Below are 72089 nucleotides of genomic sequence, written 5' to 3' on the forward strand. Positions count from 1 at the left end.
TGCCGTCAAACGGATCAGTGGCTCTTAGCAATTACCTCTGCTTGCAAGTGCGCTGTAATACAAGCTGCAGTCTCTGACCTTCAAAACATTACAAATACTGGATGCTAGCAAGCAGTTTGCCAATGCAAACCTCTACAGAGCACCATCAGGGAATTCTAAATGAACTTATCACACTATCTCACCATACCTTGTCCACTGAATCTCACTGGTATCACAGGCCATGAAAATTTTAAAGAAGGGATGGTATTTTTTTTCCAGATATCCCCTCTTCTTTGGTATGCGTCGAAATAATTGTTTACTATAAGTGTCGTAGAGCTTTGTCAATGATGAAATTCTGATGCGTTATTTTTCTTCAAGTGTTGGGAACAATAGAATTCAAGGGCGAGCTTGGCATTAAGGAAATGGTTTGGTATTAGAGACTCGCTTCATGGTCAGAGATTTTCTTTTGGAAAATTTGCTAGCATTCCGCTTCACTTTATGAGAATATTTGCTTCTGCTAGGTATTGTCAGGCCAGGGTAACTCCAAAATGGGTAGAAGAAAACTGACTTATTATTTCATTAGATAACTATTGTTTATATACATAAAATGGAACGTGAACAGTCATCAAGAAGATGAACTGATCCGTCCCATTTTATGTATATAAACAATAGTTATCTAATGAAATAATAAGTCAGTTTTCTTCTGCCCATTTTGGAGTTACCCTGGCCTGACATGGTATCAGAGCGCAGGTCCCAGATTCCTTGTAACTCCCTTATCTCTGTCCTGAGCGCTCCTCTGTCCTGAGCGCTGCTCTGACCTGAGCGCTGCTCTGTCATGAGCGCTGCATCTGTCCATAATGCCTCTGCCTGAAACGTTTGCCTGGCCTGTCCATAACGCCATGCCTGAACGTTTGACTCTATGCGCATCCGTTAAAAGTCATTGATTCTCTGCGCATTGATTGCCTCTGTCCACACCTGATGCACCGGCTCTGAAATCCTTCCGTTGAGGAGATTTCAAAGGAAACGGCGTATCAGATTCAAATATTTTCGCAAGACACCTTCTACCAATCCGCTCTGCGCCTCGGCTCTGGTCTTCACACTCGTAGGTTTTGAATAGCACAGAGTCCAATCAAGGGTGACTGTGTATGATTTGCCTTCGCATTTATGGTCATAGTCTCCACGTCCATGAAGCATTCAAGAACCAGTTTCGATAAACTGTAACCCTGAGCTTGTGATCGACTGTATCCATGTCCGAACCACCCAAGAGCATGTTGAAATTCGTATTGGAAAGCAGAGAGTTGGAGATGGTCACATCGGTGGAGCCCTGAATTACTGTGACGAGGCCCAGTTTCCCATTGAAGGAGGTCAAGTGATCGATCCACACCTTGGTCACCCCCTTGTATATATGAACTGTATCGCTTTCTGCAACGTCGCCTATCTGGAAGTTGTGGAGAATTACGCTGTGGACCGAGCTTATCACAATGCCCCTTCATTTATGGTCATAGATCTCGCGGCGTCCGTGGAAGGTTAGGATCGAGCTAGGAGCGACCGACTGCTGGAGGGTAACATTGGTAACAATCCCGCTCCCACTGAGAATGAGAATCCCTCGTTGTGACCTGCATGCGAATGTTGCCAACCTGCCAACCTCACCTCTATGTTATATCCATTGGTAACCTTCAGTAAGTTCTGAGGGTGTTTGCGCTTTCTGCTGTAAAAATAGTGGGGTTTAGGCTTGTTTTTGGAGCCAACGACCTGTGCTCAATGCCAAACTCTTGGAAGGCACATAGCGATTCAATCCATCGAAGGTTACAACTATTCGAAGGCCTGAAAGCTCCTGTCAGAGAACTATTGGCACCGTCCGAGTGGTATATGTTTCCATAAAGTTTGGTATTAAACCGCATGTATATGCCTTGTTGATGATTAACCAGCATATATATATTGACCAGCTGTTTGAATAAGTTTTTGAATGCGCTGTAAGCTGTTTGAATAAGTTTTTGAATGCGTTTTGGACGCTGTTTCAATAAGTTTTGGAAGCTGTTTGAATATTTTGTGGAGGATATTTTATAAAATTTTGGAGACATTTGAAGAAAACTTAGTGCATAAAGATTTTGAAATCTGTTACCCTTTTGAGTACAATTTCACTGTATATCAGCAGAAAGTTTTTTATCAGCAGAAGTTCTTTCTATCAGCAAAAGTTTTTTTTAGCAGAAGTATTTTTTACAGAATGCATTCAATCATCTCTATGGTAGGAATAGTTCTCACTGGCAAGGAGAACTATCCTGAATGGTCCCGGATGGTAAAACACACCCTCATCTACAATGAGTTGTGGAAAGGAGTGTGTGTCGGAGAAGAAGACAAAGACCCTGTGCAGCCTACATCAGACAAAGAACTCGCCATTTGGGAAAATAAGAACAACAAAGCCTATGCATTAATCGCAGCATCTGTAAATGAAGAAGTAAGTCATCATATTTCATCTTATTCCACTGCCTTTGAAGCTTTACAAAAGCTGAAAGAACTCTATGACTCACATTCTGCACTTGAAGTTGTTCAGCTCATGATTAAACTCTTCACTCTTGAACTGAAAAATAATGATCCTCTTGCTCTTGCATCTGAAATAAAGTCTATAATGCATGATATTAAATCCACTAAGGTTGAGCTGGATATCTCTCTTATTGCCTTTCTCAAAGCACTCTATCCTACCTACTCCAATTATCTTGAGTCTTTACAAGAAAATGGAAATCTTAAAGACATAACCTTTGACTCTCTTGTGAAAACGTTTGCTGAAAGAGAGAAAGCCTTTGGAAAGAAAACAGTCCCTGAATCTTCTGAAGAGACTGTTTGCCTTGCTCATAAAGAAAAGCATCCTGCACAAGATTCTACAAGAGGAAGAGGTGGACGAAGAGGAAGAGGAAGATACTTCAGAGGCAGGGGGGCAGACACTCTCAAGCAGAAAAAGCAGATCTGCATTGCATTCGCTGCAAACGAAATGGATCACATGATGCTTCTACATGCAAGCTTCCATGGGACAAAATTGAGCAGAGAAGAAATCAACAGAAAGGTAAAACTGATGATACAGACAAAGGTAAAGCACCTGAATCCACTCACTATATTGAGGCACAATGTAACATTGGAGTAAATGAAGATTTGTTTAATGCTTCACTTACTTCTTCGAAAAATGATTGGCTGCTTGATTCAGGAGCAACTTGTCATATGACTCATAGGAAAGATTTTTTTGAAGATTTCACTGACAATGTTGATGGAGCAGTATACTTTGCAGATCAGTCAAAAATCAAGCCATCAGGGCTTGGCACAATCAAGCTTAAACTGCCTGGTCTTCCAGACTTTCTTCTGGATCATGTTCTATATCTCCCACAGCTCAAGAGAAACTTGCTGTCCTTGGTCCACATCCGCCAGCAAGGTCACTCCATTCATATGTTTGATGGAAAGCTTGAGGTAAGAAAGGCATCTGACCACTCACTTGTCATGAGGGGAATAGAAGAAGAAAGACTTCTTAAACTGCAAGGAACCTCTGCTCATGCACAACATTTCTCATATATTTCTCATCATGAAGAAGGTACACTTCCATCAAGTTTATTATGGCATGCTAGATTTGGACATTTAAACTATGACAGTCTCCGCTTATTAAAGAAAAATGGTGTTGCTGGTTTGCCTACAATTCCTAGAAAACATAAGCAATGTGATGCTTGCATTCTAGGAAAGCATAGCAAACAGTCTTTTCATGATTCACATTCAAGAGCACATAGGAAGCTTGAACTCATTCATTCAGATTTATGTGGTCCAATGCCTATTCCTTCTACAAATGGAAATAAATATATCATGACATTTATTGATGATTACACCAGAATGTGTTGGGTTTATTTATTGAAGAACAAATCTGATGCTTTTCAAACATTCAAGAATTTTCATAAGTGGATTGAAAATGATGCAAAATCTCATATTGGGTCTATTCACACTGATAATGGAAAAGAATATACATCAAATGAGTTTGAAAACTATCTTCGCCAACATGGGATGGAACATCAAACAACTGTACCTTATAATCCCCAACAGAATGGTGTAGCAGAAAGAATGAATAGAACAATTTTGAATATGGTACGATCCATGCTTTTCTTCAAAAATGTAAAGATAATGTTTTGGGCTGATGCTGTTCTATGTGCTGCATATATAAAGAATAGATGTCCGTCTAGTGCTATAAGAAACAAGACTCCTTATGAATTGTGGTATGGACATGTTCCTTCGGTAAAACATCTTAGGATTTTTGGTTCCACCTGTTATGCTTTAATACCAAAGGTACATAGAAACAAACTTGGTGCTAGAAGTCGTAAGTGTATCTTCCTGGGGTATTCAAACACCTCTAAAGCATACCGTCTCTATGATGAAGTAAATAAAAAGTTTGTTGTATCTAGAGATGTCATTTTTCTTGAATCATCCAAATCTGACAGTGTTGTTGAGCGGCAACTTGATCGCTTGGATAGATTCACAAAAACGAAATCATTTCAGGAGTTTGATAATCAGATTCCACATCTTGAAGGGGGGATTCCTATACTAGATCAACATGTGGAATCTTCTTCTGAAGAACAATCTCCCTTGCATGAAACTCCAACACCGGATGATCCTTTAAGTGATGTAATTGATAGAATTGGGAGACTCAATCTTGATTCAGTCCCAACTCAATCAACAGAGCAGCCTGGACCATCTCAGAAAGGCCCCCCAAAGTGGCTGACAAAGACACTTGAAAGTGTTCATCCTGATGAAATCGGAAAAACAGGAACCAGAAATACAAACCGACAAGATGGAGGTGATGTAGATAACTCTAATTCACCTGTTGATATGGATGTTACTTATGATTGTGAATTGAACTTGTCTACAGATTTTGAACCAACTTCCTTCAAAGAAGCTGCTTCTCATGATGAATGGAAAGAAGCAATGTAGAAGGAGTATGATGCCCTCATAAAGAATGGCACTTGGAAGCTGGTTGCTCCTCCATTTGGAACCAAACCAATTGGCTGCAAGTGGGTCTACAAGAACAAGTACAAAGTTGATGGCTCACTTGACAAGCACAAAGCTAGGCTTGTGGCAAAAGGTTTTGCACAGAAGGAAGGGGTCGATTATGAGGAAAATTTTGCCCCCACAGCAAAATGGGCCACCATCCAGACACTCTTTGCACTAGCTGCTCAGAACGGTTGGAAAGTCCATCAAATGGATGTAAAAACTGCATTCTTGAATGGAGATCTAAAAGAGAATGTTTTTATGTCCCAGCTTGAAGGATTTGCTGTGAAAGGACATGAACACAAAGTATGCAAACTTGTGAAGTCCTTGTATGGCCTCAAACAAGCACCACGAGCCTGGTATGAAAAACTAACTGAGCATCTTCTGAAACTCAACTTCAAACATTTTGATCTTGATGATGCAGCTTTATTTGTCAAGAAAGTTGGCAAAACAATTGTATATCTTGTGGTATATGTAGATGATCTTTTAATGACAGGGAAGAATGAAAGCTATATTGCATCCATAAAGAAAGAATTAGGAAAAAGTTTTGAAATGACTGATTTGGGCTATGTTCATTACTATCTTGGCATTGAAGTAACCCAACATCCAAAATCCATATTTCTTTCTCAAAAGAAATACATTGGAGATTTGTTAAACAGATTTGGCATGACAGAGTGCAATCCTCTTTCTACTCCAATGGAACAAAACTTGAAGCTCACATCTATTGAAGGAAAGGAATTTGAGGATGCAACAAAGTATAGACAGCTTGTAGGAAGTCTCATCTACCTCACTACTACCATACCAGACATTTCATTTGCTGTTGGAATCCTCTCCAGGTTTATGCAAAAGCCTTGTGAGGGACATTGGTCTGCTGCAAAAAGAGTTCTAAGGTACTTGAAGGGAACTCAAGACCTTGGAATCAAGTATACACAGGTGGACGACTTCAGCTTGATTGGATACTCTGATTCAGACTTCGATGGAGACAAAGAAACTGGGGTATCTACTTCAGGATATGCTATGAGTCTTGGATCAGGAGCTATCTCCTGGAGATCACGCAAACAATCAGTTCCAGCAGATTCCACAACAGAAGCAGAATACGTGGCAGCAGCTGAAGCAACGAAAGAAATTGTGTGGCTCAGGAAAATTTTTGAAGATTTGTAGGTAAAACAAGTACAATCAACTCCACTCATGATTGATAACACCTCTGCAATAAAGTTGGCCAAGAACCCAAAGTTCCATGATCGTACTAAGCACATCAATACTAAATATCATCTGATCTGACATCATGTTGAGGCCAAAACAATCCATCTCCGTCATTGTTCCACAAATGAACAAATTGCAGACATCTTCACCAAAGCACTTGGAAGAGAAAAGCTTGAAAGATTCAGAACGATGCTTGGACTCACCAACATCCCTTCAGATTAAGGGGGGGAATGTTCACACCTAATCTTCAACGGTTGGGTAAACGGGAATGTGAACATTCATCAAGAGGATGAACTGATCCGTCCCATTTTATGTATATAAACAATAGTTATCTAATGAAATAATAAGTCAGTTTTCTTCTGCCCATTTTGGAGTTACCCTGGCCTGACAGGTATAAAGAAACTCTCAAATAGTTATCAAAATATCCTGATACAATGCTCATTTGTATGAAAACTAGAGCATTTTTCTGGGAAAGATTTTCATCATTCTGGTCCTATGCCTTTAACCCATTAGATAAGATAGCAGATTGGTCTATTATTGCAGTTTTGTAATAAATATTTATGCTTGGGAAGAGGTAACGGGCCTCAGAGAGCAGAGGGCGAGATTACTAAAATTGGAGACCTCGCTGATTGACAAATATGGTAGGAAGTGTTTTTCATTTGATTTTCAGAACTGTATGCAACACATGCCAATGCTATTCAAGAAGAAGCTTAAACAGGGGACCTGCAAACCTAACGCTATTCTTGGCGCTCCTCAGAGAAGCTTTAATTAGGTGTGGATGGTAGTGTTGAGTGCCCATGCTAAAAGTGAGGACAGAGTCACCGACAGTAATGTCCATGACCATTCATTTCTTGCTGGCTTTCCCAAACTTTACGTTGAGAATGAGGAGACTAGCCGTTTTTTTTCCACAAATCAATTCCAAACCAAACTTAGATTGGAGTAGCTATGACTCAGCTATGAACCATATGACATAAAGTGGCATGAACTAGTGCTCACAATAATATCAATGCATATATAAATATGACCCTCATATAAAACGAAATTTAATGCAGGAGTAACGCTACAACTTCGCATATAAAGCTTGAACTTCAATTAATGCACAGAGAAATAACGTATATACCAGGATTTAGTGGGGAAGAGAGCCCAATTTAGGTCCTGCGTTCTAATAGTTGTAGATTTTAGAGAGTCTAGATAACACCGAGGTTTAGAAACAAACTCACAGAAAATTACCACAAAAAATAGTGGCTCAAATTGGTGCAGGACCAGCAATCGCCCGCTCTAATACCATGATAAACACCACACATGGCAACAACAAAATATTAAAGATAAGTAGGAGAGTACATATATTATTTGGCAATGATATACATTTATAGTACATTCGTGTAACCGTTGGGTTCCACATCCCAAGGTCTCTTGGACTCTCATGGTTGTTCACATTCTACACGAACCCATTGAGGATTAGGTGTCCAACACTTTCTGCCCCCTGGAACTGTGGATTGCATAGTCGCAAGCCACAACCAAGCATCCTTGCCTCCTAGAACTTTTATTCCCCCCAAGAAAAATCGTAATTTTATTAATGAAAAAAATTACATGTTGTAGATGCTTACAATGCATTCAACCACTCCAGTCGAAACTGGTGTTCACAGAGACAAAAAAAAACTACTCCTTGTTACACTAAAAAATGTCACCTTGACTACTTACAGTTAGTATGGCTCAAATCAAAAGTCATGCTACCCTCTTAGGCAAGTCTCATGCCTCTGTTATCCATCTCAAACTCAAAGAAGAGAGAAAGTCTTGTAAAAACTATGTTTATCTCTGGGGTCGCAGGTTCTCTCTAGCCTTACCTGCGGGGACGCTGACCATGTTCACAAAATCTGCGTCCATGGACGCTCTGTATGTTAAGGGACAGGTGCGTCCCTCTGTAAAAGGCAAAATGCGCGAGTTTTATCTTGAAAAAGTTACTTGTGGTTACTTCTAGAACATTCTAGAGGTCGGTTTGATGAAATGGATGCGCCTCCAGTTGGTTCATGTATCTCTATTAAGGGGGAACTTATCCCATCAATAAGGGAGCTATCCCACCCATAGAGGGGGATGATCCCATTGATAGTGGACCTGAATAACCTCTTTACAGCACTATAAATAAAGGCATTGAGCCAGAAGGAGAGGAGGTTGGAGCTATACATTTTCTTTGGGTAAATGCTGCAGGATTTAGGTCTTCCATTAGAGCCTTTGTGAGGAGAGATTGTCTTCACTTGATTCTACTTGGGAGAGGGTGAGCTTTGTCAAAGTAGAGGAAAACCCTTGATGGACCCTGGGAGGAACTTGCACAACACCAAGGCCAGGTTGTAAGAGTTTCTTTGTTTCGTTATTAATACAAACTGGTTTATTTTTCTCAATAGCTTGTGTTAATGAGTTATTTCATGTGTTCCTTGGTCTGCATGTTGAATATATGTTTTATTATATGAAATGCAAGTGCTTGGTAATTGTTTGATTGTTTGTGGTTGCAGGAATTGACTTGAAGGAGGAGCTCATCCGGATCGTCAAGAACGGACTTCAACAACAGCGTTTTGGAATAAGGTAAGCCTAAACACTTGTAGTTTTCATGTTGTAAAAGGTGTATTTAGAGAAAGATCACTCCATTTTGTCTTGTTTGTCATTAGAATGTCTTAGACTTCTAGGAAGGTCAGTCGTGTCCGCACCCTTGACAGATTCCGTGTGACAAATTGGCGACTCCGCTGGGGAATCCATTAATGAGAGAGTCTTTTCCTTTATATGAACTTTGCTTTGAGAAAATCATTTTTATTTTCTGGTTTTTGACTGTGAGAATTAGTATTTGGGTGGCTTAGCTTTAGATTTAGTTAGATTTGGTTTTTCTTCATTTTTCCAGAAGGACGCACCCTCTTAGTACTGCACAGTGCGTCTTTGGACGCGCTGTTGCCGTCTGCACAGAGCGGGGCCGCACCTGTGACAACGGGTTGCCTGCGTCTTCCTGTAAAACTTAAGAAAATTCCATTTTTGCTTTAAATTGCTTTTAGATTTTGTTTTTCCTTAGTGTTTTCTGCCCAGATCCTTTAGTACCCTGTCAAGAATTTTCACCTGAACTAGTTTTGTGAGCTTTGAGTGTTTTAGTGGTTTTCAACGAAGTTTAGACCTAGGGTTTGATTTTTGGAAAGGCTTTGTAGTGACTTTGATAGTAGAAAGTTGTCCAGCCTTAGATCTCTCTGGTTAGTCAACCTTCTTAGAAGTCGGGCCTGTCGTAAAGTCTCCTTTTGTGAGCAACTTGCCATTTGAGTTGTTTTGGGTCAAATTTCGAATTACTTGTTTATAAAGTATTGATTTCCATTTTACAAAAAGAACAAAAAGATTAGAGTTTTGTTTTGGCTAGTTTTTTGATTCTGCAATAAGCTAGTCCTTGATTTGATTGTGATCAAGTAAAACACCTTAGAAATAATCATTGTTAGTTTTGGCCTCGTTAAGATTGCTTAGAGTAAATTTGCCTTTAGTTTGCTTATGAGTGCATTTTCATAGATTTTAAGAGTTGTTAAGATTGATTTTTGGTTATATTAGATTTACTTGCTTTATTAAAAGAAAAATACAAAAACATCTTCTTAAAAAGTCTTGTTTCAAGTAGCTTTTTGTTTTCGAAAGAAGAAAAGAGTTTTTTCGTGCATGTAAAGAGAGGTTATGTTTTTATGCTTGGAAAAGAAAAACGAATTGTTTCTTTGATTGTCTTCAATTAAGAAGTTGCTTTTATAAAGATTGCATTCTCTCAACTTTTTAGTTAAGCAATTCATCGAAAAAGTAAAGTAGTGGATAAATCATTCTAGGTGCATTTTGTAGTGGTTTCGAGTCGAGTCAACACACCACTAGTTTCACTTCCATCACCTTTTGACTTAAGAAACAACCTTAAAAGTAACGCTTAAATTAAAATCAATCTAGTAATCTTTATTTTTCTAGGGCTCTGAAGCACCAACATAGCTTAGGCTAGGGTCTTGGAGTAGGTGAGTACTTAACTCTCCAAGACTACAAAACCAAACAGATAGTCTATCTTGAGTAGAACAAATCCAATTGTTTCAGTTACATTCTGGGAAAGCTCCTCTTAAAGGAGAAACACGAGCTCGTGTCCGAACCAGTGAGGGGATCATTCCTCCCTCGTTGGGAACGACGCCAGGCAGTACGTATTACAAACGGTAAACCTCGGATTAACCATTGTCGAGGAGCCAGGGGTCACTTATCGGTAAACCTTGGATTGTTGTCAAGGAGCCGGTAAGGGGATTGGAGCTTGCTACTCTGCCCTTGCGTGCTGTCGGAGTTTAGACTGTTCCCCCAGGTGTAATTGTTGTGATTGGTAACCTTAGTGGCCATAATATCTAGGATTCTACCCAAGGTGACGGTGGAGGGAAGGTCCCACTGTACCTGGAGCAGACGTCGGTTATACTCACTTGGATTTTCTGGGGGGTTCGCTTCACTTCGAGACGGTTAAAGTGGAGGAACTTGGTCCAGTCTATTCATTAAGCAGGTTGCCGGGGTAACTGTTCCACCCACTATTTCTGTACTGAATCCTGCGAGGTTGGGCCTAATCACCAACTAGCGCTTTTGGTCCGGAAGACTACTGTTTGTGTGTGGTTTGACGCTCTAGATTATTTAGGCGTGTGCTTCAAATTTGATTGGTTCTTTAGAAGACTTTAGGTGGTTTGATTTGAAATTTTTTACTTTGTTTTCGTGTGTTGTAGTTAAAATCTTTAATTGTGGCGGAATTACCGAGAAGGTCCCGTCGAATTGCGGGCCAGTCTCCTGAAGTTGTTTCTGTGGCCGAATTGTTGAGAAGATCCCGTAGACTTAGGGGATCCCCTCCTCGAGACGACCCAGGTAATTTAGAAGGGTTAAAGGTCCTTGTAACTCCTCCTAGTGGCAGTAGAGTAGGATCACCTGAAGAAGGAGAATCTTCCTTGGTAGTCCATCCAGATTACCAAAGTTTAGAAACAGGTTACAATCCCGAAGCTGTTACAGTTTCCGAGCTTGCTGGTAGTTTTTCATCTGCCAGTGAAACAGGCGAAGAACCTGAAATTTCAGAACCTGTTACTCCAACTCCTAGTGTTCCTGATTCACCAAGAATAGAAAGAATTATCACCGAAAATCTTCCTGTTGGATTAATTGCTATAGAAGAACTTGTTCCAGAGGAAGAAATAGGCGTTTCTGATTCTGAAGATCTAATTACCCTTGATCTAAGGGAGCGTGAATCCATCTTTTACAGTCCTCCTAGAAGTGAATCTTGGTACCTTGCATTAACCAATTTTTTAGACAACTCAGTAGGTTTTTCTACACCTCGTACTCCGGTTCCACCTAGAGGAATTCATTCTCCTGTAAATATGTCTGGTCAGTCATCTGTGTTTTCACAAAGTCCTGAATCATTTTTACATGGCGGTCCTTCTGTTCCTACTGGGTATCAATCACTTTCTGGTACCTTTGCGGGAGCATCTCCTCAACCTGTTGATCATGGGTTATTAGTTGGAAACAGTGGTAATGTACCATTGAGTATAGGTGAAGTTTATATGATGTCAGGTTCAACTCCCATTAACCAACCTCAAGGTGGCCAATTACCGCCTGGGGGGCAACCTTCGTTAATGCCTGGGGGGCAACCTCAAGGTACTTCATTCGTGACTGGGGGGCAACCTCAAGGGTATCAACCCCAAGGGTATCAACCCCAGCCTCAATATGTACCCCAAAGTCAACCTCAGTATCAGTATCAACCTCAAGGATGGCAACCTCAAGGATGGCAACCCCAAGGGTATCAACCCCAAGGGTATCAACCTCAAGGATACCAACCTCAAGGTCAAGGTCAACCCCAGTATTCGTATTTACCTCAAGGTTATCAACCTACGGGTCAATACCCTGGTCAAGGTTATCAACCACCTCAAGGGCAATCATATGGGACTGCACCTTACAGTTATCAACCCTATCCTCAATACGGCTATGGATCTCAGTATCCTCAACCTGTTACGAGTCAATACCCTGGAATGTTAACATGGGATCCGTCACAGGGTCAACAGATGTCGCAACCAAGTATACAGTCGGTACCTCAAGCAGGACAACCTGCAGTTCCTGGTCCACCCCAGCAACCGCAACCTGTCCAGTCAAGTGTTCAGACCCCTGTAACTTCTGTAGTTACTCAGCCGCCAATTGCACCTAGTACTCCACCTCACACGGCTGCAGCAACTACCGCTTCATCTACCATGCTTACTTCTGGAGTATCGGCAGCTCCGGTTTCTACTGTCCCTGTAACCACTCCTCAGACATCTGTACCGTTGTCTGGACCCACGGTTCAAACCACAGTCCAGATGCCTGCAGGCCAACCTGGTACAAGTACGGTTGTTACTACTCAACCTCAATTTGTTCAACCTCCGTACCAGGGACAGTATCAACCTGGGCAAGCTGCCCAACAACCGGTTTACCAGTATCAACCGTATCCTGGGTACACTTATCAACCACCTCAGCAACCCCAGTACGGTCCGGTTAATCCTGGTTTTCCAGGAGGATATAATATCCCCAATGCGACTCCTGTTCCTAGTTATCCTGGATATCCTCCTCCTGGGGCTGGTATTGTGACTCAGAGTTTTAGAGATCCTAACCGGCAGTTACCATTTATTGCGACTTTAGATTTACCCGACTTGACGCGCCTAACGAACGATCCAATTCAATATCTTCCGTTCTGGCCGCCAATGCCAAATAAGTTGCCCAGCGATATACCCAAGTTCGAAGGTAAGTCTGGAGAGGATCCGTCTAATCACGTGATGACTTACCACCTCTGGTGTGCATCAAATTCCATCTCAGATGATTCCATCCGCTTACGTCTTTTCCAGCGTACACTCATTGGTCTCGCAGCCAAGTGGTACATTGAGTTACCACGGGCCTCTTTTTACAACTTTAGCCAGTTAGCTACCTCGTTCTTAACTCATTTTCAGTTACCAGTCAGATACGATAATGGTACAGAATTATTAACTTCGCTAAAACAATCGACATCCACGTACATTTCTGATCACATCCATGAGTGGAGACGTCGAAGAAGATTAGTGAAAGTTTTTATCCCGGACCAAATCTTAGCTGAATGGTTTGTCAAATCATTATTACCAAGAATTACTGAAGATGTAGCTAAGGCCGGAGTAGTTACTGAGGAGCAAGTCATTGCTCAGGCACAATACCTTGACTTAGTTTACACTCAGTCGGGTACGTTACACGAGAAAATTCCGGATCTTCCAAAGTCAAACCAAATCGCTGCTGCTCCTTCGGGATCTCATGCCGCTGATGGTATGATCGGTATCGTGACTACGAAGAGTAAGAAGAAGTCTTCCAAGGCCTCCAATACTCCAATTATCACTTTGCCTGATTCTCCGACAGGAGAGTCTTCTCCTCCTGAACTTACCGCCGACATTCACGCTGTAGAGTCATCTACGGCCAAATCCAAAAACGGTGGAAAGAAGAAAGGAAAGAAGAAGGCTAAAGCAGACAAGGCTCCAAAGGAGAAAACGGAAAAGTCGGAAACCAATGACGAAAAGCGCAAACCTCGATATCCTTGTCTTATTTGTGAAGAAGATCATTTTACGAGAGACTGCCCTCATCGGGCCGAGGTAGTGAAAATAGTCAAAGGTTCTCCCACTCCTGCTGTGTTAAAAAATCCATTTCCAGAGCAGGAGAATAAGATGATAGGTTCTTCTTCGAATGCCAGTGAAGAACCCATTTTGATGATGTCTCATGTCAGGATTGCGACTCGATCGCAAGATTATGGTAGTAAGGCTCCTGTTGATGGTAAGGAAGCAGAATCTTCTCACTCTAACCCATCAACCTCAGCTCCTGGTTCCGATCCACTACAGATCGAAAAACCTAACCCAGACTTAGTGATTAAGCCGCCCGCCAAGGGTGTACTTCGAAGGTCTGCTTTCAATCCACATGCGAGAGCAGCCCAGAATTACAACATTGTTGAAGACTTAGCTGTTTCACCTTCAGCAATGTCGGCACTCGAAGTGCTGCAATCATGTCCAGCGCAACGAAAATTGCTTTTGTCGGCTATTGGAGCTGTCGATGTTCAGGACCCGAACCTAATGATCTTTGATCTAGAAAGTAGTACACCGCGTCTCCCCCATCAAATGGCTTTCCAAATTCCAGTGATAGTCAAAAACAGGCCTATTCATCGGACTGTGATTGATGAGGGAGCTTCTACGTGTATTATGTCGATTCAATGTTGGAGATCGCTTGGTTCTCCTTCGTTGAACCAATCCCCCACCATCCTTAAGGCCTTTGATGGCCGTGGGTTCCGTCCGTTTGGTATTCTACAAGAATTGCCTATAGGGGTCGAAGGTAAAACCGTTAGTCTGGATGTGGAAGTGGTTGATGCCCCTCTAGACTACAACCTTCTTTTGGGTCGAAGTTGGTCATATGCTATGACAGCGGTCGTTTCATCGGTCTTCAGAGTCATTAAGTTTCCACATAACGGTAAGATCGTGACTATTGATCAGCTGACATACTTTTCATCCGACCCAACCTCTTTAGAAACTATCCAGCATGTTGGTAAAACGACAATCCCTTATAGGGACATTGGTGTAGGTTTAGTTAAGGATTCCGGTTTACTGGGAACTTTTCCTCTCCCTCCACTCAATGCAGACCCTTCGTTCGCAACAATTCATATGATCACGTCAGAAAACATTATTTATGATGATCCTTGGTATGTTCCCTCTGACTCTGAGCTAGACTCACTCGGTGATGTTATGCCGTTGAGTCCGTATGAGATTGCTTATGAAGCTCTTATGTCTTTTACCGACTTTCATTCAACCGACCAAATGAATGTGGTCAGTGAAGAGTCACTTTTCACCTCACCCTTAGAACGGATAACGTTTCCCGAAGAAGTGTCATCTGACGAACAACTTCGCGAAATCCTAAGTGTAGATGATCTACCATGGGAAGATCTCCATCACAGATCTTCGTTTTTACCTAAGGATGATGCATTTGAAAATGATTTTTCATCTATCTTTACCGCTGAATATGTCAAAGACGCTCAGGATCCAACGAAACATTCTGATTCAGAGCTGAATTTAGGGAATATTTCTCGTACTATTCCCATTGATATTTCAGTGAAGCCCGGAATCGAGGAGAACATTCATATAGGTGCCGCATGTACTGAAGAAGAAATCCAAACTTACAAGGCCCTATTCCAAGAATTCCGCGACGTGTTTGCCTGGTCTTACGAGGAAATGCCGGGAATTGATCCTGCCATTGTTGTTCATGAAATCAAAACCTACCCGGATGCTAAACCCATTCGGCAACGGTTGCGTCAGATTCACCCTCGAAAAGCGGCTGCGATTAAAGCAGAAGTCGAAAAGCTGTTGAAAGCAGGTTTCATTTATCCGATCCCGTTAACGGATTGGGTATCGAATATTGTTCCCGTCAATAAAAAACAAGGAACAATAAGAATCTGTATCGACTATAGGGATATCAATCGAGCTTGTCCAAAAGACAACTATCCTACGCCTTATATCGATCAAATTATTGATGATTGTGCCGGAAGTGAGATGTTTTCCTTCATGGATGGTTTCTCAGGCTATAATCAAATCAATATTCTACCTGCCGATCAACCAAAAACGGCATTCATTTGTCCATGGGGGACATTTGCTTATTGCAAATTACCTTTTGGACTTAAGAATGCCGGGGCCACTTTTCAACGGGCGATGTCTTATGCATTTCATGACATCAAGCACATTGTGCAACCCTATCTCGATGATTTGCCTGCTCATTCTTTACAACGAGCTGATCACCTTGTCCACCTACGAGCAATCTTTATGAGGTGTAGGCATTATCGAATTCGGTTGAATCCCCACAAGTGTGTTTTCTGTATAGAAACAGGTCGATTGCTGGGATTTGTTGTTTCAAAAGCCGGCATTCGCGTCGATCCCTCGAAAGTCGAGGCTATCATCAAATTGCCTCCTCCTTCGAGTTTGCGCCAACTCCAAAGTTTGCAAGGGAAAGCGAACTTTTTACGCCGATTCATCCCAAACTACGCCGAGGTCACTAAAGGTTTTACACGGTTGTTGAAACAGAACGCACAATTCTTTTGGGACGAGATTGCCCAACAATCTTTTGATGCACTAAAACACGCGTTGACCCATGCACCGTTATTGCATCCTCCCAACTACAACCAGGACTACTTCTTATACCTCGCAGCTTCGCATTCCACCATTGGAATGGTGTTAGTTCAAGAAGATGAATTCAAAGCAGAGCATGTGATATATTATCTTAGTAGAACCTTAAATCCCACTGAGTTAAAATATTCGCATGTGGAGAAATTGGCCCTGGCAGCCGTTCAAGCTGTCCAGCGTTTTCGTCACTACATTCTTCTCCGCAAGACTACAGTTATTTCGGATTGCAACCCTATGATTTATATTTTGACAAAACAACTGCTAGGGGGCAAGTACTCTAAATGGATTGTTATCCTGCAAGAGTTCGACTTGGAGTTCGAGAAGTCCAAGTCTAAGAAATCTTTAGTTTTTGCGGAATTGATGTGTGATTTCCCGAGTGCTGACACAGAGACTGTGGCAGAGGAGTCCATTGCGGACGAATCTTTGTTTCTTATTAGCACTTTAGATCCGTGGTATGGGGATATAATCATCTATCTCCAAACCCAAACCTTTCGGCCTGAAGCTTCCAAGGAAGACCGTCGAAAAATTCGGTTTCGATCCCAGCAATACAGAATTATTGGAGATACACTTTATCGCCGGGGGGCAGACTTAGTTTTTCGACGTTGTTTAACTCACGAAGAGGCTGAGAGAGTTTTGAATGATTGTCACTCTGGAGCATGTGGCGGTCATATGTCTGGGTATGCCACAGCTCAGAAGGTGTTGCGCGCTGGCTATTTCTGGCCGTCTATGTTTAAAGATTGTATCCTTGCTGTCAGAACATGCCACAACTGTCAAGTGTTTGATCGAAAGATGCGCGCTCCACCTGCTCCTCTCCACCCTATAATTGCCGCTGGTCCATTCGCCAAATGGGGCATTGACTTTATTACTTGTAACCCTCACTCGGCCGGGGGGCATGCGTATATCATCCTCGCGGTTGATTATTTTACAAAATGGGCCGAGGCGATGCCTACATTCGACGCAAGCGGCAAGACAGCTGCAGTTTTCGTATTCAATCATATCATAACTAGGTTTGGTGTCCCACAAGCAATCATTACTGACCATGGGAGCCATTTTCGAAACGTCATGATGACTGAGCTTACAAGCCAGCTTGGTTTGCGCCACGATAGCTCTACTCCTTATTATCCGCAAGCCAACGGTTTGGTTGAGTCAATCAACAAAGTTCTAGTCATCATGATTCGACGGATCATTGGTATCCATCGAACGAATTGGCATAACATGTTATTTTCGGCGCTATGGGCATATCGAACTTCAGTGAAAAATTCAACAGGTTTCACCCCTTTCCAGCTAGTTTATGGCTTAGAAGCTGTGTTACCTATTGAATGCGAAATCCCATCACTTCAAATGGCTGTCGAATTACTTCCAGCTACTTCCGAAGAGGAGAAACGGTTATTATACTTGGCTAAATTAGATGAGACTCGACGTGACGCTACTTTAGCTATCGAGACTCACGCGAAACGAATGAAAGCTCAGTACGATAAAAATGTAACCCCTCGAAGTTTTTCGGAAGGAGACCTAGTACTATTATATGATCAAGCTAACGATAAGCTAGGTGCCGGAAAATTCGTTCCCATGTGGCATGGGCCCTACATTGTAAAGCGAAAGCTAGCAAAAGGGGCTTATGAGTTAGTTGATTTTGATGGGGACTCTTTGGGTAAACCCAGAAATGGACTTTACCTAAAGAGGTATTATGCTTAAAATGATGGGTATGGAGAAATTTTTAGATAGGTTAGATTTTCTTTCTAGCTAGCAAGTGTGTTAGTTTAGTCAGTGTGCTTAGCTTAGCAAGTGTGGTTTTTCGTCATTCTGGCTTATCTTGGTTTTACTCTTGATATTGTAGATGTCGACGCCTCTCCAAACATACATTGGATTTGCTGATGGTGCTTGTCGTAGTACACGGAATATCTCTTCCGCAGCTTGGGTTATCTATTCGCCCTCTGACGAGTTAGTTTCTATGCATGGGGTAAGCCTCGGTCAAACAACGAATAACATTGCAGAATACAGTGCAGTGGTTGAATTATTATCCGAATCTATTTCATTTGGAATTCGACGTTTGATAGTGAGGTTAGATTCTGAACTTGTTGTATTACAGCTTAATAGAGTTTATGCCATTAGAAATCCTGTGTTATTAAGGTTGTTTTTGAGAGTGCGTCTCTTGGAACGTGAATTTGATTACATTGAATATCAACATATTCCAAGGTCTTTGAATACATTAGCAGATGCAATTGCTTCTCGAATGTTGGACAGACATTTACGATAATCATGCAAGTAAATTTAAAAACATTTCATCACATATGTTAAACAAGATAAGCCGGTAATAGTGATATATATAGATAGAAGTGTGTCAAAAAATATATACATCGTCTTCGATCATAGGTTTAAAACACCTTATGATCGGCAAAATGATAGTACAAAAAGTCAAAAATGTCACATGTGACTACAAAAGTGACTAGTCAATCACTGGTGGTGCTCTCTGTACGACACCACTGCGCGGGCTACCTTACGCAAAAATCTCCTAAACGGTCCAGGGACCGCGACTACGAAGCGCTGAAGCCTGATAGGAATGTCGTCCATAGTAGTCTCAGGTATATCTGCCGTGAGACGCTCTAGATCATGCTCCAACTCAGCTAGTACTTCTGCTGTCGCATCCTGTGGGGCCGGTACCGGTGCAGCTGGATGTAGTCTATCATAAGGCCGGAGGTTGGCTGGACGCTGTGGACCAACATCTGCATTTTGAAAGATTTACTATTAGTTTTGAGACGATATATATAAAAAATACAAAAAATACATAACTAGAAAACTTGTGAAAATAAAAAGTACCTCTGTCGTCCCATTGTTCTCCCTGTGGAAGAACCATGTCCGGATCACCTCTGAAATCCATTCCGGCATACGGAAAGTCCTGTATCACAAAAAGCTGGCCCTCTAACCAGTCAAAATAACTATCTGAGAATCGAACTACTGTCGCGCCCTCGTCAGGATGCCGGGCCATCACCGCAACCCATCGTATCAGCTTTGGCTGCTGGGGACCCAAGATATCAACAGTGAGTTGCTGAGGGATCAGCATTGGAATTCTCTCCAAGGCAAAGCTCACGACTATAGGCCCATATCCAAAAGTCTTTAGTCGTCCGTTCTTTGCCTTGGTCAGTTGGCTCTTCATATGAGCCGACACAGCTTCACACCAGTTGAAAATGGTGCCTTGGTAACAGTCAATTGCCATCCGCATTTGGGATCCGGAAGCAATGTGTAAAGCGGCCGCGCCGCAAATTCTGGTAACCGTGAACGCTATGACTTTGAGTTCCGGCAGAGTGATGTGTTTTATCTCTATGCCTTTTGAATGGTGAGCCCCAGGTGTGCACCAATTCTCGCGGAGACTATCAAGGGATTGGCCACCCGGCCTAGTCCCCGCAAGACTGAGTTGCTCACCTCTGTTTGGCAAGCCAGTGAGAAAGTATACATCCGAGGGCTCTATCTCGAGCTGGTGCCCTCCTATGTAAAAGCATTGTTCTTGTACGTTCCATCGCTCAACCAGCCATTCCAAGAATCTTACCTGGCCCCTCATGCCCGGTATGGTCCAATATTTGTATAATCCGCATGCTCTTAGGGCATCCAGGGAAGGTTGATGATTTATTGCAGCTTCATCTTCCTCTACATGCTCTCTTTCTCTCCAGTCTAACATGATTAATGCCCTGCATATCAAAAATAGCAATTAGAAATTAATTTGGGAATTTTTGGTGGTTTTTTGAGAGAGTTGGGGTTTTGAAATGCGCGTTTCTCGGAGGACGCACCCCGGCTTTGTAGCACAGGGCGCCCGGACGCAGCTGGCCTGAAGGCGGGCTGCGTCTTCCGACCGTTTTCCCGTATGAGAAAAAGTCGGGGGACGCAGGTCACCCGAAGGGCACCTGCGTCCGCCGAGAGGCGCATTCCAAAACCAAAACCCCCCCAAAAAATGAAACTAAAACCTAAAAATTGATTCTAAACGGATAGAAATGCAGAGTAGGATGTGTAAAATACCTGGATGAGACGGCGTTCGATTCCAACGGTCAGATTTTCCGCAGCGACCACGGGAAGTTTCTTGTCAAAAGCTCCTTTTTCAACCTCAACAGTGAAACGGTAAAAATGACATGGTAAAAGGTCTTTTTATAGGTTTTTTGGATGAATTAGTTCATTTTTTACCATGAAAAGATGTTTTTGAATGTATTTTTGCCTATTTTAAACAGGTATGAGTAATGTGTCGCTTTTGTGCAGGACAAAGGGATTTCGAGGGAAATTGTAATTTTTCACAAACAAAATTTCAGAGTCATCTTTTAAGCCCTTTTCTGACTCCTAAAACATGAAAAGATCGCCGAGTGTTTCTTTTTCACTCGTTAAAACGGAATTAAAAGACGGTCCCCTTTTAGCTCTTTTCTGACCGCAAAATCAGGAAAAGATTGCCGGGTTTTTGTCGTTTCGAACTCGATAAGGAAATAAAACGACGTGTCCTTGATCGCTTTTTACTTTTCAGGTTAACGACACTATTATGAAAGTACTCCTTGGTCGCAAGATCAAGCGGTTCCCCCAGGTATTATTTTATACTTTTTCGGGCTTGAGGGACACAAATATACGAAAAAGTTCAACGTGGAGTCTCCTTTAGTTTTTTCAGACTCTCTAAAAATGAAAAACGCCGAGTTTCTCCTATACTGGGCTCGTTAAACTTTTACAGTAGAGGACCTGTTCAATTACAAACAGGAACGAACCACTCCTTCCTAGGGTTCGAATTTAAACTAGGTTGGACTCGTCCGAAGGATGAGCTTATAATCAAGCATATGTTATCCTCCTCAAGCTTGTTAAAAATAAAGAGGTACTTGCCAGAAATGGTGGGGGAAAAAAGAGAAGAATGAACCTATTTGTCACCTTTTGTCTCAGAAGAAACTTTATTACCGCTCTTGAACACGACACTTTTCATTCACCTGGGTTGGGAAATCTTTTACCTCACAGTTGACCAAATCACTTTGAAAGTCTTTAACCGGGTTCCAGGGGTTAACTTTGAGTTATTCGTCACCAAGCCATCTGTTGTGTCGTTATGTGTTCAAGAGGTCTGCAAGCAAAAACTTTCATCTGCAAAATACTTGTCATCCATTTGACCATCCCTGAGTCAGTCCTTACAGCAACATTTCTTCAACTTGAACAATGATTTCGTGTTGCGGGCTTGCCTGCAACGGGTCGCTTTCTATCGACATCGACACATTATCTAGAAAGATGACTTAGGAATCGACAGTACCTTGAAGTCTGCATGCATCAATGGCAGGTTTCTCGCCTTTGACGTCAGTTTACATCATTGACTTTCGATCAGAGGATTCCGTGAAGTGTTCGACATCAAAACATCTATTCACATTTCACGGGTTGTGCTTGGTACTTTGAGAACCATTGACATTACTGGTGGTTTCTCTCACGCTTGTTAACAGTTTACATCATTGACTGGTAATCAAGTGGTTTCTACCATGTTCGACATCGAATCATTTAATCACATGGCTAGAATCGTACCAATTCGGGAAGTAGAAGTGAAGACCCTGGATCTAGTTTCTACCATCCAGGCTGCGAGGAGTTTTGTATTCATTATCTATGTAGACTAATCATAAACAGATGGCTGCGTCCATACTGTGTCTACAAAAGTCTATAAAAATGATGTACTGCAAGATCATTCCTGTATCAGAATAGTTAGTCCATTAGTTAAAGTTTTGAATCTGAGTATGGGAATGCCTACCTCAGTGATGATATAATCTTATCCATGTATTTTGTGTTGAAAATTGCAGGTTCCAACCAGGCCATCCACAAGGCAATCCTTGAAATGATAAAGCGCTTCACCCTTCCTAGAATTACAAAACCCTATTCTATTCCAGGCTTCGCACTTTAGGGGGCAATCTGTTACACTAAAAAATGTCACCTTGACTACTTACAGTTAGTATGGCTCAAATCAACAGTCATGCTACCCTCTTAGGCAAGTCTCATGCCTCTGTTATCCATCTCAAACTCAAAGAAGAGAGAAAGTCTTGTAAAAACTATGTTTATCTCTGGGGTCGCAGGTTCTCTCTAGCCTTACCTGCGGGGACGCTGACCATGTTCACAAAATCTGCGTCCATGGACGCTCTGTATGTTAAGGGACAGGTGCGTCCCTCTGTAAAAGGCAAAATGCGCGAGTTTTATCTTGAAAAAGTTACTTGTGGTTACTTCTAGAACATTCTAGAGGTCGGTTTGATGAAATGGATGCGCCTCCAGTTGGTTCATGTATCTCTATTAAGGGGGAACTTATCCCATCAATAAGGGAGCTATCCCACCCATAGAGGGGGATGATCCCATTGATAGTGGACCTGAATAACCTCTTTACAGCACTATAAATAAAGGCATTGAGCCAGAAGGAGAGGAGGTTGGAGCTATACATTTTCTTTGGGTAAATGCTGCAGGATTTAGGTCTTCCATTAGAGCCTTTGTGAGGAGAGATTGTCTTCACTTGATTCTACTTGGGAGAGGGTGAGCTTTGTCAAAGTAGAGGAAAACCCTTGATGGACCCTGGGAGGAACTTGCACAACACCAAGGCCAGGTTGTAAGAGTTTCTTTGTTTCGTTATTAATACAAACTGGTTTATTTTTCTCAATAGCTTGTGTTAATGAGTTATTTCATGTGTTCCTTGGTCTGCATGTTGAATATATGTTTTATTATATGAAATGCAAGTGCTTGGTAATTGTTTGATTGTTTGTGGTTGCAGGAATTGACTTGAAGGAGGAGCTCATCCGGATCGTCAAGAACGGACTTCAACAACAGCGTTTTGGAATAAGGTAAGCCTAAACACTTGTAGTTTTCATGTTGTAAAAGGTGTATTTAGAGAAATATCACTCCATTTTGTCTTGTTTGTCATTAGAATGTCTTAGACTTCTAGGAAGGTCAGTCGTGTCCGCACCCTTGACAGATTCCGTGTGACACTCCTAAATAGAAGTAAATAGGTCACCCTTTTCTCCATTTCTTCCTTTCAACCTTTCACCGTTCTCCTTAGGAAGGAGTGGTCGTTACAAGTGCTAGCTTGGTCCCTTCATTCATTCTTGGATTTTCCTTATCTGAATCTGAAATTTCAGATACATGATGACATTTTGAGCCCCCCCATCTCCTTTGCTTTAGGGATCATCTCCTACTGCGACGTGTGTATTGGAGTCCCTGAAACTTCATGATTAAATCCCCCCTTTTCTATGCTTTCTTGTGGATTCTTCATTTCTTCAATGGTTGGGTGATCCATTTCTTCATCATCCTCTTCTTCTTCAGGCAACTGTTGTGGGAATTTCCATCCCTTGGGTTGCTTTCCTGGTTTCTTCTTCCTTCGAGGCACTTTCTTGACATCGGGACATGAATTTTGTAGATGTCTAGTTTGTTGGCATATTCGGCATCTAGAAGCCATGTTCTCAAAATCTAGAAAATGTGTACATCACTTCTTATTATGTGTTAGGAGAATACGATCCGACAATCCTTTGCTGAGGTCCACCTCCACACAAATTCTGGCGAAAGTGTAGATTCGTTCTTCGACCCTTTGTGTATATGTCTTTATGTATCACCCTAAGAGGTCCCAAATTCCTTCTAATGCTTTATGGTTCCAGAAATGTAGGGGGAGATTATGCAATCTAACCTAAACCGACATTATTGATACCACCATTGTATTGGCATCAAATTTTGGGAACCATGGGATGACAAAAAGTCCACAAAACCCTAGAACCATGGGCCCTATCGCAATATATATTCACGTTCCTTAGATGATGCAAAATTTACTATGAAAAATCCCCTAGATCAGAGCTGAATATCACAAGTTCTTTTCCAAGTTGTGAAAATCCAGTGGAAAAGATCCATTACTTTTGGCAAAAACCCGTTGAATCTGCAAATAATTGCTTGAGATTCATATGTTGTGCATAGATCATTTGTTTCTAATAGATCTACAGTCATTGCTGGGAATTGATTATGTTGTTCCACTATATAGGGGCTAGGTATATTGTGTGTTTGATCTGGTATTACTGAGGTAAAAAATTCCCTTTGAGGATGTCTTTAAATGAAGGACCTCCATTTACTTGTCCTTGATTTGACTATGTTCCTTTGGAAAGACTGGATTGAGACACTCCCCCTGCACCCTTTGGATTGCTTGGTCTAGGAGAGCCTCAACTTTAAGGTGATGGTGGATGATGGAAGAATGTTATAATATTGTAAACTCAGTTCATCTTGCATGGATTTTCCTTCGCAGATCAGGGTTTGTAGTGTTAGTACTCCTTAGTGTCCTAAGGCTGAGAAAGGAAGCCAAGGAGGTAACCTCAAACCAATATTTAGACTTGGAAACTAGCCCTATCAAATTAGATAGGGATATCTCAAGAATCTCATAGCCAATGAAATCATAGGAGATGGAATTTAGATGTTAAGCTATATATTAAGCTCAATGGTGTTTCATGTTAGAGTTTGCTGGATGAAGCTCATAGATATAGGAACTAGGCTAAGGTTTCTAATGATCAATTGTAGAGATATAATGGGGCAAGGTAGGCATGATCAGTGACATAAATAGGTTGTCAAGATGGTGTAGAGATGAAAATATAGAAGATCAGAATGAGCATGTAACCATGAATTCATTCATCAAGAAGAAATAACACAAACATGGAAATCTCAACAAAACAAAGCATACAACCTATGAACTCTATTTAAAACTCATGAGATGATCACAAGAAAAGCATAGAGATAGTAGGATACGAAATATCAAAGAAAAAACTACCACAAAAACACACCACAAGATTCCCAAGGTAATTACTGCAACTGTCTGTTATATTACTTTAAAATGTACATTAGCTCCAAAGCTATGACTCACAAACATCAAAAATAAAATACTTTGAAATTTGAAGTATTTAAACAATTATTTATAGAAAAATATTTTGAAATAAAATTTAAGATTTGTTACAAAAATTCATAAAATATATCAAAACTGCTAAAAGTATCATTTGGTTGAGCCCTGGTGCTGTTTTGGGCATTAAGGTGTGATTGAGGCCTCGAATAGACATTTCTGTTAATCCTGCTAGCTGATGAATGACATTGTTGTTCCACTTTTTACTGCATTCGGTTTTGAAAACTATTGTAATGAATGTGCAATGTTGTCTTCTTTGGCTGCTTGTTGCTTAAAATGTGCTGAAAAGGTCCTCATTCTCCTCTGAGCGGTGACGAAACGAGTGATCTGGTGCTCTGTGAATGGAGGTTGTGGTCTTTCAGTTGAGAAAACATGGAAAGTTATATGAAAACAACGATAAATCGCGGCCGGGGACGTGAAAAAATGAACTGATATTGACCATCGATTTGAGCTGTTTGTTGGGACAGGGTCCCCTAGGGTCAATTTTGGGGCAAAAAGCCCAAGTTTTGTTGTAAAGAATGTAAAGTCTCTGCAAGTTGTGGTCACGGAGCACATAGATAGTAAAGTGTCATAAAGGGTTTTATCCTTCTTTTATGTAAGTTATGTCAGATTTTGTAGATCCACCCATGGTCCGCGGACCATGGGATTGTATAAAAAGGAGAGTCTTAGAGAGTCTAAGAAAGTAGATAATGAAGGATGAAGATGAATGTAATGGGTCACTAGGTAGAAAAGTGAAGAAGTCTTAGAGTAGAAGAGAGGATTTGTAGCTGTGTGCATACAAGCCTAGAGTAGAATCCGTAGCTGAATGCACAGACCCCTAGAGCCGAGTAAGCAGGGAGGTCTTGTGTTTGTAAGCATAACTGAAGTATTAATAAAGAGATTATTCTAGAAATTATTGTGTTTATTTATTTCCTTATGTTATGAATGAATGCACTATTATGTCACGATGAATGATGGGTTTATGAATTAATACTGTATTGATGCATGATTTTACATGATTTATCTTGTTATATGGATGCAAGTAATAATAATTGTTTATGTGAAGAATATCTTGTTGCATGTTAAAATAATCAAGCACTTAAGCCGATCTGGGTAAATACAGGATTAATGGTAATCACAGAGGTGCGTAAGTGGTTGAATCATCTGTTTAGGGTCCGCGAAAGACATTTGTGAACGTTCATGGAGGTATAGAATCTAATTAAGGGAAGTTATATCGATAAGCCCTAAGGGCTTATCGATCTGCACGAAGGAAAGTTTAGGGCACAAAAAAACATTGAACTAATCTCTGGGTGCGGAAACTTGGTTCCAGCATCCCACCATACTACTTCGGGTGAGACTTCAAACCACGCTCCATGGGTTGATGCCTAAAGGGCTAGTAGTGTAGGGATTTGTTTGGAAAAATGAACTCTGAACCTGGGTCAGGACCCACTAAGCCAAAAATGGTTCCGTTGCCGGGACCAAGATTTGCATAAGGAGACGTGTGATGTCGCATCATTGGACTCCAAAAAAGAAGGAAACTGAGGAGTGGTTGGATAGAAATATCCACGAATTCATGACACAAGAAAATAGAAATCCACACCTGAAAAAAGAACAATGGTTGGATCCATGGAGACAAATTCCCAAGGCCGGCTGGGAGTAGTTAGAATAGTATATAGACCTTTCTTCTTGATGGTTGGTTTGGAAATGGTGTAGGTGGTGGAGGATCTAATGTACTTCCCAACATCCTGATGAAGTTTAGGACAATAAAAATACTTTTGCAATACTTCCACTATTTTCTCTACTCCAAAATATCCAACGACTCAACTGTAGTGCACCTCCCAAATAATCTTGGCACACTCACTTGAAGGAACACATATGTGTCCCAAGTGGCATAAAAGTGCATCCTGAAGGTGAAAATTTGGAACTCTCTTCCCTTCCAGGAGTGTCTGGTATATGATGTTGAATTATGGATCGGTCTTGTAAACATGTGGCCACCCCAATGTCTCATGCCCAAGGGGTCGAGTACAATGATCAGTGCCATGACCGGTGGTTTGCTGAGGTAATCATCGACATTATTGGTGTTTCCCTTATTATACTTAATGTTCAAATGGAATTGTTGTAGATAGGTGGACCATGGTGATCATTCTGCAACTTCCTTTGTGTCTGTATGAACTGTAGAGGTTGGTGGTCTGTGTGGATGACTGTTTCCTTCCCCATAATGTAATGCTTCCATTGACAATAGGACTGCACAATGGAATACATTTCTTTGTCGTAAGTGGGGTACTTTCGGACTGTGTTTGAAAGTGTCTCACTGTGGTAAGCCACTGGATGCCCATGTTGAGTAAGAACTGCCCCAATAACATAGTCATAGGCATCTGTCTCAATCTCAAATGGTTGTTGCAGGTCTGGTAATGTGAGAACTGGTGCAGAACATAGGCGATTCTTCAACTTGGAGAATGCTCACTGCTGGGTTTCCAACCAAAAGAACTTTGATTTCACTCTGCCCTTGGTGACTTGACTTAAAGGCCAAGCGATATGAGAGAACCTCAACACGAATCTACAGTAGAAATTGGCAAGACCCGAAAAGCTGCGAAGCTCTGTTAGAGTGGTTGGGGTTGGCCAATCTTGAATGAATTGTATCTTGGATGGGTCCACATGTACACCTTGCTCATCAATGATGTACCCCAGATGTTGAACTTGGGTCAGGCCAAAGGTGCATTTCTCCAAGTTAGCACACAACTTGTGTTTTCAAAGGGTTTGAAGGACCTGTCAAATATGGTGGAGGTGTTCTTCCCAACTCTAGCTGAAGATCAAGATGTCATCTAGATACACCACCACGAATGCATTGGTGAAGGGTTGTAAGATGTCGTCCATCAGTCTCATGAAGGTTGCAGGGGCGTTTTTCAATCCGAACGACATGACCAACCATTCGAAAAGGCCCTCCTTGGATTTGAAGGTAGTCTTCCACACATCAGAGGGTTCGATAGGAACATGGTGATAATCTGATTTTAAGTTATTCTTACTGAAATATTTGGCCCCCTTGAGTGTTTCCAGAAGGTCGTCAATCCATGGGATTGGGAAGTTATTCCGGACAGTGCTCTTGTTTAGCGCCCAATAGTCAATATAGAGTCTCTAGGTCCCATCCTTCTTCTGTACCAATACAATCGGGCTCCCACAGGGTGATGAGCTTGGCTTGATGTGCCCTTTCTATAGTAGTTCCTGAATCTGCCTCTTGATCTCATCGTTCTCCATAATAGAGTGTCAATAGATCGGTCCATTAGGAAGCAGTGCACCCAGGGTCAAATTGATGGAGTGCTTGATCGGGCAGTGCAGAGGTACCCCTGTGGGTGAGGCAAAAATTTCCCTGTACTCCTCAATGACCTTGTCCATCTGTTGCTGTTGTGCAGAGGAGCCCTGCCTCGAAGCCGTGGCCACAACCTTCTTCTTGCCTTGGGGGCGAATCATAAAGAAAGTGAATTTCATGGTCTAGGAAATGATCTTACTGCATTGCTTTGTAGTGATCAAAGAGATGGTGGTAGGTGGGGGTACCTCCGGTATCGTGTACAACTTATTAGCCAAAGAAATAATCACAGAGCGGGGTCTTGACTCATAGACAACATGTCGGTTCCACAAGTATGGTTTTCCTAACAATACATCAGAAAATTCAAGAGGAGAAACGTCACACAATACCTCATTTGCGAAGGGCTTTATGCTATAGGGAAGGCGACGCTACTGGCTGACGCGAAGATCTCATCCTTGGTGAATCCACCCAATGGTGTACGGCTGTGGATGTGCTGTAGTCTTTAGACCCAACCGCTTCATGACTTCTGCTGAAATGAGGTTCTTTTGGCTCCTGCTGTTAACAATGAACTGCAGCGAAGAACCCTTCACCCACATCTATGAGTGGAAGAGGCGTTCCCCCTCCTTTGGATCTTCAGGCTCAATTTTCTACATCTTTGTGGTGGCCATGGTGGCATTGGGTTCCACATCAATGATCTGATTCCCTTTGTCAGTCCCCTTATCGGGTTCTAATTCAGAGTCAGAACCTGTGTCTGATTCGAAAGCCTTCAACTCGGCCACCAATGACTGCTTGGCCCGAAACTCACTTGTATTGTGAGTGGAGCTCTTATGGAACTCACACCATTTTCCTGTGTCCTTCTTCGTCTTTGTGGTGTGGTTCTTTGCCTTTGGCTTCGATGGGTTGTCTTGGGTAGCCCCATCTTGGCTTGGTCCCTTGTTTTGTGGTTTGGGGGTGCCTTTTCCTTGCTTTGGATTCACATCTCCAAAGTCCCGCTTCTTCTATTTAAACTTCTGCTCAATCTTTACAGCATACCGATACACCGTGCTAGGCGAGAAAATGTCCAGGAACTCCATCTCGTCCTAGATGTACTTGTGTAGATAGCTGCAGTAGTTGAGCACCAAATGCAGCTCAGTATCCTTGATACCCAGCTTCGTGCGAAGGGTATGGAAAGTATTTGTGAACTCCGACACATCTTGGTGCCTTCCCTACCGTAGCGGGGTCCACTTTATGTATTTGTCTTCATAGCTCTCGATAGGGTAATACTGTTCCTTGATGGCGTCACAGAAAGAAGTCCAAGTGGATGCATCTGCAAATAGCGAGGGTTCACTCTCGTCCTTTTCTTCATAGTAGGTTTCCCACCAATCCTTGATGTGTGGGGCAACTTTGAGAAGTGCAAACGTATCTTTTCTCGATTGGAAAAGTCATTAACTGAAAATATCCTTCCAATATATTTAACCATTTATCTATGACGTATGCATCTATTAGGCCTTTGAATATGGGAATATCTAAGTTAACTTGTACCTTAAAAGGAGTGGTGCCTCCAGAGTGGCTGCTGGATGAATATGCATCGCCTGTCGGTAGCCATCGAAGGATTTGGGAAAAGTTATCCGTCATCATGTCCCATTGTTGCTCGAGAGATTCTTCGAGCAACATTTTCAAAGGATTTCCTGCCCTCTTGTCTTTCTTTTATTTCGCCATGGGAGGTCGTCGGGTTTTGCAAGGCTGATCTTGCAATGGTTTAAGCAGATCAAGCCCTAATTACTTATACCCTGACCTCGTTGGGGACATGCAAAGAAAAAAAGAGAAAGAGAAGACTGCTCTGATACCACTGATACAAACTTAAATAAGAACGCAACAAACTTATAGATATAATCATAAACACAAAGATGTGACAGAAAAACACTTCATTTCCTCTGTCGCTCGAGAGATTCTTCGAGCAACATTTTCAAAGGATCTCTTGTCCCCTCGTCTTTCTTTTCTTTCACCATGGGAGGTCGTTGGGTTTTGCAAGGCTGATCTTGCAATGATTCAACTAGATCAAGCCCTAATTACTTATACCCTGACCTCGTTGGGGACATGCAAAGAAAAAAAGAGAAAGAGAAGACTGCTCTGATACCGCTGATACGAACTTAAACAAGAACACAACAAACTTACAAATACAATCATAAACACAAAGATGTGATAGAAAAGCACTTCATTTCATTAATGGAAAAATATTGAGCTATGCTTACAAACAGAATGGAAATAAGATAGCTCGAGTGATGGTAGCTTATCTTTGAGGAGAGATGTGGTGGCTACATGCCTCTGAACTATGTTACAATGAGGCTCAAAGGCCTATTTATTATTGAGAAACAATGGAAAACCCTAAACATCCAAAAACCTAACCCTAGGAGATGAAGCGCCAAAACTGTGGGCCCCATTTGGGTAAATTCGTACATCAACTTCCTGAGGTCGTTACTTTGGCATATGATCTCCGTTTGGCTATCATAATACCTCCTTTCGAAGATCTTGAAGAGAAGGCTTAAAAGAAATAGGAAAGCCAATTTGGGACGTTTTCGGTCTCTCCGTTTTCCCCAAAAATGCCGTTTAGGGCCTCAAAATGGCTCCGGAAGTTCAAGACCCGAAAAACAACCAAAAATAGTAAACTGTGCTACAATTAAGAGTACCGAAAAACTGAAAGAGGTAGTGTTGGGGGAAACCGAAAAACTGAGCGGGCAAAGCTTGCGGTGGGGCCTAGCAAGACATTGTTTCTGCAAATGAAGCCAAAATTTGTCGCCCACTTGGAACTTGTGTGGCACTTGATGTTGGTCATGGCACTGCTTGTACTTTGCATTGGATCTGTCCAATATATCATGGACCTTTTGGTGGATGTGTTGAATGCGCTCAATGAAGTTGTTAGCCCTTTCAGCTTCAAACTGCACGTGAGCTGAATCTACCTGAGTGGCTATAAATGGTATGGCAACATCAATGGGGCATAATGGATGAAATCCTAGCCCTACCTAAAAGGGGCTTGGCCTATTGAGCTGTGGAGAGCTTTGTTGTAACTGTGTTGGACATAGGGGAGACTTTCATCCCATGTGCGTGGATGCTTCGAGTTGTACACGCGCAGAATGTGTATGATCATTCTGTTGACAACCTTTGTCTGGCCATCAGTTTGGGGATGGAAAGCTGTGGACTTAGTGAGTTTTGTATCAAGCATTGACCATAGACTTGACAAAAATGCACTCAAGAATCTGCTCTCCCGATCTGAGATAATGGACTGTGGGATCCCAAAGTGTACCCACACTCGCTCAAAGAAGAGCTTAGTAGTGGCCTCTGCTAAGAGACTCTTCTTGTAGGCTGCCATGATGGCCATCTTAGAGAATCTGTCGACAACCACGAAAACACAATCATTGTCGTGCTTATTAGCAGGAAGGCTCGACATATAATCCATGGAGACAGATTCCCAAGGCTGGCTAGGAGTAGGTAGAGGAGTATATAGACCTTGCTTCTTGATGGTTGGTTTGGCAATGTCGCGGGATGTAATGTACTTCCCAACATCCTGACGAAGTTTCGGCCAATAAAAATACTTCTGCAATACTGTCACTGTTTTCTCTACTCCAAAATGTCCAACAACCCAACTGTAGTACGCCTCCCAAATCATCTTGGCACACTCACTTGAAGGAACACATATGTTTCCCAAGTAGCATAACAGTGCATCCTAAAGGTAAAAATTTGGAACTTTCTTCCCTTCTAGGAGTGTCTGGTATATGCTGTCGAATTCTGGATTGCTCTTGTAAACACACAACCACCCCAATGTCTCGTGCCCATAGGAGTCGATAATAGTGATCAATGCCATGATCGGTGGTTTGCTGAGGCAATCAACGACATTATTGGTGTTGCACTTCTTATACTTAATGTCCAAATGGAACTGTTGTAGATAGGTGGACCATTTCTGATGGCGATCTTTCTGCAACTTCCCTTGTGTCTATATGAACTATAAAGGCCAATGGTCTATGTGGATGACCGTTTCCTTCCCCAGAATCTAATGATTCCATTGACAATAGACCTGCGCAATGGAATACATTTCTTTGTCATAAGTGGGGTACTTTCAGACTATGTCTGAAAGTGTCTCACTATGGTAAGCCACTGGATGCCCATGCTGAGTAAGAACTGCCCCAATAGCATAGTTGGAGGCATCTGTCTCAATGTCAAATGGTTGTTGCAGGTCTGGTAATGCGAGCACTAGTATAGAACATAGGCGATTCTTCAACTCGGAGAACGTCCACTGCTGGGTTTCCAACCAAAAGAACTTTGCTTTCACTCCACTCTTGGTGACTTGACTTAAAGGCCAAGCAATATGAGAGAACCCCAACACGAACCTATGGTAGAAATTGGCAAGATCCAAAAAGATGCGGAGCTTTGTTAGAGTGGTTGGGGTTGGCGAATCTTGAATGACTTGTATCATGGATGGGTCCACATGTACACCCTTCTCATCAATGATGTACCCCAGCTATTGAACCTAGGTTAGGCCAAAGGTGCATTTCTCCAAGTTAGCACACAACTTGTGTTGTCGAAGAGTTTGAAGGACCTGTCGAATATGGTGGAGGTGTTCTTCCCAACTCTGGATGAAGATCAAGATGTCATATAGATACACCACTAAGGATGCTTTAGTGAAGGGCCACAATATGTCATCCAACAGTCTCATGAAGGTTGCAGGGGCGTTCATCAATTCGAACGACATGACCAACCATTCAAAAAGGCCCTCCTTGGATTTGACAGTAGTCTTCCACACATTGGAGGGTTCAATAGGCACCTGGTGATAACCTGACTTCAAGTAAATCTTGCTAAAATATTTGTCCCCCTTGAACTGGTCTAGATGATCATCAATCCACGGGATTGGGTACCTATTTCGGACAGTGATCTTGTTCAATGCCCGATAGTCAATACAGAGTCTCCAGGTCCCATCCTTCTTCTGTACCAATACAATCGGGCTCCCATAGGGTGATGAGATTGACTTGATGTGCCCTTTCTACAGTAGTTCCTGAATATGCTTCTTGGTCTCATCGTTCTCCATAACAGAGCATTGATAGATCAGTCCATTGGGCAGCGGCACGCTAGGGGACAGATCGATGGAGTGCTTGACTTGACAGTGCAGGGGTACCCCTGTGGGTGAGGCAAAAATGTCCCTGTACTCCACCACGACCTTTTCCATATGTTGCTGCTATGCAGAGGAGCCCTGCCTAGAAGCCGTGGCCACAACATTCTTCTTGCCTTGGGGGCGAATCATAAGGAAAACTAATTTCCTGGTCTGGGAAATGATCTTAGTGCATTGTTTTACAGTGATCAAAGAGATGGTAGTAGGCGAGGCTACCTCCGGTATTGTGTACAACTTATTATCTAAAGTAATAATCACAGAGCGGGGTATAAACTCATATACAACATGTCGCTTCCACAAGTATGGTTGCCCTAACAATACATCAAAAAATTCAAGAGGAGTAATGTCACACAATACCTCATCCGTGAAGGGCTTGATGCTATAGGGAAGGCGACACTATTAGCTGACGTGGAGATCTCGTCCTTGGTGAAGCCACCCAATGGTATACAACTGTGGATGTGATGTAGGATTTAGGCCCAACTTCTTCATGACTTCTGTTGAAATGAGGATTTTTTGGCTCCCGCTGTCGACAATGAACTGAAGCAGAGAACCCTTCACCCACATCTGTGAATGGAAGAGGCGTTCCCCCTCCTCTGGATCTTCAGGCTCGATTTTCTGGATCTTTTTGGTGGTCATGATGGCACTGGGATTTGCTTCAATGATCTGCTTCCCTTTGTTAGTCCCCTTATTGGGTTCTGATTCAGAGTCCAAACCTGCATATGATTCAGAAGCCTTCAACTCAGCCACCAATGATTGCTTGGCTCGACACTCACTTGTATTATGAGTGGAGATCTTATGGAACTCACACCATTTTCCCATGTCCTTCTTCATCTTTGTGGTGTTGTTCTTTTCTTGTGGCTTCGACGGGTTGTCCTGGGTAGCCCCGCCTTAGCTTGGTCCCTTGTTATGTGGTTTGGGGGCGCCTTTTCCTTGCTTTGGATTCACAGCTCCAAAGTCCTACTTCTTTTGTTTAAACTTCTGCTCAATCTTTACAGCATACCGATACGCTGTGCCGAGCGAGGAAATGTCCAGGAACTCCATCTCATCCTGGATGTACTTGTGTAGACAGCTGCGGTACTTGAGCACCAAATGCCACTTAGTATCCTTGATACCCAGCTTCGTGCGAAGGGTATGGAAAGTATTTGTGAACTCTGGCACATCTTGGTCCCTTCCCTGCTGTAGCATGGTCCACTTTATGTATTTGCCTTCATAGCTCCCGACCAGGTAATACTATTCCTTGATGGTGTCTCGGAAAGAATTCCAAGTGGGTGCAGCTGAAAAAAACGAGGGTTCACTCTCATCCTTTTGTTCACAGTAGGTTTCCCACCAGCCCTTGACATGTGGGGCGACTTTGAGAACTGCAAACGTAATCTTTTCCCGATTGGAAAAGTCATTAACTAAAAATTTTCCTTCCAATAGATTTAACCATTTATCTACGACTTTTTCATCTATCAGGCCTTCAAATATCGGAATATTGAAGTTAACTTGTACCTTAAAAGGAGTGGCACCTCTAGAGTCGCTGCTGGATGAAGATGCATTGCCTGTGGGTAGCCGTCAAATTATCTGGGGCAAAGTTATCCATCATCGCGTCCCTCTGTCACTCTAGAGCTTCTTCGAGCAACATTTTGAAAGGATCTCTTGCCCCCTCATCTTTCTTTTCTTCCACCATGGGAGGTGGTTAGGTTTTGTGAGGTTGATCCTGTAATGGTTCAACCAAATCGAGCCCTAATTCCTTATACCCCGACCTCATTGGGGACATGCAAAGAAAAATAGAGAAAGAATAGACCGCTATGATACCACTGATCCGAACTTAAAGAGGAACACAACAAACTTACATATATAATCATAAACACAGAGATGTGGCAGAAAAACACTTCATTTCATTAATGGAAAAGTACTGAACTATGCTTACAAACAAAATGGAATAAGATAGCTCGGGCGATGGTAGCCTATCTCTAAGGAGAGATGTGGCAGCTACATGCCTCTAAACTATGTTACAATGAGGTTCAAAGGCCTATTTATTATTGAGAAACAATGGAAAACCCTAAACATCCAAAAACCTAACCCTAGGAGATGAAGCACCAAAACTGTGGGCCCCATTTGGGTAAATTGGTACTTCAACTTCTCGGGGTCGTAACTTTGGCATACGATCTCCGTTTGGCTATCATAATACCTTGTTTCGAAGATCTCGAAGAGAAGGCTAAAATCAAACTAGCAAGCCAATTTGGGAAGAATTCAGTCTCTCTGTTTTCCCAAAAAACACCGTTTAGGGCCTCAAAACGGCTTCGAAGGTTCAGGACCCGAAAAACTGCCAAAAATAGTACTCCGTGCTACAATTAAGGAAACCGAAAAACTGAAAGAGACAGTGTTGGGCGTCCAAGTGGAATAGGCAGATGGCCACCAATATCCACCTGGATCATCGACATAAAATCACGACATATAACAATATAACCCAGTCACATACTCATGACAGATGCATTCCACACAATCAATATCAAATTCTCCATGATAACCATACTACAACCATAATCAATTGTCAAGAAAATGCAGCAAGGACATGAAATGCAAGTGTAAGAGACACACATGCAACTGACATGCATGCATGACCAACACAGACCGCCCATCTAGTCTGAGAGTTGAACCATGCTCTGATACCACTCTATAACACCCTCCTCCCACATCCACCCAAGTAACCATGCAAATTGGGGTAAACATGAGACGAGAGGCTACTATGATCAGATTCGACCTCCTATGTAACCTTAATTAAGTGGAATCGATGCAAATATTACACACCTTCTTCCAACATTAGCTTCAAGATCCTTAGGAGACATGTCAGCCACTCAGACAACTTGCCCTGGGTCCCACTGCTATTTTGGATCTCTTAAGCCATAGTCTCTCTCATGCTATAGGCAAGGGAGTGACCAAAGACCCAAAGTCACCCTCACAGGCTTGCTTGCTAGCGACCAAAGACCAAAGTTTCCAGTTCTGTGCGAGCGATCCCGAGATTTAAGCCACTTTTTAAGGCATAGAGCCTAGGCCATTGCGCAGAATGGTGTGATAGCTTAGAATCAGTAAAAATACAGGGAAACAATGATGCAAAAGTAATAAGCTGAACAAGACCATAACCAGACCCCTACTAGCCATGACAGTCATTTCGTCAAAAATATCTTCAACATGTAACCTACAAGTGTAAATAGCAGAATGAAGTGTCAGGATCTCATACTTATCTAAGAATCACTAACAACCATTGCTCCCTCATGTCATTTTCTACACTATCATCTATTAGGTCATAGACACATTATCCATTCATGTACAAGTAAAAACATGCTGAGAGCCATACATAGCTACTGTCATAAAATATACATATAACCAACATAATAGGAGCAAAAATACCATAAACATATCAACCATCAAAATCCACATATACATCAGTACATTTACACATGAAAATCAAGGGAATGAATTTCTCGTTAATGAATGCAATGAACCAACCAGAGATGGAACTACCACATTCCACCCGACCACAGATTGGCTGAGCCAAGTCTCTCTTGAACTAATCACCCCCATGCCATATTCCAAGCATGAATGTGGGACTCATAGAAGACATCAAAAACACCAATCAATCTGGATGCCATCAGAGTTCTCCGTCTACACCATGAGAAATTTGAGTGCCTCCTAGTCTCTCAAGATTTACTGCAATCCATAGTCTGATCCAGGAATAACTAGGCCCTACACCAATACATACTCACTAGGCTTTACCGTGCATTCGATCCTGGGACCACTAGGCCCAACAGAGAGAAAATCCACCTCTTGGCTTTACCGTATATCTCACCATGCACTGACAAGGATTCCTAAGAGCACCGAGGCACACAATCTGGTTTTACCACAACCCACACTCTGGTTCAAGGGTTACTAGGCCAATGGCTTCATGATCCATAGTCTGGATTAGGGACCACTAGAACATGTGTTCTTCAATTTAGAGATCTACCCCACTCAGCTTCGAATCTAATATGACCATCCCACATAAACTGAATGATGAGATATCAAGAAATGGTAAGGCTAGGCTGAAAATACTATCACACCTAGCAGAACCCATTCCATGGTAGAAAAGAAACACATGCAATCCCATGCATGCCAAATCTAGCAAGGAAAATACACATGCAAGTCAATACCTACAATGAAGCTCGCTGTAGTTGCTTGATCATGTCTTTCCTTTCTTCATCTTTGTTTCCTCTTGCCTTCTTTCCCTTTCTTTCTCCAATGCCAAACTGTTCCATGAAAACTCTAACTGCCCAAGAGTGAGAGAGAGAAAGAATAATGAGAGAGATCCAAAACTGCGCCGATCAAGCCTTTTCCAATGATCCTCAGAAGCCTTTTTTATCAACGAGGCCTCTATTTTCTTCATTTTCCATTATTTTCCTGTTAATCTAGGTTTCCATTGATGTCAATATGGCATTCTTGGAGATGGAAAATATTCTTGTGATACATGACTAAACCCTAATCTTGTTGGCAAAACCCTAACACAAAAGAAATCCTAGTTGTGTTGAAGCAAACCCTAGGTGAAAACCCTAAGGAGTGAAAACCTAATCCTACGTGCATACCCTAGATGCCTCATGAATCCATAGCTCTATATGATGTTCTAGCCTTGTTGAAGATGCTCTAAATAAATAACACACTTGTTGGCCTAAAGACGAACCCCTAGCTTCCAAGAAGCTTGGAAACCCTAAGTTTGGCAAACCCTAAATTCTATGTGAAGCCATAGCCTATGAAAGATGTCTTAAATATGAGGTGTATATATCATAGGGAATATATGCCAAATGGTTGTAAGAACATGAATAAAAATCATGTAAAAAGACTAAAAATCATGTATAACAACCATACATATGATATACCATATATTGACACATATACCCTATATATATTTATAAATATAAATATATATGGTATAAAATATATCAAATAAGAGATAACATGTAATCGAATATTGGACATTTATTTAAATATTCACATTACAACTACAACAGTGTGGTCCTTACCTATCCATGCTAATACATATGTCACAACAATGTCATATCTTGACATTTGACTCCTTGTTGTGGTCCCTGTGGTCCCCACACACCACTACCATAACATAACTCCACTACCATCGGTCCTATCCACACCATCACAACTCGACATCTGTGGTCCCTACGGCTCATACACTCATCCATCGTTAATTTTCCCTAGATCAATGAGCAGGTGTAGTTGTCTTCTTTACATTATGTCTGCTATCCAATTTCAAATCAACGTGCCTCTTCATTAATTAAAAATGACTATATATATAATGTGGAGTTCAATGATTGAGCAATGAAGGAAAATAAACTCGGTGAAGAATTTCAAAGAAGATAAAAAAGATAAAGATAATTTAGACTTGAATGAGGAGGGCGTAGAATATTAAAGTTTGGGGTGTCTAAGAACTCCCCCTGTCAAGCTACTCCTTTTCTTCACGACTAGTATTTATTCATAGGTTTGAGATTGTTAATCTAGGTTTTCATTGATGTCAATATGGAATTTTTGGAGATGGAAAATATTCTTGTGATACATGACTAAACCCTAACCTTGTTGGAAAAACCCTAACACTAAAGAAACCCTAGTTGTGTTGAAGCAAACCCTAGGTGAAAACGCTAAGGTGTGAAACTCCAATCCTAAGTGCATACCCTATATGCCTCATGAATCCATAACTCAATATGATGTTCTAGCCTTGTTGAAGATGCTCTAAATAATTAACACACTTGTTGGCCTAAAGACGAATCCCTAGCTTACAAGAAGCTTGGAAACCCTAAGTTTGGAAAACCCTAAATTCTATGTGAAGCCCTAGCCTATGAAAGATGTCTTAAATATTAGGTGTATATATCATAAATAATATATTCCAAATGGTTGTAAGAACATGAATAAAAAGCATGTAAAAAGACTAAAAATCATGTATAACAACCATACATATGATATACCATATATTGAAAATATACCCTATATATATTTATAAATATAAATATATATGGTATAAAATATATCAAATAAGAGATAACATGTAATTGAATAGTGGACATTTATTTAAATATTCACATTACAACTACAACAATGCAATCCTTACCTATCCACGCTAATACATATGTCACAACAGTGTCATATCTTGACATTTGACTCCTTGTTGTGGTCCCCATGGTCCCCATACACCACTACCATAAGATAACTCCACTACCATCAGTCCTATCCACACCATCACAAATCAACATATGTGGTCCCTGCGTCTCATACACTCATTCATCGTTAATTTTCCCTAGATCAATGAGCGGGTGCAGTTGCCTTATTTACATTATGTCGACTCTCCAATTTCAAATTGACGTGCATCTTCATTAATTAAAAACGACTATATATATAATGTGGAGTTCGATGAATGAGCAAGGAAGCATAATAAACTCAGTGAAGAATTTCAAAGAAGACCAAAAAGATAACGATAATTCATAGTTGAACGAGGAGGGCGTAGAAGATTAAAGTTTGGCAAATTTCTCTGTTGGGTAGCTTGGACTATGGACCCGTGAAAGAATTACAGTCCTGTGGTGGCTCGAATTGACAAAACCTGTGAAACTTGGGGAAGAGATATAGAACAGAGACAAAGTCCAATTCACAGGCTGAGGAGAAAAAAAAGAATATTATAGTTTGGGCAATCTTTTTGTTAAGGTACCTTTCAAGATCGGAGACCCATTGGAGGCTTAGACTTCAGAACAATGTTACAGATCTGTGATTGAAGCTCAAACCAACATTTATTTATGTAAGTTCGGATTTGTGATTATATCTCGGAACTACATTGACAAATTTTCCTACAATTGACATTTCATATTCCACATATGACCCTTGGAATTCCACATGTTACATTTTTTCCTTTCCTTTTAATATTTATATCATTATATCCACAAATGATGTGACAAGGCACATGGTTGTCGATGCCATTGTGATGATATAGGTACAAGTCAAAACTTGACAATGATGATGAGATGGTGATGATGATCTAGGTGGATATTGGTGGCTCCCCAACTATGCCACTTGGACCCCCACCATTGTTTCTTTCAATTCTCCAGTTTCCTTAATTGTAGCATAGTTTACAATTTTTGGCAGTTTTTTGGGTTGTGAATCTCTGGAGCCATTTTGAGGCCCTAAACACCATTTTTTGGGGAAAACCACCAATAGTGAATGTAATTTTTCAACTTGATATTCATTATAATCAGTTGTATTCCTTGGATAGATCTTTCTAACAAGGTATTGTGTGCGTCAAACAAAGATCGTATGCCAAAGTTATTACCCCGGGAAGTTGATGTATCAACTTACCCCAACGGGGCCCATAGTTTGGTGTTTCATCTCCTAGGGTTAGGATTTTGGATGTTTAGGATTTTCCATTGTTTCTCAATAATAAATAGGTGTTCAAGCCTCATTGTAACACAGTTCAGAGGCATGTAGCTACCACATCTCTTCTTAGAGATAAGCTACCATCGCCCGAGCTAGTTTATTTCCATTATGTGTGTAAGCATATTTTAGTTCTTTGATATTAATGAAATGAAGTTTTATTTCCACAACATCTCTGTGTGTATGGTTATATCTGTACTTTGTTCTTTTCCTATTTAAATTTAGATTAGATGACAAGATATTCTTCTTGTTGCTTTGTCTTTAATTTTCGTGAGAGGCATGTTCAATACTTCAGCTTCATGAAAGATCTACTTTGTTTTCATCTTCACACTCCAAAGGGTGAACGGTACAGATTATTTACTATGATTTTGATCTTCCAACTTCCGTCGCAATATATTTCTCCTTCATCCTCTGGTTCAATGATCAAATTGTCTTCATAGCTTCACGAGAGTCTTCTAGAATAGTCTCCTTATCCTTTTCTTCAATCATCATCCTGTCATGTGAATATGTAGTACCTGCAACTGGAAATCACTCATGATAGGATGACATTAGTCCAAAAAATTCCTAGCGTAACATGCTTCATGAAAATCACTGATGGAGATAAAATTGGGTATTGGACTAGGAGGAAGGCTCAAGGATTTCACAATGCATAGTTTCAAAGGCCAAGAGTGGAGGATCGAGGCTTGTGACTGCACAATGTGCCGTTCGGGAGGTCTAGGCAAGAAGACTGTGTTGTTGATGAGTTCAGTGAGGCAGGGTTTCCCATTGAGGCTATGCGATGTGCAATTCAAGAGAGAAAGAGGCTAGGGGATTGTGTAGTTGCGCAACTAAGGAAGGTAGGGAGACAACTTGTTTCTTACCACTGTGTAATGCACAAAAGGAGACTAACAGGGAGACTTGATTGCATAGTTGTGGAGTTTAGGAGCCTAGGATTGAGCACTGTGACTACATAATGTGCAGTCCTTGGAGGTAGGAATTACACATTTCACAGTTCTAGGAGCTAAGGGTGCATTCTTGAGGCTTTCCATTGTGAAATGCACAATTTAGGAGAGCAAATTGAGCTCAAGTTGGTCAAGTAGAAGATCTTCCAGGATTTGGCTAAGTATGGGATCAGTGAGGCAAAGATGAAACTAAGGTAGGACTTAAACATGATCACACACCGAGAACCATCATCGACACAACATTGAACACTCAGAACTTGTAAACAACATGGTCCCTTTAATGCGAAGTCAAAACGATATACTCCTCCTAGTGCGACACTTAATATACACTTTGCGACGATAGTGACACCACTTGTGTGACACTACATGAAAATTTGGGAATGGAACTAATACATGTATATATTATAAATAGGACCCATTGAAAACAAAATTTCCCCTTGAAATGAACCATAACTCTACTCTTTACGATGTGTGACACTTCCCATGCCAAAAGACAACACTTTGGAAAGTGAGAGAAAAGTGCAATTGACACTTGCAAAGGATTAAAAAAGGTGAAAGTGACACATGACAAAGAAAATATAACATGAAAATGACACTTTTTAAATTAAGAGCAAGCCAAAATTACAACCGTGAATGTGAAAGCGACACTTGAGAGCACAAGGTGCACCAGAACAACAGTTGAGAAAACTCACCAAAACAGAAGTACAATTACAATCAAAGTGAGGAGGACTGTTAATGGAGAGTGTGCAGTAATTTTAAACATGTGTTGCATAGTACACTATGATTATGGATTATGCAGTCACTATCACCAATGGTTGTGAAAGCCTTATCTTCATGAGTTGCACAATGCCTATGTAAGCTTGCATAAACAAGTGACTTTTACACTTCAATACTTTACAAAAAATTAGATGACCATGAAGTGACCATAGAATGATAGATTGTAAGATCCTCAGTAGGTTCCAAAATTCAAGTGTAAGCAAAATTTTGGAGGGTGTTTGTCGCAATGAGAATACTTGGTGACACACTAGTAGAACTCCAACTTCTCTACTCAGGTTTCATCTTTACATGCAAGGTAGCAATCTTTCACCATCTATATTAACGTGACTTTTCCACTTATCTCGGTTAAATATATAGTCTCTTCTATTCCTTTCTCAGTTTCAAACACATCAACATAAGACTAGTCATACCTCTATTATTTCGATAGGGGAGAAGGATAATAAGTATACCAATATTTTAAGAACATTCCCCAGTGTTTTTCCACTGCTAGCGAGCTTGGTCAATACCCCGGTAGAGTCACCTCAAGGAACCACAAGCATTGCTTCACTGCCAGTGAACTTGAATAATACCCTGATGAAGTTGCTTGTTTCACCTCCCTACTCAGGAAGACTTTCTCTTCTTCACCTATCTATTTAGTTACTAATAGAGAGTGCAAAGGAACTTATTTATTTTGATGGTGGAAGAGGGATCCCAACCTATTGAGAGTAGAAAAAGTTGGTTCATTGTTTAATGGATTTGAAAGATAACTAAAGTTACTATGCTTGTTTAAATTTTTTCTCCTTTTCCTTCTCTACTTGATTGAGTTGACAGGTCAAAACACTAATTAATATAACGTTGGGTCAGAATGGAAGATCATTATAAAGAAATGGGCTTCGTAGTTTGACCAAAGGATTTTTTTCTAGAAAAAATCATATTTTCCACTAACACATCATGGACTTTAAAGACATTTAAACGCAAAATAGAGAAAAGGATAACAGATAAGCCAAGAATTGTTTGTCGTCACAATTTCCATTTTCAAGTTTTTCCACATTGCCTTTTGAGCCAAACAAGAACATATTTCATGAAAATCCAAACACAAAAGAAAAAACAAGACAAGACAAAGAAACAAGACCAAAAAGAAAAGAAAATGGAGGTTGAATAAATAAACATGCAAACATAAACAAAAGAAAAGAAAATATCATAGGGAGAGAAAACGCAGGATGAGTGCGATAAAGGGAAGCTAAAATACAACTAGACCTACTCCTAAAATAACCAACTAGAAGGTCAGGGTCAAGTGTAATGATATTTCCAATGTAACCACTGTAACTGTTCCCGACCTATAAACACACAGATACCGACAATTAAAAATGATATATAATGATGTGCAACAGAAAAGATAAGAACTTGAATAGATTTCACAAGATATCGAAGGTCTTGCCAAAAGGTGGAAAGATGTTCCATAACAACTAACCTTAACCATATAGCAACCTTACCTTTTCGATTAGCACAACAATCAAAGAAGCCTTGAGAACTTCTTGCGAATGTACCCACATCTATGTTGTCCTGCTTAGCAAACATCTAAAAGGAACAAAACTTATTTTTAGCATAAAGGCTTTCTAAGTAAGATGCTTCCAACCATTCATAGATTTGGTCATGAAATATAAAAAAATCCTCTTGAAAACCCTAAAATCCTTGAAAATATGGATTTTCAATTAAAGGCACAGGATCAAGATGAGAATCTTGTAAGAGAAAATAAGTCTGATCATGTTCAGAAGGCTTGTCAAGATAGTGAGAGCCCGACATAACCATCAACGAAGACTGAAGTGTCTCAACTATTAGACACATATCTAAATAATGAAATTATAAATTATAAAGATCACTGGATTCAACTATATCAAACGATGTAAAATAACCACCATCATTAGATATACTAGTGGGAAAATGGTTATTTAAATTATAACTGTTAGATTGAGCATTATGATGAGATCGGTGGCTTCACATACAAAACTCTCGATTGTTGATCAGTTCCCTTTGTGTCCAATTCCATACTAGATTAGTAATATGAGAGCTTGCAAAATCAAAAGTAATTACTAGTGTTGTAAACATAGGACACCGATTGAAAAAACATGCTGACAAAAAGGTTAGAGGAATATGTCAAATCAAATCTAGAATCCATATCAACATAGGGGTTTTGATCCACTAAATGATTCAAGACTTGAATGCTTCTCAAAAGGATTGGTTGGGCTAGAAAAAAATTATTCCCACCTAGTCTCTTAATCCACCCTCTGGACAGCAGCATGCCAAACCTGGGAGGGACATCTGTTACCACGATGTCCATCATCATGCTCTTCATGGGCAGCTGAGTTAGGGTAATGGCTAGGTCTTTGATTAATCCTAGGCATTTTACCTTTCTTGAATAAAATGGGAATAAGTCATGATATGGTCTAGTGATATCAAGTCCTAACTCTTCCATGACAGCTTTAGGCATCAAATTGTGGCTGGCTCCTGTGTCTAGCAAGTAGTTATGGAGGGCTTTATCATGAATGGTCGAGGAGACATAGAACGATGGGGAGCTATTATCAACAGGTTCGATCATTGGGCTAAGCACAACTGCAAGATTATCATCTTGCAAATTGACGAAGTCAGTAGAGGCTGGTGATCTTTTTAGCTCAAGAGCATCAAGGATAGGCTTTCTAAAAACTTCACTCTTTACAAGCTCTATTAAAGGCATAGATATTTTTAACTTCTGGACTTCTGATTCAAAACTAAAAGGGGAAGGGGATTTGTCAGGACCTCTTACCTCTTAAGCTGGTGCTTTGAGGATGACAGGATCAGCTGCTGGTCTTTTCTGTCTGATATTCTGTTGCTCTTATCATTCAACAAATAAACAAAACATTCCAAGAAAAGCACCCAAGGCTGAAAGCATATAGAGATGAGGTATGGAGACTCAAAGATTCTTTTGATAGTTTTTGTATCTCATATATCCCTAGAGTCAGGAATCAGCTTGTCAATTCCCTTGCTATGTCTGCTAGCATGTTTATCCCTCCCATGCCTCCCAGACTAGTTTATGAAGTTGAGATGAAATATAGACCATCCTTGCCTGATAATGTCCAGCATTGGAAAGTTTTTGAAGATGATGACGAAGTGAATAGGTTTCTGCAAGTCATTGATGAATTCTCTGAAATGAAAATTGATCAAGAGAACGAAGCCTTGGAGGAAAGCCCCCAGTCCCAGCTTAGAAAAAAAATTGGCAAAAACAACATTGTCTAATTGCCTAGTAATCAGATACCTAAAGGTCTAGTTCCCTTAGAAAAGTTGTTTGACCAAAATGATGTCCCTTATAAGGCTGCCCAAAAAGATGGCCAATCTTCAGTCCATAGGCGTAATATAGGGAGTCCAGATCATCCAAGATATATAAATCTGTCCACCCATTTGTCTGTTGCCCAAAGTTCTGAGTACTACAGTTTAATGAAGCAATTTTCTGATGTTTTTGCCTGGGAATATAGTGACTTGAAAACATATGACAAAAATATCATCCAGCATAAAATCCCTTTAGAGAAAGACACCATTCCCTTCAAGTAGAAACTGAGACCCATAAATCCTTTGCTCCTTCCTCCGATTGAAAAAGAAATCAAGAAGTTACTGGATGCCAAAATCAATGACTTGCAGAAACCTATTCACTTCGTCATCATCTTCAAAAACTTTCCAATGTTGGACATTATTAGGCAAGGATGGTCTATATTTCATTTGAACTTCATAAAATAGTCTGGGAGGCATGGGAGGGATAAACATGCTAGCAGACACAGTAAGGGAATCGACAAGCTGATTCCTGACTCTAGGGATATATGAGATACAAAAACTATCAAAAGAATCTTTGAGTTTCCATACCTCATCTCTATATGCTTTCAACCTTGGGTGTTTTGCTTGGAACATTTTGTTTACTTGCTAAATGATAAGATCAAAATCTCCAAACACCTTTATGTTTCTGATTCCTCTATCTTTGGCTGCGTTAAGGCCCAATATTAGAGCCTCATACTCTGCTATATTGTTGGTGACTTCGAAAGCCAGCTTAGAAGACAGATGTGTGCTCTCTTGTTTTCGAGAAATCAACACCACCCCTGCTCCTGCAGTCTCCCTAGAACATGCTCCATCAAAGAACATTTCCCAAACCTGACCTCCTTGTTCTCCCTCAGCCTGAACTATTGGTTTCTTGAGCTGTAATGAGGCCTTCTGGGATTCTTCAATTTGGAGGATACATGCTCCAAAATCAGTGTCCACAGCATAAATGGGATGATTAGAAGGATTCTTCTCATCACTAATGATGTAGGCCAGCTATGCTTCTCTATACAATCTCCTACTTTCCCCTCCAAAGATTGGGACAATGGCATAAGATAAATCATTTTGTAATGTCCCACCTAGTCTCTTAATCCACCCGCTGGACAACAGCATGCCAAACCTAGTAGGGACATCTGCTACCACGATGTCCATCATCATGCTCTTCATGGGCAGCTGAGTTAGGGTAATGGCTAGGTCTTTGATTAATCCTAGGAATTTTACCTTTCTTGAATCAATTGAGAATAAGTCATGATATGGTCTAGTGATATCAAGGCCTAACTCTTCCATGACAGCTTTAGGCATCAAATTGTGGCTAGCCCCTGTGTCTAGCAGGCAGTTATGGAGGGTTTTATCATGAATGGTCAAGGAGACATAGAACGATGGGAAGCTATTATCAACAGGTTTGATCATTGGCCTAAGCACACCTGTAGGCTTATCATCTTGCAAAGTGACGAAGTCAGTAGAGGCTGGTGAGGTTTTTAGCTCAAGAGCATCAAGGATAGGCTTTCTAAAAACTTCACTCTTTACAAGCTCTATTAGAGGCATAGATATTTTTAACTTCTGGACTTCTGATTCAAAACTAAAAGGGGAAGGGGACTTATTAGGACCTCTTACCTCTTGCACTGGTGCTTTGAGGATGACAGGATCAGCTGCCAATATTTTCTGTTGCTCTGTTGGGCCAGCAACTCTTTCGGTAGGATTCTCCTTGACAGTATTTGATTTTGACCTCAGATTATATCTTTGCTACTCATCAGTCTGCAGAATAGCCTCTCTGTCCCACTCTTGACTAGTTTGGTCTTGGACTAATGATTCTTCATAGGTAGCCAATGTCAAAAAGGTAGCATTGCCTTTATCTTCCATGCAATGAATTTCATCCTCTTCTTCAACTTGCTCCTCTTCCATGACTACGTTCTGGAAAGGAGCCTTCACTCTTTGTTCTTCACTAGGTTCTTTACCCCTCTTAATGATTTGCAATTGTTCATTTGCTCTTCTGAATGGATTTGGATTTCTTGGAGCAAATGTGTTTGGAAGCCTTGCCTTCCCAGAGTTCTACTTAACCTTCAGCTTAGATATCTCAGCAGCTAATGAATCTATCATCTTAGTCATCTTATCTAATTTGGGTTCTAAAGATGAAGCAGAGGAAGAAGAAGCCTCACCTCTCTGCCTCCTTCTATCAGCATGACTTTTGAGCTTTTCTACAGCCATGATATTAGATTCCACCTCTAAAGCTGCATCCTGCATTTCAACTAGAGTGGCACATCTTCTTTCTCTTAAGAGTAGGCAGAAATCAGAGTCAAAAGCATTGGCATAGGTGAGTTTGGTAGAGGTGGGGGTAGGCTTTACTTCAGCTGGTATCTTACTATACATACGGTTAAATCTTTTATTAAAATCAGGCAATGATTCCCCACTCTCCCTCTTGAGGTTTCCAAACTCTGTATGGTAATAGAGCAGGTCTTTCTTGTCTCCCCAATGGTTCAAGAATACATCATCTAAGGCTTCAATGTTTGCTATGGACCTAGGGGGCAATTCTCTAAACCACTTTCTAGCCTCTACATCAAGGCTCTAGACAAACACTCTCATCCACACATCATCCTCGCTGATATCAAGGTTATCAACATAACTATAAAAAGACTCAAGGTGTTCTTCAGTTGTTACTCCCTCTGTACCAGTGAACTTAGGCATATATTTCTAATACTCTCCTACAGGCATGGCATTCAAAGGGACAGGCAAGATCAGGGGTCCATACCTAGCAGCTATGATTCTTTCCATCTTTGTGGGTGCTTGCTGGCCTGCCATGACTGGGGTAGGTGGAAGGATACTGGTAGTTTGAACAGTAGGGAGCAGTGAAATGGATGGTAGAAACAAAGGAGTATGAGGGACTGTATGGGATACTTTCTTTGGACTGAGATCCGAAGGGGAACTGGATGAACAAGGAGCTTTATGAATCTTTGAAGGCATTTCTTCACTAACAATGCTAGGCTCTAAATCTTCAAACTGTATATCCTCAACTATAATCTTCTCTTGCAGAGATACATAAGATTTCTTAGGCTTACCTGATCATGATGCTCCTTTCTGTGATGTTTTCCTTTGTGTAGAAATCTTCTCAGGGTCAGGCACTGGGTTAGCTGGTGATTTCTGAGGATTTCTCTGGGTGTGCCTCACAAACTGAGCCAGAAATGTAATGTGGAGTTGCCACTAGGTTGGTTCTCCAGTAGAGTCGCCAGATAGATAATTACAACCAGAAATGTGTCCAAACTTTGTCTATCATCAAAGCGTGGAACTGTGTCGTTCTCCCAGGGAAGCTGAGCTTCAATCTCCTCTCCCCGGAAACGACGCCAATTAATGTTATCACCCCAAGAAACTCTCCTAGGTTGTAGCTTGGAGATGCTCAGGAACATACAAATTCAACTTAATGTTGCAAATGGATGAATGGAAGGAATGATGCTTGTTCAAGCCAGATAACCACTTCTACTTTGCTTAACTCCAGACATGCGTGAACACCCCCAGACTACAAGGCTTTAGACCACCAATTGCTCACAGTTTGAGGATTGGGTGAATATGGAGAATACTGACCACACCAGCAGATGCACAAGACCATGTGATGGCCGGCTGCAACCAGTAAAGAAGTCTGCAAATCTAATTCCCTAATACACAGACAGGATGACAACTCTCTGGCACTAGGTGAAAAGAAACCTGAATAGCTCATTCACTGATACATACAAGACTTTAACACAGAGATAGGATGATAACTACTCTAATGCTAAACATCAAGAGTTCAGGAATGCAGCATATCCAGCACAACTTGGAAAAGAAGAAGCATGCAAAGTGAGCAACCAATAGCAAAAGAAGCTTGTATTAGCTGAAAATGAAGATGAGACACTACAAGTGCCAAAATAGTTACAGTCTCCAGAAGTTGAACCTCATATCAAAACAAAAACCATCAACCCTGATTACATCTTGTTTCTGGGTATATATAGAGTTTCATTACAAAGGCACTCGACCATTCTAAGTATGGAGGGGTCATAATTGACCACCAACTGCTTTCACTGCCTGATGGAGTTTGAGTGTGATTACTTGTTGTAGTGGATAAATTTGATCTTCTCGGGTGCTTTGCTATCCTCTCAGGTGGCTGGAGTATTGTATGGGATGAAGTCCCATAACTGTTAAATGCATTTATCTATTCATGCTCTATCCTTTTCCTTCTCGGCCATACTGTCTATTGAATGTGGTTGTTGAGGAGGAAATGCACCTAGTATTAAAAACTGGTCACCTTCGTCCTTTCAGGAGCATGGAACGGTTAAGGTACATGGACTGCACAGTGGGTGGAATAGTCGGATGGAGGAGTGAGACTAGCCATTGGATTAAGGGGATAGACGGTGGGGATTGCTTGGCGTAGGGAATCAGGAGATATGGAATCAGAGTGAGCGTGGGTTGTTGGATCTTGGGTGGGCAGATCCAACAGCTATCGGACCAAAGAGATGCGTGGGAGTTAACGGGCGGGGATGGAGGACAGGCGGTAAGTGGTATTGCTCGCATCGGCATTGGGGGTTGGGCGGTAAACGTTGATGGCACGTGATACCACTCGGAGTGTGATGCATGGCGGCGGGGGAAGGGTGAAACCACTTTCCATCACGTGTTATCACCCCAACAGTTTGCGGGCGCGGGGAGAGCAAACGCCGTCCGATCGCAGCAGAGATGATCGGACGGTGGAAATTTGATTGCGCGGGTTTTTCGTCAGATGTGACGGGGGACCGTTGGATCGGGGTGGCAGAGATCAATGGCTAAGGTTACGGTGGTGGGTTTATGGAGGCGTGCAATCCCGGGGGCATGGTTTTATGGGGTTTTGTGTGCTAATGCCCAGGGCTTAAGAAAAGGAGTTTTTATGGCTTTTAACAAAGGTGCATGGGAAATGGAGATAAAGGGAGGGTGAGAGAGGTAAAGGAGAAGGTGAGAACGATCAGTATGGACCTCCTTTTAGCACGACCAAGGATTAAGTTCACCTCCAGCCTTGGAGAATCAATGTTGTATAGCAGAGCTAACAGGAACACACTGTCCCACAGTTTGAAAATAAGAGAGTACCATGCGGGAGGCTTTGGCCAGAGTAGCACTTTACAAACAGTCAATGCAAAATCTGAAGACCAATTGGATTGGCCTAAAGTTCAGTCCTCCATTGCTTTTGGGACTGCTGGAAGGGGTCAAAGAAGAAGAAGAACACAGGCAATGGGAGGAGGTAGAGAGAAAAGCAGGGTTTCATGACCGAGAATAGGACATCACCTCGGAAGCCTGGGGTGTCAGAGAGGCAGTCAAAGCAGTCAAAGATGATGAGCTGGATTAGTTGCTCAGTGGATGAGCAACACATTCAGCAGGGGGGTGATGATGAGCCCCAAAAATGGGTAACTTATTGGGCTCATTTTGCCTATTATTCTTGATTAATCCACCATTCTTCATAGTTTAATGCATGATTTTGAATATATTTATGTTAATTGAATGAATGAGAATAGTAACTTGACCACAAAGTCTAATACGTGCTTATTACAGATTTTTGGAAATCTTTTGGACCAAGGTCAAGCATTTATGAGCAAGTTGACAACCAAATACACAGGAACAAGGCTGAGGATTTGTAGGAAGGGTGTCTCCTGCACTAAATGACCCCTTCCTTGAGTTCTCCACCATCAGCTCGGAGTTCAACAGCCCACCAAAGATGATTTCAAGGGGTAGCCGAGCAAATTTTGTGAAGTGGCTGATTAACTACAGTTTTGAGCAGCCAAGCTCCTAAAGTTAAGGAGGGCTATTGGGAGTCCTTGTGGTGCATAAGTAGGAAGGCTTCAAGCCTTGGTAGTTTAGCTATTGAACAGTTGTTTTTCGCACTTTGGTGCAACTCTGCATTTCAACTCATTTTCGAGCTCTTGTTGTAAACAGTTTTGTGACATGATTATTTTTTGAGTAATGGAGATAAATTTCACTTTGCACCAGCTCTGAGCTTTCTTAGGAGGTTGTAGCTCTTGGGGTTGGGCCCAACCCAAGTTCCAGTACCTCCTTTGTGTACTTTTATGTGTTTTCCTTGCATTCATAGAATAATTTCTGCTATTTAGGTTAAGATCTTGCTTTGTTACTTAGGTTGTTTTTGATGATTAAAATAACTTTTCATGCTTTAGGTTGATTTGACAGTTTGATAATAGAAAAGATATGCAAAAAGGCCATCAAGCAATCCTTGATCTCACCTCTCCCTCCTTGGGACCATGAGCTGAGACCAAGGCATACTTGTTGCCACAAAAACACTGTTTTTGCCTTTCCATGCAATTGCTAGTGTTAGATTTTTAGTTGGAAAATTTGATAACAGTTCTGCTTGCATGTTCAGATCTATTCTTTCTTAGTTTCCATAGTTATCTTGCATGATCTCTTGTCTATAAACTTCTGTTCATCATGTTTCTGGTTTTTAGGTAAGATTAGGTTAAAATAGATAGATCTCTAGTTTTTCTAGTCTTTCTTCAATCAGTTTTGGAAAATAGTGTGCAGAGCACCTGTAATACATCCCTACCTACCCTTCCTCCATCATACAACCTGCTCCAACCCCTAATCCAAGATTCCTTCCCTTCATTTGCCACACTTTTCCAATTTGTCCTAATTTGTACATTCTTGTGCAACATTCCTCCCTCCATCCTTGAACAAATCCAACCACCTTCATCACTCCCTAGCTTCATTTACCAGGTCCTAGACCCCTCCACATCCTCATCCATCCTCGATTTCCGCTTTCCCACTATTTTTCCACCATCAACCCTCTAAAATCCTCTTTCGTCTCTTCCTGTAGAACTTCCTGTAGAACATCCTATAGAACCCCTACAGACTTCCTGTAGAAGTTCACGTGAGTAGTTTTTCAACGTTTGATCGCTGTGAAACTATCTAGAAGGATGCTAGGGACCCCTTAGGCTCTCTTCTCACCTTCCCAACCTCTTGCAAGCACCCACTCCATTTCCTTTCGCCAATCAACCTTTGCACAGTCAAAAACAGTTAAAGCACATGCATAATAATTCTGCAAGATTACTCAAAAATACAAAAAGTTGTTTTTTACAGATTTCACTTCAGAAGTAACTTAGGCACATGCATTTTACCTTTCCAAGAGTCAATGGAATTCATTTCCGTTGCTTTCATCCCTTTTCTTGCACCAGTAGGGTTAGTTGGTAAAACTAGGGTTTGCTAGGGTTTGCATTTCCTTTCAGCTTTCAGCTTCTTTCTGCAAGTAGACTAGCCTCTTTTGAGTTAGCTTTTGTCCATCATAGTTAAAAGCTTCTTCTAAGAACTCATAGAAGTTGGCTTAAGCTCCTAGCGAACTTGTGCCAGCTGATCAAGTGACAGCCTACATTAAGAGCTAGTACTTGTGCATATAACACCATCGCTTCCAAGTTTGTTACAAACTACCGGGTTGATAAAAGTAAAGAAGGGAGTCCCAGGAGTTGTAGCATCATTGCTGCAATACTGGAGCCCACCAGTAGGGAGGTGCTATGCTAGTGCATGAAGTTGCCTACAGGTTAGAGCCTTTGAATGCTTCAAGGTGGTATGTTAATCTAGGATGTTGGGGCATCCATTTAGTTGAATACTAAAGAAACCAGGGCGTTGGGGCATCCTTCTAGTGGGAGATGGAGAAGTATGATTTTCTAGAATTCTAGGAATTCGTTGCTTTCATTTTAGTTGGGGCTGAAGATTAAAGAATTATTAGAAAATCGTTTGGTGGTTTTTGACTTGGAGGGGGTTTTCCACCTAAAATTATTGTGTCTATTGTGTTCTTTTATTTGTTGTTATTGCTGCATAAAAATTAATAATAATTGAAGATTAACTAATTCTCTGAAAAGATTTAAAAGTGTTAATTACTAAGTAATACTGATTCACCACCCCCCCCCCCCCCCCCCCCCCTCAATATTTCCAACAATCTCTTGATTTACAAAAGTTGGGGTAGCAGAAACATCATGGGGTTCAGGCTCACCATGTAAAGAGATATGAAAAAAATTATCAAAATTTTGTTTAAAAAAATCCTAATCCGTATCTTCTTCAAGAAATTAATAACAAAGGTTAATGAATCGATTAGAAAAATCCTCAATTGACTCATTATGGTTCATTCTTAGTTGATTAATCCTTTTAAGGGAATCCTGGTAATCATACTTATCAAATCCCAAATAAATATCCCTGACGAAGTGTTCAAAAGAATGGATGGAAGAATATGGTAAGGTATGACACCATTGGTTAATTCGACCTTGAAAGGTGACGCAGAAAAGTATAAGAGAAACATCTTCAAAATGAATTTTATAAAATTTACAAACAAATAGAAAATTAGAGATATGCTTGGCTATGGATATTTCACCCTCACCCTCAAATTTTAATTAAGAAAAATTATAAAAAGACTCATCGGGGATTGAAATTTTACCATCATATTTATTAGAGAAACACCCCAGGAGTATGATCTGAGAATTAACCATTTAAGAAAAGAGATTCAAAACATACCCAATGGGCATAACTTGTCATCCGACCCTCCTTCTAGTGCCAACTATTGATGGTGCTGGAAATCCATCAACCAAGGGGGTCTCCCTGATGTGAAGTCTTGATTAGACCTCACATTGTTTAGAGTAGGAGCCCCATCCATAGTATCGACCCAATCACCATAACTTAAAGGTTTTCCTTAGATGCAATGAATAACATAAGAGAGTATGCACATAACCTTTGGAATCAACAAGAAAGTTGACACTGTGAAACACAAATTGCAATGTATAAAAGGAGACTTTCATGAGGGAAGAGAGAGTAGAGTCAATATTTGGAAGGAAGTAATAGTACTAACCTAGGAGAAAAACATGAGATCTTGAGAATATTCGTTAATTATGTAATGAAGTAGTTCACATAGACATAACGATCATTAAAGAAAATATAACACACATTCAACAAGATAAGTCCTAATGCCATAGAAATAGTTCTATTTCCTTAAAGAATGGTCTCACTAAATTCACCATACATGCATGAAAATGTGTTGGCTCATTGAGCTTTTGATTATTAGGTGAAATATCGAAGTACACAGTTACAAAGACAAGCCACTAGCTCCAATAGTGGAACATTAAGTCACCTCTTGCTTCTCCAAAGAATGATCTTCTCTCTTATGCTAAGCTAGAGAATCCAAGGCTAGCTCTCCAAAGGCTAAGCCTCCAAAAGCCTTTACTTGGGTTATAAGGTTTCTTTTATAACAAGAGGAATGACCTTTCATATCCCCTATGATTCTTGAGTTACCCTCATGAATCTTGGACTTATCATGTGACCTTTAGACTTTTATATGACTTTTAGACTTCTCCTAAAGACCTTTTTTTGTCCATATATGAATTTTCATATTCCACATATGACTCTTAGACTTCCACACATTACATATTGTCCTTTACTTTTAACAATTACATCATTACATCAACAAATGACGTGACAAGACATATGGTCGCCCATGACATTACGATGATATTGGTATAAGTCACAACTTGACAATGATGACATGGGTTTCATGATGAGATGATGATGCCAAGCTATTATTCTTGATGCTTTGTATTTAATCTTCATGAGAGGTATTTTCAGTACTTTAAATTCATGAAAGATATATTTTTTTTTCATCTTCACCCTCCAAAGGGTGAATGATATGGAGCCTTTACTATGATCTCGATCTCTCAACCTTCGTCGCAATCTTCTTGTTCAATGATCAACTTGTCTTTATATCTTCATGAGTGTATTCTAGCATAGTCTCCTTCTCCTTTTCTTCAACAATCATCCTGTCATGTGAAGATGTAGTACCTGTGTTGGCTTGTTGGGGCCTGACCTAGGTTCAGAAGTGATTTAGCCAAACAAATCTCGAAACTACTAGCCCTTTCAACAACAGTCCGTGGAGCGCGGACTGAGGTCTCACTCGAGGTAGTATGGGAGGGTGCTGGAACCAGGTTTCCACACCCTAGGGATGTCTTGATGAAGTCTGGGAAGTTCACGACTTGATCCTACATGCTAGCGCTGCTCCGCGCAACCGTCTATCCTTCGCAACTCGTGTGACTGTTTTCGCGTATCTCTATAACGAGTGCGAAGAGGAGTTTGACTAGATCCTTTATCCATACTATGGTTTTATTATAGATCTTAACTTATTTATGTGGGCCCAATATTCTTATTAATCATTCAACATTTATAACCAGTGCACGCAATCATAAAACCATAAAGAGATGCATAAACATAACAGGAGCATAAACACACAGTATTTCAGAATCAAATTATCTTTTATTAATCCTTTATTCAGATACAATCCCAACTCTGCCCTGCGCACTCAGCTGTAGGGGTCCGCGCACACTGCCGTGGAATCTACTAGGCCTCTACGCACTCAGCTATAGAGCCTCTTCCTACTTCTACAACCCAAGACTCAAACTTACAAACTCAGATCTAATTCAGCATCCAAAACCCATATCATTTCTCCAAGTTTTGACTAAGACTAAGACTTAGAGCCTCGCTCTATTTATAAAATCTCATGGTCCACGGACCATGGGAAGGCCGACACATTCTACATTAATTTACATTATTTTAGGGCGGACAACCCTAGACTCTCGTGCTCTATGCCCGCATTTTGCAGGGTCTTTACATTACATTGACCAAAACTTGGGCTACAAGCCCCAAAAACCCGCTATGGGGGGATCCACTTCCCAACATGCCCCTAACACAATCATTGTGACTCGTCCCGAGTCACTCGGCTGGTGTGTTGATCTTCGCGCGGAGTTCATCCAGCAACCTCTGCGCTTTGCTGACATCCACCACACATTCTTCCACTTTTAGATGTACTAGTTGTGCGCGATTCTTCGATGCTTCGTTGTCCAGTGCAATTCCTTGCTTGAGTACATATATGCCCTGCATCTGTGCCAGCTTTCCCTCGATCTTGGCGGTGACTGTGAATGCATCCTCGAGACAAGGCTGGATGTGTGCTTTAAGCACTGCTTCTTTCTGAACCTGTTCCTTGAGAACCTAGGCCTCCTTCATCTTGGCCAGTCTCTGAGTAAGGGTGACCATCTGCGCGGTCCCTCGAACATTGTCATAGGCCTACTGCAACTCCTGTGCTTCTATCTCTAAACGCTATAGCGTTGGATCTTCTTGCAGTGAAGTGAGGGTGAAGAGTGACTGATCTAACAAGCCCGTGCAATCCTGTATGGTGCACTCTACTGCTTCCAACCTTGATTAAATGGCGCGGTGCCACTGCTCTTTGATTTCTGGGGGTGTAGAGGGTTGTGCCTTCAGCTACAGCTCCACGATCTATAGGTTGAGGTCCAACTAGATCCTCGTTGCTTCCTCCTTTGCCTTGTGGAATCCACTAGTCTATTGCAATCTCTAGCTCGAGGACGCAACGGCACGCTTCTTCGATGATTTTCTCCAACTGTCGAGTTTGTGCTATTGCTTCATTGCATTGGAGGCTTAGCTGCTCGATGTTGATTCGCTATTCACTAAGCATTTGTACTGCGCGTCCTTCTTTGAGCTCTGTCATCGGTCCATCCTGCAGCTAGTATAATACCTCTCACGGAAGGGCAGCCAAGTTTAGGCCAAGTCCCTTGAGCTGGGCTACCGCGGCTCTATCCTCTGTGTTGTCCGTTGTCAGTGCTCCTTTCAGCAGCACGACAGTATTAGCCATTTTGGCCTGCAGCAACTGCTCGGTTGCTGATGTACTCATAGCCCCATAGGCGTCTACCATTCCCTACTGTGGGGGCTGCACCTGAAGTTCCTGGAGTTGCGCCCTAAGCATCCCCAACACATTCTGCTGCTCCGTCATTGCTTCCTGGAGCGCTTCCCTAGTGACTTTGCGGACTGTGTCACCGATGTTATACAGATCACCCTCGGTCAGTGTAATAGGCTCCCCATCCAACTTGGAAGCCTTGGTCTTCTTTCGTGGCCCTGTTTGTTTTGTCCCGTGTAGCCGTTTCAATTTTGTAGAAGTGGTGCTTGGGTTTGCACCTTCCATCGTATCATCTGCCCCTTGTCCTGTGGTAAGGTCCAGGCCTCTTTCATCCTACGTCATAGTGGCCCCTGCTGCTGCTATTTTATTGGCGGCCTTGGTCTGCTCTACGCCGACCTTCACTGCTTTGTGGGAAATCTTGACCTCCTTGGCGAGTTGCTTGTTCTGTTTCTGTTGTGCTAGCAGCTTGGTGGCCTCCTTCTATTTTTGGATTGCTGCCTCATCGCATACTGTCAGATTTGGTGCATGCCATTTTGGTGGCCATGAGTCGAGCACCGCGAAAAAAGCGCCATCTATTATGATAAAGGGGAGTGTTGTTCCCTTTTGCTCCGGGTCCTTCCATGCCCTGATATACACATTGTGCATATCTGTTTTAAAGTCTGCAAAGCTCCGCAGACTGTCATATACTGAGGGGGATAGGCGCAGCCGTTTGTTGATCCACATTCGTATGCTTGCCTCCATTAGTACCCAGAAGATCTTGGTTTCACGGATTCGCGTGGCATCCTTCGTTGCCCATAGTGACGTGTACTTTGTTGCCTCCGGCCAGTCTTGGTCCATGGGAGGAAACTGATTGTCCTCCAGCAATTCCCTTGCAACTAACAAGATGGATAAGAGCAACCACGCGTAGTGGAAGGTCTTACCCTGCTCCTGAGCCTCCTTGCAGTTCGTCAGGAACTCTTCGTAGAGGAACTACAACCATTTGAACCATACCCTTTCTGCACACTGCTCTGCCAGCGGGATGACCGTTGCTGGTACCTTGTTGCCATGAGATTTTCTCATGACTTTTCCTGCCAACAACTGGGTAGCGACTTAGACCCCTTTGTCCTGAATGCTAGTAATAACGTAACCGCTCTCCTTTTTCTCCAAATCATATTGCTTTTTCATAGCCTCTGCAATTGCCAAGTCTCCACTTGTACCAACTATTTCCGCGAGGTCCCTTCCTGTATAGGGAAGTCGAGAAATCCTATGAATAAGATCCGCCATGATGGGAATGGGCTCCTCCAGCCACAAGTACCCATCGTGCACTAGGAAAAGCAGTTGCCTAATGAAAAATATCGTGATTGGTGCTCGATGAAAGTGTGGAATCGAAAGGAGGTGGAGTAGCCCGGTCTCCTGCACCCCACGCAACCATTTCCATGGCTGCAAGCGTTATAACTACCCCTCCTTGCTTTGTTCCATCAGCTGGCTAGTTTCTAAGTGAGGGAACTTTTCGCTATCCACGAGGTCCCAGTGTTCAAACTTCATCGTGGGTACGCGGCCCATAGCTAAACCTTCAGCCAAAATTCCCTCGGGGAGGAACGAGGTTTTGAGTGTGCTTTTAATGACATCCAAATCTTTAGGTACTTTTACCCTCCCTTTCCATGGAGGGACATACTTGGGCAGCTTTGCTGCGACGTGTACTGGCTGATGTCTTCCTCCATTTCTACCTTTGGTTCAATCTCTTCTATGAATGCTTGGAAATCCTCCTCTTCAACATCGCTCTCAATATTAACTGTTTTTCCCTTATCTTCCATGGACAGCTTACCAAACTGCAGATTTCGCGGTGACATACAAACCGGTCCTGCTACCTGTGGGTCTTTTTTGGGCCTCAACGTCCATGGCGATTTACGGATTTCCGGTACATCCCCTACCGGTGGCATAGAACTCTGCACGACTCCCTTGGTTGTTGTCATTATGCTGATTAGGGAATCCTGTGTCTCCTTCGGTAATGCTTCAAACCATGGACTTGTTCTTACAACCTCCAAATTTGTCAGCTTCATACCCACTTGATAATGCAACAACTAAATTCTTAAAATGCCAAGGGTCATTCGGTGGAGACCCACCTGTGATTTATAGGCCCTTTTGAATTCAAATTCAACCATTCCCCCCATATTAGGCTCATTAATGCGACAATGGCGACAGATAGCCCTAAATCTAGGTCTGACTTTGTGTCTTAATTGCCCGCCGCCTGCTCCTTGTTGCCTTAAATTAGACATCTTGACATGAACAGTGACTCCAATGATCACTTTCCAGCCTACCCACGCGTCAGCGCAAACCCTTGTGTGTGAACGCGACCCCTATGACATACTGACCCTGCGCGTAACCTCCTTCCTGCGTAGCTCTCCTACAGACTTGTTTATAGTCCTGCGCTCTCTTTCAACTGCTAGGAGCACTGAGACTGTGCTTCCTCCAGCTAGTCAGGTGGTCATACTACTGGTGCGAGTCATCAAGTCACCTTCCAACCCAGTCCGCGGGCCTTCCTTAGTTATCCTTGTGCTAGTCAGTGCCTCGCATTCTTTCTTATGCGGTGCGCTTCCTTGGTTACTTTGTCTGATAAGGTGCGGTTGCAACCATGGTAGTATAGCCAAAAATTCTCAGCGACAATCTTCTAGTGTGGTGGTAGGGTTGCCCATACGTGGCCCCGTCCTTCTGTCGATGCGTAATGCTTCCGACATTTTGGTTTCCAATTTTCTGATATCCTTGTCCATTAATATGCGTTTCTGCTTCAGTCGTACCTGATCTTCTTCGAGTTTGCGAAGCTCAAGGTTCCCTCGCTAAATAGCTTCTTGAATCTGCATATGTTTGTCCTCGCGCGGTTGCGTAATTTCTTTGCTCTGGTCTTCACATGCTGTTGCAATTGCATGAGGATTTGTTCCCAAAGCTACGGCCTCGACTCTGCTCATCGTCTTCGAAATCATTTCTATGCTCAGGTTCTTGCACATGGCCCCATAGGCCCATCAGACAGCTGGCACGTGCAGGTCTCAGTCAGTTCGTCTCACCTAGTGAACTTTGTTCATGATTCCGCAGAGCTTTTTGAATGCCCCGACGTGGAATTGTTGTCACTTTTCCTGCTGCTGTGTTTGGTTCTGATTTTCGATCCTTAGTCTGGGACGTGCTTGCAGAACACATGTCTACACCCATCGACACAGGTGGGCATGCAAGCTTCTTCATCCTAGCTACCCGACTCTTATTCGACACTGGGGAATTTCAAATTGTAAGTGCATTCATCTTCTACATTTATGCCAGTTTCCAATAGTCTTCTGATGTGTACTCCACCATCATGCAGTTATCGTGTGCAACGCCCATTCCAGCGCACCATACCATTGTTGCTCAGGTATTTCATGTTCAAATTTGTCTAAGAACTCATCCACCGCTGTTACCCCATCATATGTTGGCAGTTCCCTTGCTTCTGTCGTCATGCACCGCAATGATCTAATCATCATGTTGCAATTCTGTGTTGTTACTTCATGTAACTGATTCTGCCAGTGTTCTACTTCTTCATCTGAATCCGAAGTACAGGAACTCTCACGTTCCCATGAGATTCTCCCATCTGCAGTTGGGTTCACCCGATCCTGGTCTTGCGCTATTATCTGGTAGATGCAATATAGCTCATCGTCGTTGTCCTCGTCGCGCACAGGTTCAGTGTAGTGTGCTCCTTCGATTAGATCTAGTGGAACTACTACGCGTAGGGACTTTTTCTCGAATATCATCTTCCACTTCTTTAAGTTGATGACTCCATTCATATCAGTGGCCTAGTCTATTCCTAGCAATGCGGGGTAAGGATTGTTGTCATCAATAATCTCTATTACTTCAAAGTCCGTATGTGTGCTCGCGCCCTCGATATCAACTGTTACCCCTTGTAACCTCCCCATAGGCAAAATATTATGTTGGTTCGCCATTCATAATTGAATAGGGGACCACTGTAGTGCGGGCTTGCCCATGTGTTCCCATGTCTGCTTTGGTAACACATACGCGTCCCAACCTAGATCTAGGATTACCTGATCCATTTCATACTCGCCAATCTGCACTGTCAATCTCATTTCCCTTCTAGTGCACAATATATGCTTTCCTAGTTTCCGGACTACACACGGTTCACTCGACCCTGTGCATCGAGTGATCAGCTCCTGTAGTCCTTTAACTATCCTATTGTCGCACAACAGCTTCATGCATGTCTCTAAAAAGGTAGCAAGCATAGAAGGATCCATTCCTGCCTCTGGTTGATCCTCACTACCTGAAGTAAAGGCCTCCGTGAAGCTCTTCTTAGCTTCCATAAACGTCTCCTTTGCGCGTTCCAAGTCAAAGTCAGGTTCCTTTGTAGGAGCCTTGTGAACCCATTATCTTCCTTAGGCTACTTCCCCTTATCTTCCCCTGTGTTCGTGCCGCTTCTGAGCACCATATTCACATTTGGGTCTTCTTCACGCGGTTTAGACCTCATCATTTGAATATTTTGAGTCGGAGTAGGCTGAAGTACTCCTTTCTCGCACATTTGTGTGACCAATGTAGGATAGTCTACCGCTTCATGATCGAACTGATTACAGTACGAACAAGATATTCTCGTTGGGTTGGTACAATTGTAACAGATTAACTGTCTCCAACCCCTTCCTGGTCCCATTCCTCCTCGTCCCCGACCTCGGCCCTAAAATCCAGCGCATGCCATCCCTACGGCTGGGTCGAGGCCTCGCATTTTTGTTTGCATTCTATAAGCTGGGGTCTGCTCCATCATCAATTTGTAGCTGTGACAAGTACACTTGTCGTGGCCCACCGACCTATATAAATTACAAAATAGCTGTTGTGGAGTCTGTGTATACTTCTGCAACAAGTGACAGTTATCCATCACGTGTTTTTCCCCTATCTGACAGATTGCACACCATAGCACGGGGGCCATACTTGGCCCTGCCTGTGCCTCTGGTCTCAATGACATTGGTCCCCCTCCTACCAAGTAGTTCATGAATACTGGACAGTGGTCTTTGTCATGGCCCTAGCCTTTGAATTTTATGCACCACACTTCTTTGCATGCCTCTAGCCGTGGCGCCCTATCCTACTTCAAACTCTTCCTCTCCAAGCATAGATTTTGTAGTTGCACGTGGATTTGTTGGACTCCCAACCCTAGATCTTGTATCGGTGTTTCATGCAACCTCATCGCCATTTCCAACACTTTGGCCTGGGTTGAAAGCTTTTGCTGTGACAGCGCCGTCCTCAAGTGTGGTGTCAAAGATGCCACAAACCATGCATGGTGCTGCACATCCATTAGAGTCATATTAGCCTCGAAGATTATACTCTTCAGCCTCTGATCTAGATCCTAGGGGGTTTCACCTGGAAGCATCACAATTTCATTAAATCCGATGATTGACTACGTCTCTAATTTCGGTCAGCTAAATTCTTTGTTTAGTGCGTTCTAGATCTCCGCTATTCCTGCATCTGGGTGATCCTTAGAGTGCTTGATATACCATGTCAACGCGCGATCCTGCAATGCACTCACCAATGTAGCCTTCTTGATGTTGTTGTCCGTGACCCCTTGTGCTTCCCACACTGCTCTTACCACGAACCAGAACTGATCCGGATCCTCATTCCCTACTCCTCTGAATACGGGTAGCTTGACTGCGCTCACCATGATAAACTGTAGTTTTGGTGGGGTTGGAGTAGGTGAAGATGGAGGTGAAATAGGTGAAGCGGGTGATGGTGTAAGTGGAGGGGATAATTATGGAATGCACTACCTTATCAAACTGACTGCACTTCTTGGGGAAACCCGAGCGAGCTCTTCCTCGCTCTCACGTGAAGGTGAAATTAAGGGATTGTTTCCTAATCCCTTGCTACCTTTGTAGATCTTTCCGCTCTGCGTCATTCCAAAAATTAATGTATTTGCATTCCCTGATTCTCAAATAACAACATCTTAATCTAGTTATTCAGGGATTTAATGTACCTACCTCGCGGTCCCTTGAGAAAACATTGTTCTACTTCACTATAGCTCATGGTCGTGTCTACAACGAACTCTGTGATAAACCCTTCTATTATCCGATCAAGCTAATGGTCCACAGCTCATGCGATCTTATCTTCTGATGCCTCTAGTCTGTGCACTAACTTCGGAGTCCACACTATTGGTTGATCGAGCTTGTACCTTCCCTGGCTGTTAGCTAACCTCACGATCCAATCGTATATCTCTGATGGAAAGGATGCAAAGAAGATATCGTGGATTTCCGTATACACGTAGCGATCCAACCACCTTTTCTTAGATAGTTGCGGAGTTCTATTTTCCTGTATCACGAACTCGTGAATCTTCTGATCAAATCACTCTTCAATTTCCTCCTTCGTGAGATTCCAGTGTTCTGACATTAGACATCCCTTAGGCAAATCCCAGTCCTGGCAATGGAACCATTTGTTGGCTTGTTGGGGCCTGACCCAAGTTCAGAAGTGATTTAGCCAAACAGATCTCGAAACTACCAGCCCTTTCGGCAACAGTCTGCGGAGCGCGGACTGAGGTCTCGCCCGAGGTAGTATGGGAGGGTGTTGGAACTAGGTTTTCACACCCTAGGGATGTCCTGATGAATTCTCGGAAGTTCTCGACTTGATCCTGCGTGCTAGCGCTGCTCCGCGTAGCTGTCTATCCTTTGCAACTCGTGTGACTGCTTCCGTATAGCTATATAATGAGGGCGAAGAGGAGTTTGACTAGATCCTTTATCCCTACTGTGGTTTTATTATAGATATTAACTTAATCATGTGGGCCCAATATTCTTATTAATCATTCAACATTTATAACCAGTGCGTGCAATCATAAAACCATAAAGAGATGCATAAACATAACATGAGCATAAACACAGAGTATTTTAGAATCAACTTATCTTTTATTAATCCTCTGTTCAGATACAATCCCAACTCTGTCCTGTGCACTCAGCTGTAGGGGTCCATGCACACAGCTGTGGACTCTACTAGGCCTTTGCGCACTCAGCTGTAAAGCCTCTTCCTACTACTACAGCCCAAGACTCAGACTCAGATCTAATTCAGCATCCAAAACCCATATCATTTCTCCAAGTTTTGACTAAGACTAAGACTTAGAGCCTCGCTCTATTTATACAATCCCATGGTTCGCGGACCATTTGTAGGCCAACACATTCTACATTAAATTACATTATTTTAGGGTGGAACACCCTAGAATCTCGCGCTTCGCGCCTACATTTTGTGGGGTCTTTACATTACATTGACCAAAACTTGGGCTACAAGCCCCAAAAACCCACTATGGGAGGATCCGCTGCCCAACGACCTGCAACTGGAAATCACTCATGACAAGACAACGTTGGTCTGGAAAAATCCTAGTATAACATGCTTCATGAAAATCGCTGATGGAGTCAAAACTGGGTATTGGTTTAGGAGGAAGGATTAGGGATTACATAGTGCATAGTTCTAAAGGTCGGGAGTGGAGGACTAAGGCTTGTGACTATGGAATGTGTTATGCTCCTATACCAATAGGTGTCATATTTCATGATTGATTGATAAAATCCCAAATATGTTCATCCTTTCCATGCTACAAAGGTTCCATATTTTGAAAAGATCAAAAATTAAAATAAAAATAAAAAGAGGGTGTGCCCTAAAAGAAAGATCAAATGGAAAAAAGAATGAATTGGTCAAAAAGAAAAGAAATGAACCCCAAAGAAAAGACCAAGAAAGTGTGCTAGTCCAAAATGCCACTACTATTCTATTTTTGCAAAGAATCTCATTGTGTGCAATTAGTTGACTCTTGCCATAGTTAATGGATGGCCAAACAACTTAATCTTGTCCAGTTCATGTTTAAATTTCTTGTTTTAGAGATAGAGAATAAAATCTGTCCAAACAGTTCAATCTTGGTAGATAAGTAGTTAGGTAGAGAAGCAAAGGTGCTCAACAGCTAAATCTGAGCCCTTGGGAGAAATAAGGGCAGACTTAGATAGGATTGCAGTCAAAAGAAAACAAGAGAGGAAGGGTTTGCTAGTCCAAGTGCACCCATGTGAAAAGGAAGAAAAAATGATAGGTATAGTAAGCTGGGTAGGTAGTTTTGGTGTTGCAAAAGCAAGCTTATGAGTAATTTTGTCTTTCAAAGATGTTCATCTCATTTGATATCATAAGTACAATGGCAATGGTTTGGCTACAAAACAGATGATGCATATCTAACTTCCCCTCACATTCCTCCCAAAATCACTTACTAACCTCCCCCCAAGGATATTGAGATCCGCTCAATACTCCTAAATCACTCCATTTCATAGAAAAAGGGCCACAAAAGTATAACATTCTTGCTTCAGGCTAAGAAGCCACATTTTTGTGTAAAAATCCCTGTTTTCTCCTAAAGCCTAAGTTGTCAAGAATTTTAGCTTAGCGCTTGTCTTTATACATATCAATTTTTATATTAACCTTAACTTTATTACATAAATCCTATATAATTTGTCCCCCTCCCGTAATATGTAAAATATATGAAAAAATCCCGAAAAATTTAATATCCCGCCCCTGCTAACTATAGCAATATATCACGGTTCTAACGGAATTATAGGTTCATCAGGAACCATATAATAACCATCCCTGCGCATGGTTTTGGAGTCAATTAACCCCACGTTATTTGATTAACAAACAACCTTGCAAACCTTTTAATAACCCATTACCGTGCCATTTAAAGAATTAATCAACATCTGGTTGATTAATAACTTAACCAAAGGTCCCACAAACCAATCATACCCGCCCACAGTAAAAACATTATTTAATTATGTTGGGCCCACGCTATTTGAACCTCCGCCATATACTGTTGACCGCCAGCCATTGGATCCGGGCCCTCTCATCCAACGGCCCACGATTATATCGCGTAGCCCTTCCCTTCCGAAGATTACCGCCTGGGGAGCCGGCGGTATTACCACCATACTGGGGACACGCGGCGCCCTCCCGGCATGCTCGCAGCCCCTCCTCCCGATACCACCTTAGCTGATAAGCGGTGTGGGCCAATACCGCTTACTGCTCTCCCGCTTACCCCGCCTGCTGACGTCATCACCACGTCATCGCCATGTCGCCCTTCTGTACCATCCACTACGCGACAAACTATCCCGTCATGCTGACGTCATCCGACCAAAAAGCGCCAAAAGCCCGCCAAAGCCAAAATTTTGTTAAAAACGTGAAAAAGTGTCATTTTCGTCCATTCTGCTAAGCACTATTTTCATGTAAAATACGTCTGGTTGCATGCAAATTACGTCCAAACTGCTACCAGAGCTCCAATCCACTACCCCAACCAGCATAATCCAACTTCTCGCTCGGAAATTCTTTGTCCAACCTGCAAAATACACTCGGTCGCCTCCAGAAAATAGGTATTTATCCCGTCTTACCTCCTGAAACTGTATTTTCAGTTTTCCTCTGTAAATTATACCCAAGGAGCCGAATTTCAAGCTGAATTCCATCTATAACTCTCATAGAAATACACCAAAGCTGCTTTGTTACCTTTTTTCTAGAAAAATTCATACTCCGAATTAAAAAACATAGACAATTGAACTATGGCAGCTCCGGTCGCCCCCAATGTTGCGCCTCTCAATGCACCTAATATAGACCAGCATCATTTACCCTTGGTTGACAAAGATTTCCAGATACAAGACCCAATTAGTATACAAAATCATTTGCAAACTTTCTGCCTAATTAGAAACAGTCATTTGGACAATTCTGACATCTATGGAATATGGGAATCCAATATCCCCAGGTATTACCTTCCCTCAGTCAATATATTCCCAGATATTGTTCGCCACTGCTGTGCAAATTATGACCTTGTTAGTAAGGTAGTCATCTCTCCTTCACAAGCTGTTCTTTTCCACATAACTGCTAAGTCTATCAATGAAATGTTACAATTCCATCCAGTTCAGCCTCTTGCTCCTCTCTCCATGGGATTCTTGCTTGAGCAAGGCTCCCAACTATCCAGTGCAGAAATAGCTCGGATTGCTAAGTTATTCATGAAACCAGATTTCCAACCCCAAGGTCATCCTCCTTATTTGCATGTCTGGTTCAGTGAAGTTGGAAGAATTATTCTTGACATGATATCAGTGATCTTGGGATTTAGGTCCAGTGAATTTGTGGATGAAACGGTCCTGGTTCTACTGTCTACCTTCACTCCTGGGCAACCCCCTGCTATTAAGTATGACTATGCCTCTTTCATTGCTGACAAAATACATGGTCAATTTATGAATTTGGAAAGAGAAGGATTCTTTAAATACACAAGTTTCATATATCATCTACTGTTGTATTACCACCCAGACATTTTTATATTTCCCTTCAGAAAATTGGATGCCAAAGGAGAGAGGAGGTCTGTAATATTTTGGACCTCTGTCTTCCACAAAATTGCTGATACCCCTTATACTTACTGTGAATTCATTGACCTGTTCATACATCCAGCCTCCACTCTATTAATAGGAACTCCTCCTCCTAGGATATTTGGTGACATAAGGAAAATTTTACAGCTCTCCAAGAACTATAGGATAGGTGACTGGTACTTCTACCAGGATCACACTGAGATCAGGATATATGGTTGTGAGCTGTGCCCCTATAAACTGCCAAAATATGTGCCTATGAGACTGTTTGCTCTGGAGTATTTCAGGCAACTTATTAATGCAGATTTGACTCATTTTTGCAATGTCAAAAAGAAGGCTCAGCTGAGGATAAGAAACCAATTAGGCCCCTTTATCATTAACAAAAGAGAAGCATGGGAAGATGCTGATAAAATATTAGGGGAAGAGCTTAAATTGAAGAAAAGCTTCTGGTGGGTACCATATGACCCAAATGGCTTTATAAGTGAAAGAAAAGTAAAAAACCGGCTGTCCGCTTACAATCATCATAGGATCCCTGAGGTAGAACAATATGCCAATCAGGATGAATGGATAGAGGGTACATTAGTAGAAGAACTTACTCAGCAACAAAAAATGGAACAAGCTATGAAAGATTTAGAAAAGACCCTTGACCTGGACTCTTTTGGACAGGTATCTTTCAAGCTGCCTCAGCAAGCCGGAGTGGGTACATCTTCTGCTGGGACTTCACAGCAACCCATACAAGGGGCCAACATACCAATTTCAAGTTCTTCAAAGGGCAAGGAGGTGGCAGGCACAGAGCAACAAGAAATGACAGATCAACAGGAGGAAATTCCTCCAGTACAGACCAAAGCACCAGAGATACCAGCACTATAGACTCCTCTTAATGAGGAGAAAGGCAAGAAAAGGGACAGAGAAGAGGCCACACCCATTAGTGGACCCGCAGAACAGCCACGTGCTAAGAGGCAAAGACTCAATCCTCTATCTGAAGAGAAAATCATTGAAGAAACATTAGAAAGCCTAAGAGGCGAGAGGGAAACCAGCCCACAGACCTCCCTAGTAATTGATACATCAACTAGCTCGCACAAGCAAGAGCTGGAAAGGCAGCATAGTGTGGAAGTTTCATCCACAAGGCCACCAAGCAAGCAGATCTCTGATGTCAAAAGAAAATTCACAGAGATTAAGGCTAGAAATGATCCGTTGAGGCTGCAAATTTATGACCAATATCTTAAGATGGCCCCCACAAAATAGCAAAGATTGATGTCTGCATATGATATAAAGGAGGGAAAAATGATCATGAGCTACTTCAAGCCCAAGGTGCAACAACCACAGTCAGCAGCTGATTATATAAGGACAAATCTGGAGGTCTTGGCCAAGGACATTCATCCAATAGATCAGATTGAGCTGCACAAACAGACAGGAGAAATGGTGTATTCTACACTAACTGACAAGGAAATGTTGGCTCATAAATTGCAAAATTCATTAGAGAACACCTCTGCTCAACTAGAATTAGAGAAAGCTTCCTCTCTGGCAAAGGACAACAGAATAAAATCTTTTCAAGATATTATCATTGAACTGGGACATGATCCCAAAGATGCCAAAGGCATAAAAGCATTAATGAGGAAGAAGGAAGAGGACATTGCTGCCCTCAGGAAACAGCTCAAGATGCCTCCTTCTATGCACCCACAGACAACAGATGTTGTGCAGAAGAAATCTGAGGAGGACATGATGGACCTGCTCATGCGGTCGAATGAAAGATTAACTGAGACAGAGAAGGAATTGGAAAAAGCATTACAAGAAAAGCAGGGAGTTTTGACCTCCCAGCCACCTCAAGTAACTCCAACAGTTACAACTGCCCCTCCCACAGTTACAACTGCAGTGCCTTCCACTGTCCCAACATCAACTGTAGAAATCATCACAGGAGCAACATCAACAGCACCAGGCAGCAGTACAACCATGACCACAGAGTAGTTAATCAAAGCCATGGAGGAGTTAAAACTCCAAGTATCTGAATTGAAGCAAGTCAAAGAAAAATTGGTTAAGATTGAGCAGAACTATGATAAATCGAAAATGATTGTGGTAGAAAAGACAAGAGAAGTCAAAGCATTGGAAAATAAGGTAAGATCTTTAGAAAAAGATCTCTCTCTGCATAAGCCTCTGGCAAAAATCAGAGGAATTTTGTGGAACAGCATCATTCAATCAATTAGTGCTATATGGCGGTCTATTCAGACCATTTATGAACAGATTGATTTGATAAAGGTAGCCCAAGTGGAAGTTCAGAAAACAAGAGTTGTATTGGGGCAAATGCCTGAACAAGCTAATAGGTTAATCAATTTTTTGAATAACAAAACCAGTGAAGAACTGGCAGCACTAGATATCAGAGACAGAATAGGTACCATTTTGGATGTCAAGAGAGTTCTAACCATGAGAACTCTAATGCAAAACTTGGACAGAAGATGCCAGGACATGCAGCTAGAAATTGACTCTTTTACAGACAAGTTTACAGTCTTGAATCAAAAGGGTTTGCCAAGTCCTGTGGGAGATAATGATCGTTTGATGAAGCACAAGGACTATATACACAAATTAAATACATTTTCTGTCAGTCAAGCTAGTGCATCTTCAAGTACTTCAACAGAAAAGGCACTTCCATCTGGCCAGTCCCTGTATGACAGCTTAGAAAATCTTTTTTACATAGAGCATGAGGTGAAGCATCTATTCACCACCCCACCTAACTTTTTCAGGTACACAGAGACTGATGAGACTTTAAGGAAGCTACAGAGACATCAAATACTAGGACCAGAGTGGTGGCAGAGCATGCTGGAAATCCTATAGACTTATCATCGGTCAAACCAAAATTGTGCACCAACTGTTGTAAATGCGTAGAAAAAAATGAAGGGTGGTCCTGCAAATTAAAGCGTATCACATTAGCATTAAAGGAAGTTCAGCCAGAACAGAAAGATCAGTGCAAAGCATCTGCAGAAAGCAGCTGGGAGATTGACTTACAACATCCACCTCCAGTACTTCTCTTTAATTCAGATCAACCAACGCAACATGAATTTATTGCATCATTTATTGGATCACTATTTTCGAGACTGCCTGTCTCTATCAATGTAAATGAAACATTAATTGTCAAAAAATATTTTTTTCTATAAGATATTTTGCACAATGTCTTAGCATTTTTGTATAAATACCCCCCCACACAAGGTATTTGGGGTTCGTTGGTGGAGAAAGTTCATAACTGTGACTGTAATACTGAACCATTTTTGGAATAAAAGGCTGTTGGAACCATTCGTTTTGCTCACTGGATGAAGATTTGATGCTAACGACCATGTTGCAGAATTCTTGAATCATTTTATGGATCAATAAGTCTCTTCTAACTTGTGTTTTACAGTTTTTGTGTTTACTATATCATCTATATTTCATAATCTAAGTAATAGGGAAAAGGAATAACCCAAAATTTGCTTGTTTGCACTCTGTGTTCAATCTCTGTTATTTTTAATGTTTTATTCAAGAATTAGCATAAACAATGAATTCTTAATTGCTCCTGTTTCCCCTTGTTCTTTCATTTTGAATATTAGCTAAGGAATTCTTAATTGCTCCTTGGAAATAATCATCCATTTTCCCTCTGTCAACATGATGAAGGATTCTTAACTGCCCTTCACCCATTGACTCCATTCCATCAGATTTCAGCCTATAAATTGTTCCATATTTGAGTACCTTGCTCTGTAATAAATTCTCTGATAAGAAACTTAACCGAGGAAGCCATCTTCCTTTGATTCCATCATGCCCAATGGACTGAAATGCTTCAGATTCACCTCACTGTTCTATTAAATCCCCATCCTTCCAACCAAAACTCTAAACAAAACCCTTACACTTCATAACTAGCCTAATATTCCTCAAACAA

Source organism: Pinus tabuliformis, chromosome 4_1 (assembly GCF_031772625.1).
Source record: "Pinus tabuliformis cultivar Carrire ecotype Pingquan chromosome 4_1, CPIR1, whole genome shotgun sequence".
Classification (NCBI taxonomy): domain Eukaryota; kingdom Viridiplantae; phylum Streptophyta; class Pinopsida; order Pinales; family Pinaceae; genus Pinus; species Pinus tabuliformis.